Source organism: Schistocerca serialis, chromosome 1 (assembly GCF_023864345.2).
Source record: "Schistocerca serialis cubense isolate TAMUIC-IGC-003099 chromosome 1, iqSchSeri2.2, whole genome shotgun sequence".
In the NCBI taxonomy this organism is placed as follows: Eukaryota; Metazoa; Arthropoda; class Insecta; order Orthoptera; family Acrididae; genus Schistocerca; species Schistocerca serialis.
Window position 1 is genome coordinate 428,797,948 of NC_064638.1, and position 72,089 is coordinate 428,870,036.

The window sequence follows — 72,089 nt, forward strand, 5'->3', positions numbered from 1 at the left end:
ATTAGGCGCAGACTGGAACTTGACTATAGACTGGTACAGACAAATGCAGACTAATGCAGGCAAATGCAGACGGACTAATCGGAGGTCTGTACACTCGTTATAATACCTTGTGCGTTCAGGTATCACTGCGTGAGTGTGATCCGCTAGGTTCTACGTTAGCAGCAATCTCATTGGCTGCGTGACATATTAATACACAGATCGGCGGAAGCAGAATTTGGTCCGTCTCTAAGACAGCGCCATCTCGTAGTGCGGAGATGGACGAGTGCTGCGCCTGCGCTGTTGTGCTTAGCGGGGCGCGCTCTAGTGGGAAAGTTGTGTACGCGCTGACTACGCGGAACTATGTACACAACACAGAGTTTCAGCGGTGATGGAGAAGGGTAAATGAATAGACTGGAGGTGATATACCCTAGTCCGAAAATGTCCGAGTCATTTGCGAAAATCGTTCTAATATCACTGACAATGGAATACATGTACCGGTACTGGTGTTGCTATGATTTTGGATTAGGCAACTTTTAGAAATGGTTGTATCGTCCTAAACGAGGAAAAAAGTCTAATTTAGTAAACAAGAGCTTCAAAATGCGAAGTTAGTTAAGGTGCACAATTATTACTTCTGACTTAAACTTAAAGCTAGTTCCAATATGGCTCTGTATTTTTTTAATTATACAGGATATTTTAATAAATAAATCAAAACTTTGTGACTGAACAGTGGAATTCTAATCTGTAATGTGTGCCTGTAATATGGCAGGACAAATTTTTTAAGTGTGGATCGATAAATAAGCCAACTGGAGCAGCAGGTAGTACTTGTTCCACAAAACAGGCTTTCAGTGTTGTGCATGTAGCATCACTGACTTTGGCCGCATCAAGCTAAAACGACTTTTTTATGAATAACTTGATGATCGCCGATTTAATCCATTCGTCATTATATTATAATGTGACTAAGGTGATTCTAAATTTTAAGTTTTGGAAAGGCTTACTGAAACAATTGCTCTTAATACGTTCAGAGGCAGTTTTGGACGTCACCAAGCCATCTGCTCGCGAGTTCTACTATCAACCTCAGACTCTAGTACGCTTGAGAAGATCAAAACTTCTAAGTAGAAAATGTCATGCAATGTGTTCTGCTTTCGGTGATAGATTATTTTTGCTTTATATGTTGTAGTATCTCACATGTCTGTCGCAGTATTTATAGTTTTGAAATTAGTTTTAATGGTTTCCTACATATCATTAAGAGGAGGAGGTATACTTGGAAAAGGCTGGCAAATCGGGGAATATTTCAATGAGATTACATCATGGTCAGCTAGAGATTCCGAATTCAGATACTGGACTGTATGGCGTACCCAAGAGCAGATATAGACTCAGAACGCCATTCAGTAAAGATGAAGAATAGAATGAAGTTTAAGAGGCTAGTTAGGAAGAATAAATTTGCATAGAAGTGCGATACAGAATTACTAAGTAAATTGAGAGATACGGTTAAAGATCTCTGAGGCTATAGATACTGTGATAATGACTAGCTCGGTAGCCATTTCAGGTGAAGAGGAATGGGCATATATAAGAAGGAAAACCACAGAAGCAGGAAAGAAAACCATAGGTGCAAGGTACTGTGAAAAAACAATGCGCAACAGAAGAATTACGCCAATTGATGGACGAAATAAGGAAGCACAAAAATGTTCAGGGAATTTCTGTAGTACAGAAATTCAAGTCAGTTAGGAATGAAATAAATAGAAGGTGCAGGGATATAAAAAAGTCAAAATAATTTTTGGTGAAATTAAAAGCAAGGGCGGTAACATTAAATATGCAGTGGGAATTCCGCTGTTAAATTCATAGGAGAGAGCAGATACTTGGAAAGAGTGAAATGAAGTCCTCTATGAAGGGGGGGGGGGCGGGGGGGGGCCTTGCCTGACGATGTTATGTAGGGAGAAACAGAAGTCAACAGGGAAGAGATTGGTGATCCAGTATTAGCCAGAATTTAAAAGAGCTTGGACGACTTAAGATCAAATAAGGGTTAAACAATTGATAACATTCCATCCGATTTTGTAAAATCTTTGAGGGAAGTAGAAAAAAAACTATTCATGGTGGCGTGTAGAATGTATGAGACTCGCAACGTATCAGACTTTTTGAAAACCATCATCCACACAATTCCTAAGATAGGAAGAGCCGATAAGTGAGTGAATTGTCGCACAGTCAGCCAGCTTAACAACGCATGCGTCCAAGTTCCTTCAAGAACAATATACAGAAAAATGGAGGAGAAACTTGAGGATGTGTTAGATGACGATCAGTTTGGCTTTAGGAAAAGTAAAGGCACCGGAGAAACAATTCTGACGTTGAGTTTGATAACGGTAGCAAAACTAAAGAAAAATCAAGACATGTTCTGAGGATTTCTCGACTTGGAAAACAGTTCGACAATGTAAAAATGTTCATGATTCAGGAAATTCTGAGAAAAGTACGTATAGGCAACAGGGAAAGACAGGTTATATACAATACGTACAAGAACCAAGACGGAACAACAAGACTGGAAGACCAAGAACGAAGTGCTCGAATTAAAGAGCGTGTAGGACAGCGATTTAGTCATCCGCCACTACTGTCAGTTCTCTATATCGAAGAAGCTTGACAGAAACATAAGGAAGGTTCAAGAGTGGGATAAAAATTCAAGGTGGAAGGATACCAATAAGATTCACTGATGACATTGGTATTCCCAGTGAAAGTGAAGAAGTAGAACAGGATGTACAGGATGTGTTGAACGGAATGAAGAGTTAGTGAGTACAGTACGTGGACTGAGAGTGAATCTAAGAGAGTCGAAAGTAAGGAGAATTAGCAGGAATGAAAACGACCAGAAACTTATCAGAAATGGGAATTAAGAGGTAGACGAAGATAAGGATATCTGCTACCTAGACATCAAGATAACCCACAAAGGACGGAGTACGGACATAAAAAAGCAGAGTAACACTGGCAAAGAGATCATTTCTCGTCAAGATGAGTTTACTAGTGTCGAACGTAAGCGTTAATTTGAGGAAGAAATATTTGGCAATGTACGTTTGGAGCACAGAATTGTATGGTAGTGGGACATGGACGGTGGGAAAACCGGAACAGAAGAGAATCGAAGCGTTTGAGATGTGGTGCTACAGAAGAACGTTGAAAATCAGGTGGACTGGTAAGTAATGAAGTTTTCTGCAGAAACGGCGAGGTAAGGAATGTATGGAAAACATTGACAAAAAGAAGGAACAAGGTGCTGGGACATCTGTTAAGGTGTGTCCGAATAACGTCTCATCGAATCTTTTTAAAGACTTATGACTCATATATATATATATATATATATATATATATATATATATATATATATATATATATATATATATATATATATATATGCTCATAATCTTGGTACCTGAGTGTTACCTTAAGCTGTCGTGGTAGTCGGAATGTCGCTTGTAGCTTAGATAAATAACGGAGAAATTTCGCAGTCAAGTTTTCGTTTTCTAATATGAAACTGCGCCACCATCAGAAGAATGTACTAATGCATAGTTAAATTATTGGAGAGATTTGATATTACTTGATGAGAAAACAATTCTGCTACTCGAGAGTAATTTCAGGTTCATTCAGAGTGTGGGTGACAAACAGGAATCTTTTTGCGACGAAAAATAAGAAGAGAACGGTGTGAAACGATAGTCAATCTTCACATATGGAGATAGATTGTGACCGAGCAATGTGTATCATCTTATGTTTATATGGAAACTCAGAATTTTCATGACAGTTTTATTTTGTGAACAATGTCGTAAGTTTTCAGAATGAGATTTTCACTTTGCAGCGGAGTGTGCGCTGATATGAAACTTCTTGGCAGATTAAAACTGTGTGCCGGACCGAGACTCCAACTCGGGACCTTTCCTTTCACGCGCAAGTGCTCTACCAACTGAGCTACCCAAGCTCCACTCACGCCCCGTCCTCACGGCTTTACTTCTGCCAGTATCTCACCTCCTACCTTCCAAACTTTACAGAAGCTCTCCTGCGAACCTTGCAGAACTAGCACTCCTGAAAAGAAGGATATTGCAGAGTCATGGGGATAGCCACAGCCTAGGGGATGTTTCCAGAATGAGATTTTCACTCTCATTTGGTTGAAGTCTCGGTCCGGCACACAGTTTTAATCTGCCAGGAAGTTTCAATGTCTCAAGTTTTGTTCGATTCCCTTGAGACCTTTCCTCAAACGTCAGGTTACTCAGCATAAGAACCAGATTCGATATTTATGTCATAGTTGGAAAACATGTCTCTCCTCTTCTCTCCCTCACCCTCTCTCCCTCCCTCCCTCCCTCCCCTCCCTCCCTCCCTCTCTCTCTCTCTCTCTCTCTCTCTCTCTCTCTCGCTCTCTGTGTGTCCCTTCTCTCTCACAACGCACATTTCTACAGTTTGAAGATTGTGTCATTTTTTTTTTTGAATGGGGCTACAAGAAAATGATTCTATAATTGAAGATGGACTCCTTATGGGAGCGGTGAAGCCACGGCGTGTCGTGTGTTCTCAGAGCAGTGCGAGTCGCCGTGTGTGCGGGTGGCGGAGTGCGGCTGGCTAGTGGAGCTGCTGCATTACGAAAGGCGCCCCACAGACGTCACCGAGTTGATGCGGGGCCTCGTCTGCGGAAGGACGGATGGCCACTTGATCCACGTGTGCTGTGGGTCGCCACCGGGGCAGCTGCAGTACACGCAGAAACCAAGCCGCACCCACAGCCAGAGCAACAGGCGCAGCCAGAGGAGCAGCCGCAGACAGACCAAGGACAGCAGCCAAAGCCGGCTGAGCCACACGCAGAACCCAAGCCGCAGCCACAGGCAGAGCCAAAGCCGCAACCACAGCCAGAGCAACAGGCGCAGCCAGAGGAGCAGCCGCAGACAGACCAAGGACAGCAGCCAAAGCCAGCTGGGCCTGTCAGGCCACAGGACCCGGTGCAGCACCCCAACCTGCGGCTCCTGCCCATGTGAGTGGCGCCGTCTCTTTCCCATGTCTGCTCTTGCTTTCCTCCATACTAGCCAGTTATTATTGGATACAACAGGAATCGTACCACCATCGACCAAATTTCATGTTTTTCAGCCATACTTTCTCTTTGTTTTCATTTAATTGACCTACAGTGTCCGGTGGATCATTAGAGAAGTAGTATACATACGATTTATTTTGTCTCTTACCACATTTACCATTGTTTCTGTGATAATACCTTCAGAATAGTGAAAAAGCCTTTAATACGATGGGTGATTGTAATTAAACTCCCACTGTTTGAGCGACCCGCCATGAAAAACTAGTGTTCTTAGGACAATGAATCACCATGGGAACATTAGTAAGTACATGCACAAGAGCAATCATGAATAAACCGTGTAAATTTCCATATGAGAGGGTAACATTTGTCAATTGCATATTATCTTTACGTTCCATGTCACAAACGTTGGCCAATGTGACGACCTTCTGCATCAAAAAGTGCCGGGAGTTACACTAGAGGTTCCATTTCACAATTTTTTTCAGCACTTTTCGAGCAGTCGATCGCGAAATGTTCAGCTGTCACGACACAGCTCGTGGACTGCTAGAATATCACAGTCCAGCATTCTCAGGCATGGCAACAGTAAATTCTTTAACCGTTTGTGGCGTTACTGGTCGTTGGCCTTTACCTGGAGCAATTCTCAAATTGCCAGTTAATTCGAACTTCCAAATCACATTCTTCAACACCAGCGACACTCACAAGAAGCAGGATCAGTGGTGCTGTTTTTATAAAATAGTCTTATAAGTAAAGCACTGCTAATCTTGATCATACCCTCGTTGACTGTTTGCAATTATAGCACACCTTAATACTTGTGTTTCATCCCTACATCGCCTAATGGCAAGTCATGACTAATACCACTAAAAATATAAATCCTGCAGTGCACAATCTGGACATCATTCCAAAACAGCGGGGTATCCACTTGAGACGTGCTCAATTTTGTCTCAGAAAAGGGCAAATATGATAAGGTAAAAGAAATACTGGGCACAAAATATGTAGTGAGTAAGAAATAAAGTCATGTATTGATAGAGAATGGCAAGAAATGTGGAACAGAGCACAAACACAGAGCAGAACATACCAGTGCCTTCCTAATACAAAAGAAAGAAGAAGACTGACGTATTTCCTTCTGGCCAGATGGGATATGGCCCATATCCCAGTTAATTACTAAAAACGTTACAACTCATCAATCACACTTGTGAATGTGGAGCAATCAGCATGCCGGATCACATCATCTGGAATGTGCCATTAGGCAAGGTGGTAGAGACCAGGACCGGAACGCATCTCGTGGGACAGCAGTCTATAAAAGGAATGAGGAACTGTGGCATAAACTGACATCGCTTACTGGAAAAATATCTACTTACGAAATTCGATCCTGCATAGCAAAGACACAACCAAGAAGACGTCGTACTTCATGATCACGAGCTATGTCATGTCACAGTATTCACCTACCGCAACCTTCCTCAATTAAGGGAGCTTCACAGAGGAGCGGGAAGGATTTCCTGAGACCATGACAGTCATCTCCTAGTCTGTAGACCTGCGCAGCCTCTGTGAATCCTGAGCTGCACCTCAGCATGCAGGATCTAACCAACCACACAAATGAGATATCTAGCTTGGTTATGATAGCAAGTACAGTAGTGTAGTATAAGGTTGTGCAGTGAAGTGTCATGTAGTCTAGTCTTATATGGTAGTGCAGTCCTGAATTATAAATTGCAAAATGTGTGCTCCACCAATGCTGTGTAGTATAAAAGACCAGCAGCAAGTGTCTTCTGCATTCTGGATGAAGAGATATCTGTGCACCAGGTAGTCAAACGATGGAACGTAGACTTTTTTTAGATACTATTATATTCACTTTCAATGCAGACTTTCTATGTAGATTTATCCTCCTTGAACAGCGTAGTACTTAGTTATCACTAACACATTTGAAATTATGTTCAAATATTGTGTGCTTTATTCATGTGAAACATTCTGTCTGTTCTTTTATACAGATAAGACTAAAACAAAATAAATACCCATTTGGTGAATGAAGTAGCGAAAGTTTAATTGTAACCACCCTGCAGAATCACCAAAACGTAGTACAGAAAGTGATGAAACAACCCTGAGATGGGAAAGTATTATGTTTATTTATTTATGAAGCTCTGTGGGTAGATGTGAGCCCGACCTACCTGATCATGGAATGAATCAGTACATAGTTTGCCGAATGCTGATTTGACAATTTACAAACAAAAGAAGTAAAGAAATAATCAAGATGTAAGAAAACGCGAAGAAATTGAGAATGCACGATTAAATGAAGCATTACAATGAAAAGCTGTCAACTACTGTGAGGAATCGCGTACAGAAAAGGAGTATCTCACTAGGAAACCTTTAACCATTTGCTTCAATACTTAGGTTTATATATCAGTTTCTGCACTTCAGCTGGAAACCTTATGGGAACGAAAGCAGCCAACTGGAACAATGGTTTAGGAGCAGTTATCCAAGTGCATGGTTTTCTCCGTCTAGTGTTCACTGAATGGACTGCACGTTCTTCTAAATAAGCCATTATTATCAACAAGGAGTCTGTTAACGGAATATATGTACATAGATGACGATGCTAGATGTCCCAGACACCTCAACAACGGCCTACACAGAGTTCGCAACCTGACACAACAGGTCAGTCTGGCCCCCCTTTTCTGGGCGAAGAATGTTGCTGGTGAGTCCACAGAACTGCCAGTTAACACACTTGCGGAAGCAACTCAGAACAGTTTCGTTTTGGGGCCCTTCAATTGCATTCAGTGAACGCATACATGACGTGCATATCGGCCAACTCTTTATGATTGTAACTGCTCATACTGCTGTGCACTGTAGTTGTGTAAAACCAACGCTGCCTGAAATAGTGGCCCAAGACATTGCTGAACGTAAGTTTCAGGGCAGAGTAATGTGATTATTACTGTGTCAGCAAGAAACACCTTGAGTGAATGGAAAAAAATTGTTTCCAAATAAGTCATGTTTAAAAAAGATTAAAAAAGTCTGCGATTTGTGTAACAAAGGCGGAACATGGACACCAGCCTAGTATTCACCTATTGGGATGTGAGAAGCCACCTAAAAACCACAACCAGACTGGTGACCGCTTTGACCCTACTCGTTAATCCACTGAGCTGTTTCAGTGTGTGGCTGGCATATCTCCCCAGCCTGCAAGTAGCACTTTAACATGCATGTCTATCCAGCTCTTTGATTAGTAGTAAACAATATATAAATCTTCGAATGACTTCCTCAATTCTCACCATCAGGAGCGCATACTGACAGTAGACGTACCCCACAGGCGTATATCAACAAAGTTTCTGTCAGACGCAAATGTGCTCGTGTGGGATCTGGCAGACCTAACACTGCATGTCTGCTGAGCCATGGCTTCAGTAGTTCTGGACTACAATTGCACTCCACCTGCATGGTAGAGAACGGTAGGATGTGGCAGTTCAGCCCACTTGCACTCGGAGCCTCTTTATGATGGGATGCTACGCCTGCGCCTTCCAGTCGCGGTTCCAGCACTATCATTCGTGCTTTGGTACAAAGAGACACCTCCTATTTGGCACTGTGCCTCTGTTTCTTGCTGTATTATTCGTAATGAGTCTTTATACACTTCGAAAAATAAAAGTTAAGCAAATCCTCTGTTTCTTGTGATAATTTGTCGCTACTATTTTCTGCTTCTGTCAAGCTTTCCTACGATGGCATTGCTGCACCACTCTGTAGCCCATCCCTCCTTACTGTTGTGCTAAAACTCGCAGACAAACATGTTGCACATATCTTACAATTTTTTTTGCAGTGGAATACAGATACAAAGCTAAATGAGATGAACGAGGGAGGGTATGAAATCAAACAAAATGCAATTACTCTATAACGAGCAATCAAAGAGTACGTACCCGTTACGTCACATTACTGAGAAAATATACCAGAACAATGTATGAAATTTTGTCCGAGGAGAACTAAAAAACGTTTATCGCCACCGTCAAAACTTGTACACGTTCTTCGTTCATCAGAAACCATTTTCTCAACACGATTTTGACCCTAGTAAATCGCCATGTATAGGCACATGTGTAACAGAGGTTAAAGTAAACCTGCGTAATCAGTGCAGCTTAGAAGAGAGCGATTTTCTCCGAAGGTAACAGGACAGTGCATTTTATGTACACTCTGCAGGCTATCAAAATGTGATTTTTAAACTTATACCATACATTCGACAGGGAATAATATATATTGTCACTAAAATCATCATTACTTACATTTGACAGGAAGACACTTTTCCATTCTTGTGCTGACGTACTCATGTATTGCAGGGACACATGTGGACAGGACTATTCTGACCGCATCACAGACGGTGTGACTCCCATCAACAGGTACCCGTGGTTGGCACTGCTCTTATACTCGCTAGGTAAGTTCTAAGGCTTGCTCTACTATGACTCATATTCATTGCTGCTGACAGTCGCTATCGTGTTCCTACTTAATATAAGCAATGTGAACGATTTCTTATCTTCTGGAAGCATAATTTAGTTCGATGACATACATAGATAAAATTCTCTCACTCCTTCTTCTTTTTCTTGTGGTTTTGACCTACATTGGCGCAGTGTCGGCATACTTATTGACAGATATGGCATGGTTAGTTTAAGCGGCTCCTGGATGCGCTTCCTACTGCTGCCACATTACCCTTGAGACGCAATATGTGAGTATTAGGGCAAGGGGAATTCTGGGACACTCTGCATTGTTGCCAGATGTATCCAACATGGCGGCGATGACATCATCCAAGAAGGCGTCGTGTAGTCTTGTCAACAGTGCATGATGACATCTAAGATGGGGGTCACGGCATCATTCAAGAAACGGAATTTGGCGGGAAGTTTGAATGTTGGTGGGAAAGTGCTGCGTCTGCCTCCCCCAGAAAAATGGCAGTAAGTTCAAATTCCAATGGGATAATGCATCACACCATGGTTATCTCTACAAAGCAAGGATAGCTCACTTGGCCTACCTCCACTGACCTGTCAGCTGAGTGCCACTTCCTCCTATAACTGGCGCCAAGTTTGAATTTTGGTGGGAAAATAGGCCAATTGGGGTTTTGCTGCTAATCGAAGAAAATGGCATGAAACTGAGGACATTTGTACCAACCTCAGTCACCCGACCGCCACCTCCTCCTAAGGATTTGTGGAAAAAAAGATCTTGGAGATAAGTCTTAATTTAAACAATTTCACGCAGGAGTGTTTGCTATGAAGTCCATAGCGCAACTAACTTAGTACACATCACCACCATCAGAGAGCGTTCTCATCTGTGACATAATCCAAGATTTCAGCAAAGAGCGTGTTTACCACAAGGTGCGGACTCCAACTGACTTAGTACACAGTGCCACCATCAGAGGGTGCTACCAAGACATCAGGTGATGATGCAATTACTGTTATCCAAGAAGGCATCAAACAGTGTGTTCACAACAAGGTCTGGACTGAGTACACAGTACCACCAGCAGAGTGCACAGTCCTCCATTTTGTGACAAAATCCAAGATGGTTGGGGGTAAATGTCGGGAAAACGACTCTTCCTGTGCTGGATGCAAGTTTTTATTTTGCAGGCAGTGTCTCCACCATGAGATCTAGACTCCAACTGGCCTAGTACACAGTAATTCCACCAGATGGTGCTGTCATCCCTCCTGTGATGTAATCCAAGATGGTGGTCTGTAGGGGGAAAAGGGCGCCAAAATGACTCAGCCTGCGCTGGGCTGCTGTATTGCTGAAGGAAAAACTGCACGCTATTTATTCTGGAACATTTTATTTAGGGATGGAGTATGTTTATCACACTGATACAAAACACTAGGCCTCAAGGGCTTGGGGCCATGTCACACAGCCCACGCACCTGTAAACTAAATAACGCTCTCAATACACCCAAACAACTCCTAAATTAACCAAATAATTTCAGTACACACTGGTAAACTCATCCTAAATAATGCATCACAGTGACATGTAAACATGCTCAGTACTCGTAAACTGTCCAAATTAAGCATAAGACAGCCTACAGACCTGTTCGCAAAATAATGCAATCAACACACGCAAGCACCCTCCGCCACCCCCCGTCCCCCCGCGAAGTGATGCGGCCGTCAGCTGTCAAACTACACACAGGTGCCCTCGGGCATCAGGTGGCGACAGCCCTTTCATACTTGACACCAGAGTAACTCCTATTGCAATATGTGTTCACCTAGATGCTGATGATGACGTGATCAGACGGGAGTGAAGACTTATTTACAGAGCACAGACACTCCAAGCTGGGCTGTATGCACATCTGGTCGACACAGCCAACGTGAATGGGCGGGCCTGCAGATGCTCCAGGGGACATGCTCAGCTGCGAGTCACTGCCGGACGCAGGGGATAGTTGTCTCTACTTGCGAGTATACAGGTTATACCAACGTCATAGAACTCCAAGGCGCATTCACATCCATCTCATATTCGAGACACCTGCAGGCAGCACTTGTCTTTACCGCTGATGATAGAATAGCACAGGCTGCTTTCCCCCTAGTGTTTGTAATGGACCATGCGTGACATGTTCAGCCGTGCATACCTGCCCCAGGTGTGCATATACACAGACATACAGAAAACAGAGCAAACGCTCTCTGAATGTGGACGTGGCTGGATACAGTTGAGTACGGTGCTATATTACGTCTCCCGATCAGTTCATTTGGGCTAGGTGTTGGCAGCTGTTCTACTTTTACAGGCAGTTTTAGAACACAGAATGAGACGTTATTTTGCGATCGCATGGATAGATCTGACCTAAAATGGATGGAACTGCGAAAAATGACAAGGGAATAGAGGATAGATTGACAGAATGTACACCGAAATGCTGTGAAATTGAGGAAATACTAGAGTCTCTTCTGGTTCGAGCCAAACAATTTGTGCATGGGAACAAGTATGCGGCAACAGGAAGGATCCGGGAAAAGGTCAACATCGAAACGAAGGGAATCAGGGGGGTAGTCAATTGTTTTTCCGTTGAGGCAGTATTATAGTGTATGTCTGTTGAGGTACCAGTGATACACATGAGTATTTGAAGCTTTTCAGGAGGACAGAGAACCATTCACCTCTAAACTTACTTGCATCTCCGTTAAAGGTTAACAAGGAGTGGACGGGGTGATCGATTGAGATAGAGCTGTAATGAGGTATGATTTAATGGTTGACTGAATGATTCTAAAGAAGGAGAAGTTGGTGAAGGTCAATTTTTTTCCAGTGTTCTGTCCGTGTGCATCTGTCATGTGACATGGCCTGCACTCTACTCATATACAGCCCCCTGTCCTGTATGCGGTTTAAAGCACTGTCTACTTTTGATTGTTAATGGTTAACCTGTCGGTCATCAGAGGACTTCCATCTCATGGGTGATGAAACTTGACACATTCCTCTAAACAACTTTGATTTATGTGATGTATTCCATCCCCCCCCCCCCCCCCCAATCTCATCTTGAGTATAAAATCGAGACTTCAGCATCATAAATAAGTTAGAAATAGGAGCTTGTGAGGCGTTGCAATCGCCTTGTACACATTTTCCCGACAGATGTGCTGTTTACAGAGTTAGTGATGGAATGACGTAATTTTCACATGTTGGACGCTGCTGCTATGCGTTTATTTGTTCCCTTGTAGGATGAATCCCCCGCTACTAACGAGCATTTTATATAGGTCTGATGCAGGCATTGTATAATTTCTGAACGGTGTTCGGATGTGAACAGTGGACACTATATGCCTCCGGAAAGCTATATTGTGGTCGTATCACGCAGAGCAAGTGTTTTACGGTTCCATAACATAGTTTTTCGTAGAGAAACTAGGAAGGAGGATGTATGTCATGCGCTTGAAATATATTTCTCACAAAAGAATATTAACAACGCTACATTTCATACGTCTGATAGGTCGGAAACGCAGGTGACCTAACATTATTTGCCCATTTTAAGTGCAGAACGTTGTAGTCTTAGGACTGCATGTGTTTATGTCCTCTCTTACGAATGTCTTCCTAGACTCTAGAACAGTACTTTAGAGTTGATAGCTTGGTTGATTTACATAAAAATGCGTCGAACTCCATCCGTCTGGAGTTCAATCGCCTATAAAAATCATTATTTCTTGTTCTTCTTAACTGTCTGCTATTACATCATGGCACTTTGAAATGTGTTACTATACATCGATAAGGAGTGCTAAGCTCCTCGACATGGATGCATCTCGAGATGGGTGAGAACTTGGAAAGCTCCATTCATTCATGAGAGGTGGAGTGTAGCGGTCTTGTTCTGGTCGGTTGCAGATTAATTCGCTAACGGTGTTGCACGTCAGGTTGGTCAGTGACTATGTGAGGAGGGTCTTTCACTCTCTGAATGCTCTGTGACTCCCATACACAGAGAGATAGATCGTAAATTAAATATTATGCTTGAGGTGATAGAAATATGTGGAGCATTGTGTGGTATACTTTGATGATTTATGTGTTCGAGAATTAACACTGAATGGATGTACTGCACAGTCATCTATCCATGTTCGCACTGATACTCACGAAGTGGAGAGGGGGTGGTTTAGCTATGAATCTGAAATTCGGGAAACATGCTATCACATCACTGGCCAGTGTTGAAGTTACTGTAAAACTGTTCACACTGTCAACTGTGATGCTTATTATTAGAGTACATTGATGGTGTCTTTCCCATCCCATCTGTGCACTGGTTACTACATAATGATTGACTGATATTGATTGTTTGAGTTGGGGAAAAGTTTTGGTGGATGGACAGCAACTTCTGGGGTGGAGAGCACCGAAACACTGATCGCGTACATGAGTGCAGTATGAGGAATCAGTCGAAAGGGAATGCAGAGACATCAGCTATTCCGTCAGGGTGAGAAACAAGTCTAAATGTAGAGCTCGTGAATCAACTTCGGACCGTAGTTTGGAGGCCTACGCCAATGCGGCAAAACTCTTCCAGTTTGCTTATATTGTAACTGTCTTTTATTTAAAATCAACCGATGTGTGGCGTGTTATGCTACCCGCCATAAGAATACGATTTACACCATGCTACGTCTAGTTTCCTGCGAAAGTTTGCGGGTCAGAACTTCTTAACGTCAGTTTAGAACATGACACTGGCCTCAAAGTTGTGGCAGAAAAACAAAATGTTTGGCATTGTACAAAAGTGTATTAGAAAACAGTGTTTGAATCAGGCTTAGAATGAGCACCTCTTGTGTCTTAGTATAGTCTGCGGGATACGATAATTTGCCTAGACTATAGGTGATCAAACTTTAAAGTGGCCTCTGCAGTGCCTATACATTTAACAGGCGCCGGTAGCAGCAGCAGTTTCAGGTGTAAATTCGGTGAGGGTCGAGGTATACCGTTAGGAATGCTCGGATGGCTGCATGCTACGCTATTTTGGGAAGCATTGCGGAATCTCCATCTCCACTCTGGAGGCCCATCGCAGATTTGCGTCATTGCGTCGGCATCGGTGCCTAGGTGACTTCTAAATCGGATGAGCTTTTATAGTTTGTAATTTTTCTATGTTGGGGGTAGAGAATAAAGATGATAGCATGTTTGGCTGATTGATTTGAATCTACGCGGATCCGTAGTACTTGTATCTAGTTTGGGGACGTACCACATTGTTCGCATTTCTGCCGAATGGTCGAAACATACTCCTGTTGCCCAAACTCAGGTCGTCCTGTTTCTACATGGGTTGCAGATGGTGGTGGATATGTCTTTCTCCTACTTCTGCTCAGTTCAGACTTAAATTGGAACGATGACATGCGCGAAGCTGTAGAAATGGAAGCAGTTGCAAGACGCATAGGGGATGACTAAAACCATGTTGGAATTTTACTGTAGCAGCTAGGTTCAGGAAAGATGACTCGTTTCGAGAGATGGGAGTGCCAGAAATATGATTCACTTGTGGGTGTGATCCGATGCAGTTATGTGCTTGAATGGGGAGACCTGATTCCAAATCAATGACGTCATTTCTATTGGACAGCGTAACACTAGAGATCTGAGAAGCTAGCGTACATTTTTCTTCTTATGACCTCAATCGGTACATTATCTACCACTGCTGTTTGTGTTCCTTCTCAATCAGTCATCGCCTATAACTCAGTGGATATATCGCAGAACCTCTGATATGGTATCAAGACAGAATGCGTTACAAATACTATAGAATTATCGGTTTGAGGGAGTGGCAAATACACTTACATACCACGTTCCTTAGCTGAACCACTTTCAAAATGTGGTACTTTTATCACAAGGTTGCATCGTGGTCTGGTAATACACGTTCCCATGATCACCGTCACGGTATCCATCCAGAAAAAGCCACCTTATTCAGAGGTAATGTCGTACCTCAATTCGTGAATTAGGTATAGCTTTTAACACGGATACTTGTGTGCCCCTGTAGAACCAAGACCGCTTCTGACAGTAACATGCAGTAGTTGCTGCGATCGGTTTTTTCTTTAACGTCTCACTGATTGCGTCTCTCTTTCTAGGGCATGGTGGCAGGACTTGCAAGAAAAACCTAAGAGACATGCACACCCATCGTTGATTTTCGGTCAGTATTATTTCGTATCGCAGGCAATCAGTTATTGATGAAGAATCATACTTAGTAGTAGTAGGGAATATGTGATATGATCGCATTTGAGCACCAGGCTTTATAAAGTATGTGTTTGTGGAAAGGAAATGACTATGTCCAGTCATACAGAGGGTATGGATTTGACTTGGAGTACTGTGATAGCAAAGGGAAGAGTATGTCAAGTCATAAGAAAGGTAGTCATATTTCTATTTCCAGAGCCAGTGCTGACAGCAGAGAGTATTTCCGATAGTTCGCTCTTTGTTGAATGCCGTTCAATTGAGAACACGATCGTAACATTTAATTGTAAGTATAATGATAAAGGATATATGTGACTGGTTTCCTAGAATGATTCCATGTACGCATGGCCTGTGGTGGGAATGATTTACGTTCCCTGTTAACGGCAGCATCCGTCTGAAGGCAGAGGCCTGTTGGAGCGTAGGCATGTATCTGAGTTAACTTTGACGTCCTGTAGACGACCGAATAGCGAACTAATACTTAGTATGTGTTGGGCGGCTTTTGTGATCAAGTGGAAAGTTGAGAAGATTGTGTATGGAGGTGGATTTGCGTTGGACTGTTATTCACTCCCATGTAAATTGTTTGGTTGACTGCTTCTGCAAATTTCGCGCTTTTATTTTGTTGAGGGAAGATCGATTGTGGTGTGTGCATCTAGCATGTGGAAGACATGTTTGCCTGCTTTCTAGACATGGGATACTTGTGTGCCCCTGTAGAACCAAGACCGCTTCTGACAGTAACATGCAGGCTTGTAAATTATAGGGATGATTTGGTATCTGTTACATCACCGACATCAGCATTCGAGAATGGAAATAAGTTTCCACTATTTGTTTGTAGTTACTCAGTGGTATACAGCACACTGCACCTCGCAAAAGTTTGGGGATTTGTAGAGAAATAATTAACAGTCTGTATCTTGGGAATTATGTTGTGCTAGCGATCGGTAGGATGCTGCCTAGTGCTTGATATCAAGAAGTACCGTGACAGTGTTATAATATTATCACGAACCATGCAAAAACATGTGTGTTCTTGTAATCCCTGAGTCTGGAAGTGTGTGTAGAAAGGCGAGCAAGCAAGGAAGCAGAAACATTAACGAGTTTGTGCCGAGGGGAAATGATCCCGAATTTGTAGAACAGTTCTGAAGTGCCATGGGCACCTGTCGGACGTAGATGCCCAAGTGCTGAGAGGAGTATATATACGAAACTGTCCGTCTCCACGGTATATGTACAAATGATGTAAAAGGGATGATTTTGTATGGTGGAGGATGTGAATTGTATGTTTAGTACATCGACAAGGTAGACGGTGATATATTGATGGATTTGAGATCGGTTTCACACTCTAATATTCAAGCTCCTGTCCTTGGTGGAAGAGCAGTGTAAATGAGTAAGAGTCTTCCCGTATTTGACGATATCCATGGCACTTTGCGAGGTTTAGTTGTTGGTGCAATATTGTTCAGTGCAAAATAGTTTATTGCTGCTGAAAGTCTCGTCTGTAGAAAGAAAGAAAAGGCTGACGGTGCTTCCCTAGGACTGGGGAGCATCATGACATATAGCTGGTGTGTGTGTATGCATACCATAAGTTTTTGGGTGCTGTACAGATACAAAAGGTAACTGCACTGTTTGTGTAAAATGTGTATATATTGTATTGTAAAGTTACTGTGGCTTACATTGTGTAAAATGTGTATATATTGCATTGTAAAGTTACTACAGTTTGTTATGGCATGACTAGAAAGGATGACTGTGTGTCCTATCATGAGGGATGAATAGATTCAGCACATTCATAACCGTGAGGATATGAAAGAGAATTTCAAGTGGAAAATTATATGTGCTATAGGTACTGAGATTTGTTCCAGAAGCCCAGTTGTCAATAGGAGACATTACCTGTACATTCATCAGTGTCATACTGTAGCAGCACTAGTAATATTTAATTGTAGTTACACAGGTAAATATCTTCCTGGCTTCCAATATTCTTGTAGGTCTTGTATGTATTAGATGATCTGTAGACAAGTTCGCAGGTTTAACTGTCGATGCAATTTAGCGACCTCTCCAAAATAATTTTATTTCTGAAGAAAAGGTGGATTGTGCTTTGATACCGGCGGCATTAGTAATTCAGTGCGTAAATTCGATAAGAGCCAATCATAAAATTCGATTCATTCACATCCTTTGTTCTGGGATATAGGAGCCTCTACATAGCGGTGAGATCATTTGTGTATGTTGAGAGCAGGAAGGCAATCGTGTTAGGTCATCGAGAAAGCCTGTATTCGGCGTTATTTTAGTAAACAGGTTCTGTTAGGGTAAGAATTTTCGTGCATACAAGCTGAGACTTCAAGAAAGCGAGTGTTAACTATTTCTGGGACACTATACAATTCCTGCGAGGTCGACTTGGAAGCTATTTTTTACAAAGCCATGTGACATAAGAACAACATTGAGAACATATTAGATGGCGAGTGGCCACGCAGACGTTTCGTGGCAAGGTGAGGTGTGAACCATGCTGGGGCAGGTATGCATGGCTGAACACATAACACTTGGTCCACCACAAATGCTAGGGGGAAGGCAGCCTGTGCTATTCTGTCATCAGCAGTAAAGACAAGTGCTGTCTTCAGGTGTCTTGAGTATGAAGTGTACGTGTATGCACCTTGCAGTTCTGTGACATCGGTATAACCATGGTTGTATACTCGGAAACAGAGACAAATTTCCCCTGCGTCTGGCAGCGGATCGCATCTGAGCATGTCCCCTGGAGCATCTGCGTGCCCACCCTATATGTCAGCTGCGTGGACCAGATGTGCACGTGACCCAGCTTGGAGGGTCTATGCTCTGTAAATAAGTCTTCACTCCCATCCGATCGCATCATCATCAGCATCTAGGTGCGGTCTAGTGTTTTGAAACAGTGTGATAAATATTTCCTGGCAGATTAACACTGTGTGCCAGACGGAGACTCGAACTTGGGACCTTTGCCTTTCGCGGGCAAGTGCTCTACCAACTGAGCTACCCAAGCACGACTCACACCCCGTCCTCACAGCTTTACTTCTGCCAGGAAGTTTCATATCAGCGCACAATCCGCTGCAGAGTAAAAATCTCATTCTGGAAACATTCCACAGGCTGTGGCTAAGCCATGTCTCCGCATTATCCTTTCTTTCAGGAGTGCTAGTTCTGCAAGTTTCGCAGGAGAACTTCTGTAAAGTTTGGAAGGTAGGAGACGAGGTACTGGCAGAAGTAAAGCTGTGAGGATGGGGCTGAGTCGTGATTGGGTAGCTTAGTTGGTAGAGCACTTGCCCACGAAAGGCAAAGGTCCTGAGTTCGAGTCTCGGTCCGGCACACAGTTTTAATCTGCCAGGAAGTTTCATATCAGCGCACACTCCGCTGCAGAGTGAAAATCTCATTCTGGAGTGTGATAAATGTACTCCATCCCTAAAAAAAATGTTCCATAATAAATAGTGTCCAGTCCTTCCTTACACTACACAGCAGCTCAGCGCAGGCTGAGTCATTTTGGCTCCATTTTCCCCCTACAGACCACCATCTTGGATTACATCACAGGAGGGCTGACAGCACCAACTGGTGGAAGTACTGTGTACTAATTCAGTTGGAGTCTACACCTTGTGGTGGATAGACTGCCTGCAAAATTAAGACTTGTGTCCAGAGTCGTTTTCCCGCCATTTTCTCACACCATCTTGGATTACATCAGGAAACGGGCAACAGCACCCTCTGTACTCTGTATTGTGTACTAGGCCAGTTAGAGTCTAGATCTCATGGTGGAGACACTGCCTGCAAAATAAAAACATATGCCCAGCACAGGAAGAGTCGTTTTCCCAGTATTTACCCACACCATCCTGGATTACGATATGAAATGGAGGACAGTGCACTCTGCTGGTGGTACTGTGTACTCAGTCCAGACCTTGTTGTGAACACACTGTTTGACGCCATCTTGGATAACGGTAGCTGCGTCATCACCTGATGTCACGGTAGCACCCTCTGGTGGTGGCACTGTGTACTAAGTAAGTTGGATTCCACACCTCATGGTGAACACTCTGTTTGCTGCCATCTTGGATTACATTACAGATGAGAACGCTCTCTGGTGGTGGTGATGTGTACTAAGTGAGTTGGGCTCTGGACCTCATGGAGAACACAGCTGCATGAAATTGTTTAAATAAAGACTTATCTCCAAGTCCTTTTTTTCCACAAATATTTAGGAGGAGGTGGCGATCGAGCGACTGAGGTTAGTACAAATGTCCTCTCCTTCACGCCATTTTCTTAGAGTAGCAGCGAAATCACAAGTTGCGTATCTTCCTACCAAAATTCAAATTTAGCGCCTGTTCATAGGAGGAAGTGGCGGTCGGGTGACATACGTTAGTGGAGGCAGGTCGAGTGAGCTACCTTCCCACGATTTTCTTTGCTTAGTAGAGATAACTGTGGTGTGATGCATTATCCCATTGGAATTTGAACTCAGCGCCATTTTTCTAGGGGAGGGGGTCATGGCACTTTCCTTCAAAAATTCAAACTTCCAGCCAAACTCCGCCATCTTGAATGATGTCATGGCCACCATCTTGGATATTGTCATGTGCTGTTGCCAAGACTACATGACGCCATCTTGGATGACGTCATCGCCGTTATCTTGGATACATCTGCCAACAATGCAGAGTGGAACAGAATCCCTCTTTCTCCACTACTTATTTGCACCCCAAGTATCTGCATGTCGTATTTATTATTCATGTGAAAGTGAGCAAAAGCTTAAGAAATGTCCGTGATTCGTGTAACTTAGGCGGAACTTGGGTACCACCCTGGAATTCATCTAGTGGGATGTGAGAATCCACCTAAAAATCCTAGCCAGACAGGTGACCACACTGACCCTCGTCGGTAATCCTCTGGGTGTATTCGATCTGGGGCTGGCATGCCTCCCCTGCCAGCAAATCTAAAGCTTCATACGATTTCCTCTATTTTCGTCATCAGGAACTTACTGATGCTGGTAGCGGATGTAAATTTGTTCGCCTTTTCATAAGGTTATCACGACGTATTCAGCCAACTGATACACATTAAATAAAAGAACATCGTTTAAAATAGACAACTCCTACTATAATCACTGAGGAAGTAGTCAGTAGCTTCATTTATCATTCAGTCTTAACGTGACAAGGAAACGTGAGAGTCCCAACGCTATCCTACTTTAAACCTGCGGATGGTAGAAGGCAACTATAGGAAGTTGTCTCCAATAGGACACAACATTTTTTTTAAACCTACAACGGTTGCTCAGTTATAAACAAAACATACAAATAAAACTTTATCAAAAGTATTCCAGTCAAGAAATTTAGTTTTCTTTGGTGAGCACGAATTTCGGTTTAAAATACCAACAGCTCACTGATTAATGGCAATAGTTACACATTTATACTACGTTTGTCGTAAAAGATTAATGCATGACTACTTCACCAGTTATTGTGCTTCCTATCTTCAGTCAAGACCAATGTAAGTTAATAACTTTCAGCTTAGGAATTTCATAATAAAGAACTGCTTTTACATCTTTGGGATGTGGCAGAACGAAACCAGAATGCACAGGAAGTTCTCGGAAGCAACGATTCGGTCTATCATCTCAATTCACAAATAATAATTTTCCTGGAATAAGAAGACTGCATAAGCAGTGGAATCTCTCCCGTCACTGAACATGTGAACAAAGCTTCTGTTGATTTTGATATTCACGTCACTGACGTTACTTTTGGCTGCTGTCACTCTCATAGTCATTGCGTTGTCTCCATTTTCCCTCCCACTAACATAATGAACTACGGTAGTACTCATCACATTTTCTATTGCACGACAAAAAGATAATTAGTGTTTGGCGTTGAGTCAACAACGAGGTAAGCAGACACAAACACAAGCTCTGATTAAGATGGGACGTGCTAGGAAATAGCCTGCGCACGTTTCAAAGCAACAATCCCAGCATTTGCTAAATCTGGATGGCTGGACGGGTATTTCAACCAGCGTCCTTCTGAATGTGAGTCCAGGGGGCTGACCTATGAGCAACTCCAGTCGTTTTATTTCAGTACAGCTTGGTCAGATGAAGTACTTTGGTTTTATATACTTCGTGTTTGCCATGATTTCTGGTTGTACGACGTTATGGGCAGCTATTTGTCGAAGAAGCTCACATTAATCCTGTAGCCTGATAGCCGTAAGTCGAGATTTTGGCCGGTACTCATGGCCTTCATCTACCACTTAATAATGGTTGTATAGTTGAATACGACCAGTAGTTTACCAATAAAAGTAGTTCAATCTCAGCCAGAGCAGTGTTATTGCTTCATAAACATACTTTTTTAGTGATACGCTTTTCACATTATTCAGGGCAATGATTTTAATGAGAGAGAGTGTGAGATACAATCTTGATCCGATTTTTTGCTACTACGTTCTCCCAGATGGGATTAGTTGAGTAATTATGTGCACCTGTAACTGCCTTTCCCAAGCAGAGTATTTGTGTTCTCTGTAGTACTAGCTGTAACCGAGCAAGTAATGAAACAACGCAACAGTAAAAAAAGAAATGTCATCAGTCTGTAGGATGGTTTCAGAACCACAGTGTTTTACTAGGAACAGTCCTATTGGAGGCAGTATCCTGTGGCACGCGGGGTAGCCTCGAGGTCTCAGGCGTCTTGCCACGGTTCGCGCGGCTCGTCCCCTTCGGAGGTTCGAATCGTCCTTCGGGCATGGGTGTGCGTGTTGTCCTTAGCGTAAGATAGTTTAAGTTAAATTAAGTAGCGGTTAAGTCTAGGGACTGATGACCTCAGCAGTCCCGTGGGAACTTACCACCACCACCGCAGTATCCTGTTGATTTCCTCCAGAGCTTCGAACAGACTTGACCGACCAGTTACAGAGGAACGTAAATTCAACATTGACTCCTAGAAACGCTGAAACTCGGCATTATTTCACATTAACAATCATAGCTTGAGGCTAAAGGAAGGATAAGTGACAAATAAAACTCTTAGAACTGATTAAAGATCTAATTAGAGACTTTTGGATTCGTAATTATGAACTGGGCACTGAGCCACTTAGTACTTAGCACTAAAGCTAGAAGGTAAGTTTTGGTGTATAGCCATAATGAAGAATGTCAGACTTTCTGTTATACATTAATGTATATTAATTAGAGAGTCAAGTCTCTCTAAGATATCGTTAATGGTTGCGTCATAAACAGTAAACTGCCATGTCATGATTTCAATCTCCTAATAAAATAATTTCTAAAAGTTATGCTGGTTTAGATTTGTCACTGGCTGTGAGGCTGAGCATTTTCAGACGGCGGCCCCCCCGTGTTGCTGTGCGACGGCGCACTCGTCACCGGGCGCTACGTGCTGACCGTGGCGCAGTGCGTCATCCACAAGAACCTCAACCGCTACAAGCTGTGAGTACTCCTCACTATTCTCACTCCCAGCTGTGTGGCGTCATTGGGAGTCCGTAAGCTTACCAAAGAGAGATAAACATTTGAAGTCTTGGTGGGGTTGCTACATTAGATGTGACAATGCCGTTGACTACGTGTCGTACGAAAGTTCTTTTTAAGGCGGGGCATCTGCTGAATGCCATGAGGATTCTCTGACTGCTTGAAACGCTATATGCTCTTTTAATGCTAGGGCTGGACATGACGATTATGCAATGAAGCGATTTTCATGTGAAGCTGCTGGAAATTTATCATTCCTATGTGAAAATCAAATCCATCAACAATCACTAACCAGTCGGGTGTAGGGTCACCGACTAGCTAGTTGAGGCGCAGGTAGCCGCCATACTTCCTCAAAAGGGCCTAGACGGCGAGGCCATTCCGCGCGCCTGAAGAGATGTCGTCTACCATTTCTTACAGAACTTCGCTTAAAAATATCTTGGGGACGGAAACCAATATAATCATCGAGCTTTGCCTGTTTACGTATCTATTACCAAACTAAGAAAAAGAGTATTACGCGACATCTCTAAAGAAATAGTAGGTTATGTAAAATTGCCTTGTGAGTAGTTCAGTTTTCTCATGACTGATAACTTTTTTAACTAGAACACTACGCATAACATAAAAGAGAACTTTCAAAAGGACTGTAAGATAAAACTTTGAACGTAGCTGCTAAGGTTCAGTGACCGTGTCAGAATTATATTGGAACAAATAAGCCTCGGTCACAAATATTGAGTCAAAATTGATCTGGTTTGACGCTACTATGAGCGTCGTCTTCAGAATTAGACTAACTGTACTAAAACATATTAGGTATATAGCACATTAATAAAATTAAAGTTTGTACTGACTCGAAAAGATGCAGTACTTATAAGTCACATATTAAAAAAGATCTAAGCTGGAAAGGCGACGTCATGAACAGTTGTGAGATGGCGAGCCGCTAAAGGCTGCTCGTATTATGAACAAGGGTTGCAACAAAACTCAGTCTTTTTTAAAATGTGACTTGTAAGTACTGCATCTTTTCGAGTCAGTACAAACTTTAAGTTTATTAATGTACTACATACCTAATATGTTTTAGTAGAGTTAGTCTAATTCTGAAGACGACGCTCACGGTAGCATCGAAACCAGGTCAATTTTGACTTAATATTTGTGACCGAGGGCTTATTTGTTCCAATATAGGCCTGTAAGATAGTAAATTTGACTCGAGAAGTAGTACATAGGCACCAGCGGTAACAGCAAACGAATTCCATACTTAGCAGAAGATAGCAAAACTCGGGACACTATGTCTGGTAAAAAGTATTTCTCTCTGAATGATGGCAGTGGCCAATGTTTTTTTTTCTCCATGTCAGGGTGAGTGTACGGCTGGGCGAGTGGGACCAGCGCACAGACGTGGACTGCGACGGCGACTTCTGCGTGCCTCCGGCACAGGACTTCGGAATCGAGCAGTCCATTCCGCACCCGGAGTACACCCCTAAGCTCTCCAACGACATCGCGCTGCTCAGACTTGACCGCGACGCTCCCTATTCGCGTGAGTGTTTTGCTGCTGGCTGCTCGTCCTCACAACGCCTCTTTAGTAGCACTGTCGAACAGAGAAGTGTAATGTACCGTGTCAGACTGGTACAGTGTGTCAGACGTAAACACGGCCCCCAAGCCCATTGCCAGTACTAGCTGCAGAAAGAGATACACCCTGAAATGACTATCACACCAGTTGAAATTGAGACGGCTCCATTCACTGACCCCATAAACAACTCATTGTGTACAATAGTAGCCAAAACAATGTGTTTTGATAATTTGAGCAAACTATTGACGATGAACTACTATTAACATTGTGGATGGACCTAGAAGTGTTAGGAAGTCTGCATGAAACTCTGTCCAGATAAATGTCAAGAAGTTACACGAATAAAATTTTGCTTTTAGCCATGTCAGTATGTATTGCGAAATACAGGGGATGGAACAGAAATATAGAAATACCAAAAATATCCCACATTACCACGCCTATTCGATGTAGGAAAACAGGTGGCGTTCGAAATACCTTCCAGTTTACTTGGAATGGATACATACAGGTCCTGTGTGGTTTTCAAGGACTCTTACACTGTTCTTCCTGCAAAACAATGTCAAGTTCAGGTAACGATGCCAGAGCTGGATACAGATCACGCACCCCTCTATGTAAACTGTATCACAAAGGCTCCATAATACCGAGAGCTGATGACTCAGGCGGCCAGGACACATGTGACGTTTCACAAAACCAGTCCTTGACGATGTGAGCTGTGTGAACAGGAGCCCTTTCGTCGTGGAACACAGCATAATTTTCGGGGAAGAAACGTGTACCATGGGGAGGACCTGATCAGCCAGAATAATCACATAATCCTTCGCAGTAACGCAACCTTGCAGAGTAATCACGGGACCCGTCGAACAGAACGAGACTGGTGCCTAAATCATCACCGAACTCCAGCCATGTTCCACTCTGGGACGTAAATTCGGCCAAAAGTTGGAAACGGTGTTTTCTAAGAAGCATCCCACCAAATAGCTTTACTCCATTCCTCTATAGTCCAGGGTTTATGGTTTCAGCACAACGTTTTCCTGTTAGACATTTTCATCATTGATACATGGTTTTGGAATTCCAGCTGACCTGCCGACAGAGTTCATAAGGGCGATATTCAGTTCTACAATGATATTTATGACTGTCGTTCTCTTATCTTCTGTCATAGTCCTCTTCAATGACCGTCCGCCACTGTCACTCAACACACACTTTCGCCTGTTTTGTCACTTAGAGAATGATGTTTCTCCACTTTTTGTATAAGGTGCCTCTTGAAAAACCAAACATTTCGCCTCTACTTAGTTATGGAAGCACCCACAATAACGATCTGCCCGCATGCGAATCCACCTAGCTCTCACATGATGTACTCACAACCGTACAGAACACTGTTCAGCGTACGACTGACAGTTGTAGCATTGTAAGGAAGTTGCACAGGTGCCTCCTGCGGTCAACCACAGCGTCGCAGCCCGCTGGCTTGGCTGGCGTCTGCATTTATGATGAAACACGCATTTATCCCGGTCTTTCCATATTTTTTGTCCCACCCTTGCAAATTTATGCAGTTTTTTAAGTTTGGTTTTTTGTGTGTCTCCATCAAATGGGTATGCAGGTATGCTGTACCATCCTAAAATTCTTTCTAGACACTTTATTGCCAATCCAAATCAGTCAATGGAGGTGAAGTATTGTAAATAATTTTCTTTCTTTTATACACTCCTGGAAATGGAAAAAAGAACACATTGACACCGGTGTGTCAGACCCACCATACTTGCTCCGGACACTGCGAGAGGGCTGTACAAGCAATGATCACACGCACGGCACAGCGGACACACCAGGAACCACGGTGTTGGCCGTCGAATGGCGCTAGCTGCGCAGCATTTGTGCACCGCCGCCGTCAGTGTCATCCAGTTTGCCGTGGCATACGGAGCTCCATCGCAGTCTTTAACACTGGTAGCATGCCGCGACAGCGTGGACGTGAACCGTATGTGCAGTTGACGGACTTTGAGCGAGGGCGTATAGTGGGCATGCGGGAGGCCGGGTGGACGTACCGCCGAATTGCTCAACACGTGGGGCGTGAGGTCTCCACAGTACATCGATGTTGTCGCCAGTGGTCGGCGGAAGGTGCACGTGCCCGTCGACCTGGGACCGGACCGCAGCGACGCACGGATGCACGCCAAGACCGTAGGATCCTACGCAGTGCCGTAGGGGACCGCACCGCCACTTCCCAGCAAATTAGGGACACTGTTGCTCCTGGGGTATCGGCGAGGACCATTCGCAACCGTCTCCATGAAGCTGGGCTACGGTCCCGCACACCGTTAGGCCGTCTTCCGCTCACGCCCCAACATCGTGCAGCCCGCCTCCAGTGGTGTCGCGACAGGCGTGAATGGAGGGACGAATGGAGACGTGTCGTCTTCAGCGATGAGAGCCGCTTCTGCCTTGGTGCCAATGATGGTCGTATGCGTGTTTGGCGCCGTGCAGGTGAGCGCCACAATCAGGACTGCATACGACCAAGGCACACAGGGCCAACACCCGGCATCATGGTGTGGGGAGCGATCTCCTACATTGGCCGTACACCACTGGTGATGTCGAGGGGACACTGAATAGTGCACGGTACATCCAAACCGTCATCGAACTCATCGTTCTACCATTCCTAGACCGGCAAGGGAACTTGCTGTTCCAACAGGACAATGCACGTCCGCATGTGTCCCGTGCCACCCAACGTGCTCTAGAAGGTGTAAGTCAACTACCCTGGCCAGCAAGATCTCCGGATCTGTCCCCCATTGAGCATGTTTGGGACTGGATGAAGTGTCGTCTCACGCGGTCTGCACGTCCAGCACGAACGCTGGTCCAACTGAGGCGCCAGGTGGAAATGGCATGGCAAGCCGTTACACAGGACTACATCCAGCATCTCTACGATTGTCTCCATGGGAGAATAGCAGCCTGCATTGCTGCGAAAGGTGGATATACACTGTACTAGTGCCGACATTGTGCATGCTCTGTTGCCTGTGTCTATGTGCCTGTGGTTCTGTCAGTGTGATCATGTGATGTATCTGACCCCAGGAATGTGTCAATAAAGTTTCCCCTTCCTGGGACCATGAATTCACGGTGTTCTTATTTCAATTTCCAGGAGTGTACATTCAAAACTTTTCCGTTGATGTCCTCTCCTCAAAGCTGCCTATGAATTCAATTTCCTCTGTTTATAGTTCCGAACTGGGGTTGGGAAGCCCATAATTCACTAGGTGTCAGCAGCTTTCGTTTTCACCTTATGTATTCCCTCTTTTTCATTTTCTAATGTATAAAAATTGTCAATTATTTTTTGTATCCAGTATCGATAAAATTTAGAATTGTTGTATACAGTAAGGATGTCTGTAGCTGGAATATTTGCTAACAACTTTGTTAATTTAATATTCTTAGAGACACATTTCTTAAAATTCCAGCTTTTATCACACCAATCTGTTTGCCGGTGGCTCCTGAGATGAAGCAGGCGACATTCGTTGGGAAGAATCTTGTTGTGTCTGGATGGGGTGACACCAGAGACGGTAAGCGCCTCAATTTGTCAACTGCCGTGGAAAATGTATTCTCAATAAACGAACAATATTATTGAAACTTCCTGGCAGATTAAAACTGTGGGCCGGACCGAGACTCGAACTCGGGACCTTTGCCTTCCGCGGGCAAGTACTTTACCATCTGAGCTACCCAAGCACGATTCACGCCCCGTCCTCACAGCTTTACTTCTTCCACTGCTCCAGGAGAGCTTCTGTGAAGTTTGGATGGTAGAAGACGAGGTACTGGCAGAAGTAAAGCTGTGAGGACGGGGCGCGAGTCGTGCTTGGGTAGCTCAGATGGTAGAGCACTTGCCCGCGAAAGGTAAAGGTCCCGAGTTCGAGTCTCGGTCCGGCACACAGTTTTAATCTGCCAGGAAGTTTCATATCAGCGCACACTCCGCTGCAGAGTGAAAATCTAACTCTGGAAACAATATTATTGTGTAGCGTCATCTTGAGTGAACCTCGGCACTCTTATTTTGGGTTAGCTACTCATTATTTATTGACTGAAATAATAACAAAACAAAACGTACGGTATGGCGCCAATCTGAAGATTGGCAACAAATGCTCCAAATTTTAAAATGGTTCTCAACCCCTCAGAACATCTTTCTCTCTTTTTCCTACTGACATCATCCATATGGGTAAAATGGACAACATAATATGAGTATATTGTAAGTTATTGTTGTCAGCATAGGGTAAATAGAAAATTATTTTTATGAAATTTCTGGTCAGGGAAGTAAAGCTCGATCATCAGAATACATGAGATTATAACTGCAATGGTGATGGTATTTTTAAAGCTTCTGGTTGTTCACTGATATTCCTTTTTAATGTGCTCTATTCAACTTAGTTCATGATTGATTTTATTGATCCTAGTATGATAAATCCAATTGTGCAACCATCTTGAAATGCAGTCTTATATAATGACCATCACTGTGTTTGACGTAAAAGACTTCTTGGTGGTGAAACAGGCACAACTAATCTTTCACTGTTCTTGTGAAGTGTTTCATAGATATTAACAAGACATGTTATAATATGAAAGTTTATTTGCTCAGAATTTTAATAAATTCTTTGTACGTTGTGCACCGAGCAAGGTGGCGCAGTGGTTAGCACACTGGACTCGCATTCGAGAGGACGACGGTTCAATCCCGTCTCCAGCCATCCTGATTTAGGTTTTCCGTGATTTCCCTAAATCGTTTCAGGCAAATGCCGGGATGGTTCCTTTCAAAGGGCACGGCCGATTTCCTTCCCCATCCTTCCCTAACCCGAGCTAGCGCTCCGTCTCTAATGACCTCGTTGTCGACGGGACGTTAAACAACACTAACCTAACCAAACCTAACCTGTCCGTTGTGCATGATTACATCATAGCTCTTCGCAGATAGAATAACTTTTCTCATAGGTACTATTACATCTGTTTAAGAGATTATATGCTGTAAAAAGAGTTACCAAGAAGATTTAACTGCCCTTAAAGAAATTTATGTGGTGTATTTTCAGAGGATGATGGCCAGAGATGTATTTTGAACAAAAATTAGATTATGTAGAAGTCAGTGAAAACCATTTTCCCGGCTGCTGTTATATTTAACTTCCCTTCCATAACATGAAAGGTACAAAGCGAAGTGAGAGTTAAGGTTAGTTCACAATTTATATGTGTGTCATTAGTCGTTCACTGAATTTGGTGCTATTTACGTACTCTCCATGTGATCTGAATGGCTCCTACTTACACTGTTTTGCAATAAAATCCTGAAATGTCTAAATCCAATTAGAAAATTCGAACCTAAATTGTCAGGCCGAGTGCGCGTTAACCAATTTGTGGACATTGCAGTATACGCATTTTATGACCTCACATGCAGGTTGACTGACTGTGCAAATGATGAAATTTAATTCGTACATTTCGTGACACTGTTTTGTTATCCATCAGCATTATCTGGCTGTCAAGAAAATTGTTTTGGTTAACACACCTCTCCAGCGCAAGTAATTCTGAACCAGAACCACTACATTTTACAAGGCTGAGTGCACTCTGTTGCCCTCCTATCAGGAAAAATCCTTTGCAGAACTATTCAACTAACTTACGTACACTCTTTAGTAATTTCCACATTAGTGTAACAAATCTATTTCAACTTTCATTAATACATCATTTTTGTTTCATAATATTGGGCACCCGCATGAACTACGAACCTTGCTGTGGTGGGTGTCTTGCGTACCTCAGCCTTGCAAACAGCGATAACAAAGGTGCAACTACAATTAAGAGTTGCCTGCTGAGCGACCAGACAAATGTATAGTTGCTGAAGAGGGAGCAGCAGCATTTCCAATAGTTGCATGGACATCTGTCTCAATGATATATTGATCTTTTTCGTAAAATCAACCAACATGGTATTTCTGTGCTGGTACAGTGAATGGCTAAAAGCAAGGAGAAACTGCAGCCTAAATTTTTTTTTCTGGAAGCATTCAGTTCCACTGCATGATTGAATTATGATGGCATCCACTTGGGTAATATATTCAGGAGATAAAACAGTCTCCTAATGGATTCCCAGGTGCGAACTACTCAGGAGGATTTAGTCATCAGGAAAAACAAAACTGGAATCCTGAGGATCGGAGCTTGGAATGATAGATCCTGTAAGCTAATAGGAAAATAAGTTAGAAAATCTGGAAATGAAAACAGGTAAGTTGAAGTTAGATAAGTTCAGTGACAGACTGGACAGGACTTCTGGTCAGGTGAGAACAGGATCATAAAAAAATATTACGACAATATGAATGTGGGTAAGCTACCATGAATGACACAGTGAATACATAGAGCTGTGACCAGCTCAGCAGTAAAAGATTACATGCCAACTAGCGCTGCAAATAATGACTAGATTGAAAGAATATATGAAGAGATAAAAGAAATTATTCAGATAGGTTAGGGAGAGAAAAACTCAATAGTTATGGGGAACTAGAATTTGCTAGTAGGAAGAAGAAAGGGAAAAAGAGTGGGTGAAACTGGCTGGGCTATGTGTTGAAAGAGGAAGCAACCTGGTAGGATTTAGCTCAGAGCATAAATTAGTCGTTACTAACACTTAGTTTAAGAATCCTGAATGAAGATAGTATATGTGGAAGGGACCTGGAGAGCTGGAAGGTTTCGGAATAATTAGAGAGAGATTTTGGAATCACATTTTAAACTGATCATCATTTGCACTGACTGATGTGGTGTCTGAAAAATATCTATTGTTTACGATTTGGAGATTAAAACTAAAGAACTTGATAAAAGGTAGACAATTAAGGTGATGGGACCTGGATAAGTTGAAATAACCAGAGGTTGTTGAGGGTTTGAGGCGGAGCATTAGGCAACGATTGACTGAAACAGGGAAAAAATATAGTAAAAGACGATGGATAACTTTGAGAGAGGTAGTGAAGGCAGCAGAGTTTCAGATAGGTAAAAGACGTGACCTAGTTGAAATGCTTGGCTATCGCAGGAGATATTGAATGTAATTGATGTAAGGAGTGTAGTATCCTTGTCGAGAGTCTTGTACCATTGGAAGCAAGGGAGTGGATGTTACTATGGGTGGCTGGTATCCTCTTTCTATAACACAAAAGCATACGAGGGCCGTATGGGCCCATAAGGCCATGAATCTGGGGGAAGAAAAGCAGCAGAATCACGGGGCAAATGACACCCATGACTTTGGTTCTGGTGGCGGTTCAGCAAACCATCGGAACCTGCAATCAAGTATATAACAGAGTCAATATGTACCTGGATCATGCCTCCTTCCCAGCGCCCACAGTTGCCATAAGCCCTGAGAAAAACAAGATCGCGCGGCGCAAAGCGATAGTTGTGGGCCATTGGCGCCGCCAGATGCTGCGGTGAGTGTAGCAAGTGGAACAGCGTCCTCTGGTGGCGCCCATACAGAAGTTCCGCCGGTGATAGTCCGTCTCGTGGGTGAGAGCGTTAAAAGGAGAGAAAGAACTGGAGCACTTTTTGTTCACAAAACTGTGCAAAATCGCGCGAAGTGAACTGTGGTCCACTGACCAACACTTGTGCTTCTGGTAAACCTTCTATGCAGAATATGGAACACAATGGTGCTACGTGATATGGTGGGAGCCATAGGCACAGTAAATGGGAAATTGCTAAAAGGGTCTACCACTATGAGCCAATGAATGTCCCAAAACGGCCCTGCAAAGTCAATGTACACTCGTTGCCATGGCGATTGCGTTTGCGGTCAAGCTGAGAAGGTTTGTGGCGTACGGGATTGGTTTTCTGCGCATGCGCGACACTGTGACGTCAAGTGGCCGCGATCGAGCAAGGATCGACTCGACCTGAAAAATCGGGGCCTGGTTAAACATTGCACTAAGGTCTGCAATACTTTGGGAAGTGATGAATCAGAGTACTTTAAGATCTCTTCCCATGTTCTTCTATCTGGGATGCTGAATATTATTGCATCCCGTATCATGAGATTACTGTAAAAGTTGCTATAACCACACTTAAATTTACGCTTTCTAGTCATCCCCGTTAATTCTGTGTACCACTGACGGTACATCTGTTCCGGCTTTTTCTGCAAACGAAATAACTGATATCTAGCTGCATCTACTTGGACTTGCTGGTCATAACACTGAGTTAATGCAATGATCACTTGATCGTAGGTGAATTCGTCGGGAGACGTAGTTGGGAATAGCTTTTGTATTAAGCTGAACACTGCAGACCCCGCTATCGAAAGGAAGTATTGAACACAGTGAACTTGACAATGTGCTTGGAAATGGGTCAGGTATTCGTGCCATTCCTCTTCTGCATCCAACAGTGGTATGCTGGTCGGCGGCACTTGTTGGGCTGGCTTGTTGGTCGGTTGTGCAGCAGCCAGTAGTCGCTGTACCATCGTCAGTAGTTGGTTCAGAAACTGAAAAGCTTGTGTTACATCCACCACATGGGCCGCCTGCGGCTGTGGCGTGAGGGCAGAGGTGGGAGGGGCGGGGAATTCATGATTCACAAAAATACGTTACAGCAAAAAGCAAGCAAAGGCTCTGAAAAGTGAAATTAGATCAGTTCATCGGTTCTCCCGTTGGAATACATGCAAGAAAACAACAAGTCAGCAAATAGAAACGAGCACCTCAGCAAGCTACAACACAAGAGAAGCAAGCAAACTCATCGTCCAAGTTAATTATTTCGATCGTCACTGAATTATCCTCGACGCCACTGTAGTAATCTCATTGCCACTGTAGTATCCTCGTCGCTACTTTAAAGTCTTCTACTGTAGGAAGAAAGGGAGAGGATGCTATTATGAGTGGTCGGTATCCTCTTTCTGCAACACAAATGCACATGTGTATCAACACGTTCTTTATTTACATGAACAGATAGCTGCTACTTAACTTTAATAGAGTGTAGTGTTGTGGTACAAGCTCATCCGTAATAGTCCTCTTTCAGACAATATAGACAATCTGTCTATAATCTGACACTATGTGCTGTTGTAGACTGCAATAACTATACCCGCTCCGCAAGTGGACTGACAGATGCCAAACCAGAGAGCGAGTTAGTGCGTCAGTGGCTAAGCCAGTGAGCCACTACAGTGAGTTAGTGCCAGAGGCCCTCCAGTCAACGACGGTGGTCTAAATACTTGCTGTCGAGAGGGCGTTGTGATACTTGCAGGTGTGTGTGTCCTTGGCCTCTCCCCTGATAGACGTGCTTCATCCAGCGCCTACTATCGATCTTCGCGCAAAAATTTTGCTGACCGGTGTGCTGGCGACAGCTTACGCCAGCACAAGGAGAAAATACAGAAAGGCAGGGAACGAAGCAGACGAAAGGGAATAAAAAGCCTAAAAATGAAATTGACAGAATTGCAAAATGTGTAAGCAAGAATGGTTTGAGGACAAAAGTAAGGATGTAGAAGTACATATAAGTGGGGGAAAGACAGACACTGCTTATAGGAAAATTAATGAGACGTTGGAGAAGAGAAAAGTAGATGTATGAATATCTAGATCTCAGATGGAAAACCAGTAAATATCGTGTGACTAAGGCCTCCCGTCGGGTAGACCGTTCGCCGGTTGCAAGTCTTTCGATTTGACCCCACTTCGGCGACTTGCGCGTCGATAGGGATGAAATGTTGATGATTAGGAGAACACAACACCCAGTCCCGGAGCGGAGAAAACCTCCAACCCCGCCGGGAATCGGACCCGGGCCCTTAGGATTGACATTCTGTCGCACTGACCACTCAGTTACCGGGGGCGGACGGAAAAAACAGTGATAAGCAAAGAAGGGAAAGCTCAATGTTGGAAGCAGTATATAGAGGTTTGTACAAGGAAAATGACTTCAGGGCGGTATAACAAAAAGGGAAGAGGAACTAGACGACAAGACAGGAGGCAAGATGCTGCGAGAAAGTAAGAGAGCATTGAAAGACCTAGGCCAAAACAAGACCCCTGGAGTAGATGACACTCTGTCAGAACTGCTGATAGTTTTGTCAAGGCTGGCTTTCCAAAGACTATCCCATCTTGTGTGCATGATGTATGACACAGGCCAAACGCTTTGACTTCAAGAAGAATGTAATAACTTCAGTTCCAAAGGAAGGAAGTACTGACAGGTGTGAATGTTATCAAACTATCTGTTTAATAAGTTACGACTGCAAAACATTAACAGGAATTTTTACAAAAAGGCCGGCCGGTGTGCCGAGTGGCTCTAGGCGCTTCAGTTTGGAACCGCGCGACCGCTACGGTCGCAGGTTCGAATCCTGCCTCGGGCATGGATGTGTGTGATGTCCTTAGGTTAGTTAGGTTTAAGTAGTTCTAAGTTCTAGGTGACTGATGACCTCCAATGCTAAGTCCCATAGTGCTCAGGCCGTTTTTTTTTTTTTTTTTTTTTTTTTTTTTTTTTTTTTTTTTTACAATAAAACCGGAGAAACTAGTAGAAGTTAACCTCAGAGTAGATAAATCAGTTCAGAATCTGGAGAAAAATTAGGAACACACGAGGCCATACTGACCCTGTGTCTTACCTTCGAATACAGGTTAAGGAGAGGCGAACCTACGTTCATAACATTTGCAGAATTGGAGAAAGCTTTTGACAATGTCGAATGGAATACACAGTTTAAAATTCGGAAGATGGCAGGACTAAAATACAGGGAGCGAGGAGCCATACACAGGTACAGAAAGGAGATGGCAGTTATGAGTTGAGGGGCATGAAAAGGAAGCATTGCTTCAGAAGGAACTGAGACATGGTTGTTGTGTGTTTCCAAGCGTTTTTCAGGCTGTACACTGAGCAAGCAGTAAATGAATCCAAGGAGAAATTTGGAGAGCAAACTAAAGTTCAGAGAGAGAAATAAGGAATTTCAGGTTATCTGATGATATTGTCATTCTGAGACAGAGCAATTGGATGGAGCGGGCAGTGTTTTAAAAGGAGGATATAAGATGAACATTAGAAAAAAAAGGAAAGGTACTGGAACGCAGTCAAATTAAATAAGTTGAAGCTGAAGGGACTAGATCTGGAAATGAGACAGTAAGAGTAGTAGATGTGTTTTACTATTTGGGGAGTGAAAAGATATAAAATGTAGAATGGAAGTGGCAAGAAAAGCTTTTCTGAAGAAGAAACTTGTGAACATCTAAAACACTTTTAACTGTTAGGAAGTCTTTTCTGGAGGTATTTAACTGGAGAGTAGTATGGAAGTGAAATATGGAAGATCAACGGTTTGGACAAGAAGAGAATAGAAATATATGAATGTCGTGCTACAGAAGAATGATGAAGTTTAGATGGCTTCATGATATAAAAATCGAGGAATAACTTAAAAGAATTGGTAAGAAAAGAAAAGTGTGGCATAGCTTGACGAAAAGATAGGATTTGTTGATAGGACACATTCTGAGAAATGAAGGTAACATAATTTAGTACTGGAGGGTAGCGTGGTGAGCAAAAATTGAAGAGGAAGACCAAGAGATGAATACGATAAGCAGGCTCAAAGGAATTTGGTTTGCAGTAGTTATTCAGAGATGAAGGGGCTTGCACAGGATAGAGTAACAAGGAGAGCTGCATCAAACTAATCTTTAGACTGAAGACAGCAGCAAGTCTTTGGTAGACAGTGCGGTGAAATTAGAGGGAGTGCAGATAAGTATTGTCTCTGAATTTTTATGTGAAAACTCTTCAATCTATTTAAATAAAAAATGTTATTAACATATTACATCTTTATTCTTCAAGTCTATATATTTATTTGTCAATTTAGCGCTCTGGCGACGAACACATTTCGCCCAACAAGAGACCAGTTTGTTGACCCAGTCACGGCAGAATGTTTAAGTTTTTGATGGAGTCACAACCTTTGCTTGCGCGGCTTTATTAAGTGAAACCCTGGAAGGCGTTCTTTATGATTTGTAAACAAATGAAAATCAGATGTTACGCCTTACACTTCAGAGCCCTGAAGCGGCTGAGGGCTGCAAATATGTAGACATCAAGAACGAAAATGTGTGATGTTAATAATCTTTGGTTTATTTCGAAAGCTTTCGAATTATAAGTTCGGAGGCACTGTTTTTCAGCAAGGCTTTGTACATCTTTTCACTGGACCCGAAATCACTTGGACAATAAAACAAAAAGTCTGGAAGAATTTTTTTATAATAAAGCTGTTTCGTAAAGTAATTGAAGCATTTGTGGTAACTTCTACACATCGTCAGGAATAGCCTTTTCGTGCACTGAGACTTTTTGTATTTCTTTTTAAGCTTAGTTGGTTGCACTCTGTCTCTTGTCGTTCTTACGTTTAGGTAACAGTTCTTCTATGCTGTGCAGTATGATACATAATATATTAATGTCAGAGTACGTAGCAGATGAAGCTCAGTCACACAGAACCACTGCTTTCCACGTGAGTTGCGACGTGGAGTAGCTGCGCGGTCTTTGGCGCCTTGCCACGGTTCGCGCAGCTACCCCGTCGGAGGTTCGAGTCCACTCTCTGGCATGGGTGTGTGTCTTGTCCTTAGCGTAAGTTAGTTTAAGTCAGATTAAGTAGTGTGTAAGCCTAGGGACCGGTGACCTCAGCAGTTTGGTCCCATAAGAACATACCATAAATTTCGAAATTTTCCCATGTGACTGGTACATTGTGGCTGTAAAGCAATGGTTATACGTCACATTATTACCTAAAGTCAGTTCTTCCAAGGAAGATGAGGCAATCGAAACAGCTAATGGGGTGGTACAATCTACGATGTCACACTCTGTGCACACTTAATCAGAAACACAGATGTGCTGGTTTGATTGCGTAGGTGCACTTTATTTAATACCGTGGAAATCACCTTGTCTTTCCAAAGTTGTTTGTGACATAGCTATAAGTAACAGACACATTAATCTAAGTAGTTCGTAGCTTAAGATTTTTGCTAAACATCGCCACTGTATATTTTATGCAATGTCGTTACTGCTGTTCAAGAGAAAGTATTCTTCATGCATTCAAAGGGTCGCAAGAACATTTGATTAGTTCAGGACTAAATAAAAGAAAATCAACTACTAACCAGTTTCTTCCGTTTTATTATTGTATTATTAAAAATCAGCAAGATATATAAATTTCCCTAAAGACTGATTCCTGCTGTCTTGGAGAAATAACGGAGGACAGGGACCCATGTCCGGAAAGTCATCTAACGATGCTATAGAGTAAAGAGCATCCAAACCATAGGGGACAACGGCTACTTCTAAACGTCCCTTTCGACGACAAAGGAGAATTCTTATGCTCTACAGTATTGTGACGGGCGTAGGCGCGATTGTTGCAATCTGACGACTTCAATACTGACAGTCCCATCGTGAGGAATTCCACTAAGTAAACGTAAACTTGGTCCATAGTAGGCTGCAATGAGATGTTCATTTAATCGTGGGATAAGCTAATTTCGACTAAGCGTCATTGTCAAGCACAATTGTAATATTTGTATTTCATGTCATTTTCAAATCTGTCTTAATTACAAGTACGAAGTAGCCATTTTCCCTTTATTTTAACATCGTATTCAGAAGTTTGCTCTATGTGCAACAACATGTTGTTGTACATAGAGAGAACTTCTGAATACGATGTTAGAAGGTGTCCCTGTAGTACGGATCCTTTCGTAAAATGACGGAATATGACTATTTCTTACTTGTAATTAAGTGTGATTTGAAAATAACATGAAACAAAGATGTTACAAATGTGCTTGACAATGACGTTTAATCGAAATTAGCTAACCACACGATTAAATAAACATCGCATTACAGCCTGCTACGGGCCATGTTTACGATTACTGAGCTTGTGGAAGCTGTGGATCACCACAAAGACAAAATTTTAAGTTCCGTTTAGGTCTGTTAGGGCACAAACATACAATAGCTGCAGAATAGGTGGGACAGCGCGAGGTGTTCATCCCTGTTCTGTAGCGACATTAGACGCTCCAGGCATGGTTTCTTATCCCCAAAGCACTTCTCAAGACACCCTTCACAACCTGTCGAAGGTGGCTGGTGTCGTTTCGTTACACCCTGTCTGTATATTCGCTCCTCACAACACCACAGCAACTTTTAGAAGTATATTACAGTTTTTGAATCACGGTCCTATGTTAAATCAAGCTTTCCAATGACACAACTCAAACTGTACCACGTCCTTCGAATGCAGATTAATATTGATAGTAGAAGAGTGTAATGACAACTAATTTCTCAGGCATAGTATAACAGAGAGTTGCCGGAACACTAAGTTACGTCTGAACGGAGCGTTAATGTGTGCCTCTGCATCTATACTCCGAAAACCACTGTAAAGCATATAACAAAGGTATTTTGCATTGTACCTCCAATTAACGTTTCCTCCCTCTCCATCTGTGTTGGAGCTCAAGAAGGATGACTGGCTACGTAGCTCTGTGCGGTCTGTAGTTGAGCTAAACTTGCCTTTCCTGTGCAACGGTAACGGTACGTAAGAGGCTGTAGCGTATTCTCAGATTTCTCAGTTAATACGGATTCTTGAAACTACGTTAGCAAACTTTAGGGGGAGAGTTGTTTATCTTCAAGCGCCCGCCAGTTGAGGTTTTTCGGTATTCCCAATACTCACTGCCTAATCCAAACAGACCTGTGCCGTTACGTGCTACCCTTCTTTGTATACGTCCAGTATCCACTGTTCTATTTCCTGTGGATCCAGTATTTTTGAACAGTAATGGAAGAAGGGTTGAGCGAGTTATTTATAACTAATTTCTTTTGTAGACCCCACAAACTGTTACACCCAGTTTTAAGATGACTGGTTGTTGTTGTGACTCAATGATAATACTGTGAAGAGATATACATTTTATGCTTTCTCAGTCGCACATTTAAAGCAAATTGCTAATCCTTACACCAAACTGAAATCTTATTAAGAATTTGCGAGGATGTTTGAAACGTTCTGTGACAGCACATCTGATTATTTAGTGGAAACTACACAGTACTGCTACTAGGCAGTTGCCTGTGATTGTAAAGTGCATGGCGTAGGTTATCTTGTACCGCTAGTAGTCGTTCGCTTTCCTGTTCCTTTCACAAATGGAACAATGGAGAAACGACTGTCTGTGCCTTCATACGAGCCATGACTTCTCATTTTCTCTTCGCGGTCCGTATTCGAAATCTAAACTGACTTCAGTACACTAGAACTGAAGTCAGCCGCAAATGCCGGGTCTCCAAACTGTCTGAATGGTGCTTCGTGAAAGGAACATCGTCTGCCCACCAGGGATTGGTATATGAGTTCACAGAGCATGTCTGTAACGCATCTTTATCGAACCTCCTGGTAACAAATCTAGCAGAACGCTGAATTGCTTGAATGTGTTTCCTTTAATTTGACCTGATGTAGATCCCAAACACTCAAGCAATACTCAAGAATCGGTCACACAAATATTGTATTCTCGGTCTCCTTTGTAGATCAGTTACGCTTTCATCTAATTTTCCCAGTAAAGCAAAAAGGACCATTCACCTTCCCTGCTACTGACGTGAGGTCCCTATTCTATATCATGCCGTTTTGCAACGCCAAGACATTTAATCGACGTAACTGCTTTAAGCATCACACCACTGATACTACAGGTTTGTTTTTCTTACTTATCCACATTAACTCACATTTTTCCTACAATTAGAACCAGGTACAATTCGAGACACCAAATAGACATTCTGTCTCACTTATCCTGAATCGCCCAACAGTCACTCGATGTCGACACTTTCCCTTATGCTACAGCATTATCTGCGAACAGCCCCAGACACCTGCTCATTGTGTTATTCAGTCTGGTCCTATCGCAATTTCCATTGGGCTCTCTTGACAGTAACCTTGTCTCTGACGAACACTCACATCCAGGACCCTGTGCTAGGTTATATTATGTAAGTATCTGAGCCACTCACGTATCTAGGAACCAATTCTGTTTGCTTGGACGTTCTTTAATGGTGTGCAGTTGGGCACTGTATCAAATGCTTTCAGGAATTCCTGGAACGTGGAATCTCCCTGTTGCCCTTCAGCTACAGTTCACAGGATATTGTGTGGGAACAGGGCCAGCTGAGTTTCGCATAAGTGATGTTTTTAAATTCGTGTTGATTTATCAAAAGACGTTTCATTGTCTCAAGGAAGTCTCTTATATGTCCATGTTTTGGTTAAAAAAGTACATGTTGGTTTACAGGTTACAACACCCCAGTGAAGCTGTATATACAACAGCCGGTGGTGGACGAACAGACTTGCCAGCAGAGGTACTCGCGCTGGAACCGGCACATCATGCCATCTCACATATGCGCCGGCAGCAAGGAAGGCAACAACTCCTGCTACGGCAGAAGTGGCAGCCCACTCATGGCCTTCGAGGGCCAACCGCCCAGGGGTTTCCTCATCGGCGTTGTCTCGTTTGGCCCCAGAGCGTGCATCAGAGTGGACACTCCCACTGTCTACACCCGTGTCTCGTCCTTCCTCACCTGGATACTTGATAACATTAGACCTTAACGTCACACATACGTCACACACCACACCACATTATACCATACAACACATCATGTTGGCCTGTCGTCATGTGCATCGTTTGAGTGGATGCATACAGAAGAGTCTATCAACTCTCAAGATACTAATTTTCGCCTCAGCGATATTGCAAATGAAGAGATATTAACTCAAAGTATGATCTCCTGTCGCGCTGTTTCTCACCATTTCCTTTAAGAAATTCATAGCTTCATTATTAAATTTCCTCTCATTGGTATCGTTATATCTAATTTCATTCTTAAAATTTTCTCTTTTGTAGATTTTTGCCTACAACACACAACATTTACAACAAATTACCACTAGAGGAAGAAAAATGAAATACATTTGCTATGTGATCTACATGTGTTGAGTGGGCTGAGATGATGATTATGACAGAGAGGTTTATCTGTAACTTTTTCTGAGATCCATTCTGTGAAAAGTAAAATTTGTTAAATTTCTGATAACTCCAAAACAGGAGTTTTAGTGCCAAGTCAGACGCCAGAGCTTGAAAGCAGTAGTCTAGAGGAACAAGTGGTTCAATGTAAATGAATACTGTAGTGCCGAAATTATTGCTGTATCACCCGGCACAACACACAATTCTATTCAGTAATACAGCTAAGTTGTCCTTGTTTCTTCTGCATCATCAAGTTCCAGTTTCAAGAATTTAATTTGATGTAGTTGTTCAGACTCAGGTTTGACATCACCAAAGACTGGATTGCTTTGATCATATTTTTGTAGCTCATGATCTCAGAAAAGATGTTTATTTGCGATACTTTATTAATAATGTAGGCTACACAACTTTTTGGGTCATTGCCAGAATGTACCTTCTCTTATTTCCTGTGATACTTTTTGGTGGTGGCACGTGTGGATGCGTTCTCAATCAGGCAAAGTAGTTTTGAGCGTTAAAACCATGCTGTGTGTTCAGAGAATTTTACCAACTGTAATCTACTTCGTTGCCCTTGTACATCGCGGCACTAATCTCTATCATAATTTATACAAAGTGTTACAAAAAGGTACTGCCAAACTTTCAGGAAACATTCCTCACACACAAATAAAGAAAATATGTTACGTGGACATGTGTCCGAAAACGCTTACTTTCCATGTTAGAGCTCATTTTATTACTTCTCTTCAAATCACATTAATCATGGAATAGAAACACACAACAACAGAACGCACCAGCGTGACTTCAAACACTTTGTTACAGGAAATGTTCAAAATGTCCTCCGTTAGCGAGGATATATGCATCCACCCTCCGTCGCATGGAATCCCTGATGCGCTGATGCAGCCCTGGAGAATGGCGTATTGTGTCACAGTCGTCCACAATACAATCACGAAGACTCTCTACATTTGGTACCGGGGTTGTGTAGTCAAGAGCTTTCAAATGCCCCCATAAATGAAAGTCAAGAGGGTTGAGGTCAGGAGAGCGTGGAGACCATGGAATTGGTCCGCCTCTACCAATCCATCGTTCACCGAATCTGTTGTTGGGAAGCGTACGAACACTTCGACTGAAATGTGCAGGAGCTCCATCGTGCATGAACCACATGTTGTGTCGTACTTGTAAAGGCACATGTTCTAGCAGCACAGGTAGAGTATCCCGTATGAAATCATGATAACTTGCTCCATTGAGCGTAGGTGGAAGAACATGGGGCCCAATCATCACCAACAGTGCCTGTCCAAACGTTCACAGAAAATCTGTGTTGATGACGTGATTGCACAACTGCGTGCGGATTCTCGTCATCCCACACATGTTGATTGTGAAAAGTTACAATTTGATCGCGTTGGAATGAAGCCTCATCCGTTGCGCTGAAATGAGGATTGACACATTGTTGGATGAACCATTCGCAGAAGTGTACCCGTGGAGGCCAATCAGCTGCTGATAGTGCCTGCACACGCTGTACATGGTACGGAAACAACTGGTTCTCCCGTAGCACTCTCCATACAGTGATGTGGTCAACGTTACCTTGTACAGCAGCAACTTCGCTGACGATGACATTAGGGTTATCGTCAACTGCACGAAGAATTGCCACGTCCATTGCAGGTGTCCTCGTCGTTTTAGGTCTTCCCAAGTCGCGAGTCATACGCTGGAATGTTCCGTGCTCCCTAAGACGCCGATCAATTGCTTCGAACGTCTTCCTGTCGGGACACCTTCGTTCTGGAAATCTGTCTCGATACAAACGTACCGTGCCACGGCTATTGCCCCGTGATAATCCATACATCAAATGGGCATCTGCCAACTCCGCATTTGTAAACATTGCATTGTCTGCAAAACCACGTTCGTGATGAACACTAACCTGTTGATGCTACGTACTGATGTGCTTGATGCTAGTACTGTAGAGCAATGAGTCGCATGCCAACACAAGCACCGAAGTCAACATTACCTTCCTTCAATTGGGCCAACCTGCGGTGAATCGAGGAAGTACAGTACATACTGACGAAACTAAAATGATCTCTAACATGGAAATTAAGCGTTTCCGGACACATGCCCACAGAACATCTTTTCTTTATTTGTGTGTGAGGAATATTTCCTGAAAGTTGGGCCGTACCTTTTTGTAACACCCTGTATACTGTATTATTGTTACTCATAATTCGTAAGTAGTCATTTGTAAATATATCTTCTTTCACTGCTCAAGTTCATGTAAAACATCATAGTCGAAGGAATGCCTGGTAACGGCTGATTTTAACTCTATATCCCAATCCACATAAAATTTAAGATTTCTGTAGTGTATAAAAAGGATGTTTTCTAGTTAATTTCTTATGTAACGTAGTTAATCTCTCATGCAAAGTACCACTGGAGCTCCAACAGTTGCATTTAACTAGTGTGTAACCTGTAAATTATGACTGCCTGTGAATAAAATGTGGAGCAGTTAACTTGACTCTAGTGTAGTAGCAGTGTAACATTTTTTCCATCTTTAGGGTTCTGGGGTTAAGGATTTTTTGCCAAGTACCTCCATTGTTCTTAAAGGGCAAGGAACTCAGTCACCTGAAAGCCAGTCCCACGTAGTCAGTGCAGGCTTCGACAACTAATGTATCTACATTGTCACAGTTAACATTTATTACTGCCAGATGGGTCTTCTGATTCTGGAGAAATTATCAACACATGTGAGGTGAAAGTAAAACTTCTCAACTTGTCAAACAAACTTGCAGTAAATACAGATTTTGAAATATTTGACTGTTCTGGTATAATATTGAAGTACTCAGCTGCCTGTAAGTCTTTCTATTAATGTTTTATTCATGCTGGTTTACAGTTCATGTTTTCAGATTCATATGTTGGTAATTTTTACAAACTGCATTCATAAACATATTAGCAATAAAGCCCTTTATTGTGCCACAAATATTTACGTTTACAGAGTGATAAATTAGTATATGATACCCAATAAACCATATGTCCGATAATGCCATTGCACAATAGCCATCATCGTGCAAGTAACATGCATGCACGTCTGAAAGAACATCGCAATGTTCTTCTTAACAATATCGACACTGCAGTGTCGTATAAATTCATTTCATCTTAAAGTTGCAAGTAGGAATTCGTGGTTCAGCGGGGGCACCGATTTTAAAAATCATCAGCAGTGGAAAATACATGAATGCGACAGAAATTAGGCTTAGAGTAGTGTTCGAGAGAGAAGATGGCAACCCAAAGGTGTGCTGGGTACGTAACGGCAGCTTCAGCAGAGGACTCTCAAACGGCGGTGCAGGCTTCGGCAGCAACTATGGTTACTACTACGACATAGAGAACTTCAGCGTCAGCATCGACGACAGCTCCAACGTCGGCAGTATCCTTGACTTTCGGCTGAGAGATGGGAAAGGAAAAAGTGCAAGCGATGGACCGTGAGGTATAATCGGTGGACAAGCTAGGGAAGCCTGTGATACCGGACGATCGCTGCATCACGGTCTTCCGTCTGGATTACAATGTGGGCTTTGCGACTAGAACACGATTTTCCTTGCCGATAGATGAACGTTCACTATAATCCGAAGAGAAGTTACGGCGAAGGAAACACTAACGGAGAATGAAAATATAAACTGAACATACAGTGGACATGGTGACTTTCGTAGTTAACCCTAAGTACACCTCTGTTCATTGTCAGTACTATACTACTTGATATGTGTAAACAATCCTGGACTCCCTCGAAGAGGTGTTGGCAATATTCTAGCAGAGGTAGTCAGTCATTATCATCTTCCCATATATGTATGATTTTTGTAGTTCTATCATGTGGACGCCTGCAATGGGTACTTTTGATGTACAACATTCAGTTTGTGTTATAATGCCTGTTCTCACAATGTGATCGACTCACGCAGATATTAATACATGGATATATCGAAGTCAGTTTCCACAGATTTCATCTGATTTGTAGACTGTGTCTTATTGTAAAATGTTGAATCAGCATTCTGACCAATACTGCACGTGACCTTCATCAGGATAATTATACAATGTGTTTAAAAATTGATGTCCGTAAATGTATGGAATGTGTTTCTGAACCACAACAGAATAAAAAGTCCATATGAACTTAGGTTCGAAAATCGTTCCTTAGTGAGTCGTAAAGGTTTCTGATAATTCACCAACATACGTTTACAAAAATTGCTGGAAGTGACCTACTCCTCCTTCGAGGCTCGCCCTGAGCCTATATTACACGCTTTGCCCACCGGTAATGAAAATTCCTGGAGTGCATCTTATTTGGTGAAATGAGTTTTAGATACACTCTATCAGAACATCAATATTAGGTAAAGAAGCTAATATAATGAAGGATTTTAATGACCCCACGAGTAAAGATCCAATGTATTAAAATCTGAAATAGGTAGGGCAGGCTATGCAGGAATTCCCCCCGATAAATATCGATTTGAAAACTGGTTATCAAAAATCACCAAACGTTTAAAATGAGATGGACCATTATTGTGCGTGAATCATATCCGTTAGATGATGTCAGGACGTAAATTACAAGTAAATGAAGCACTTCATTTCTGACCAATCGTTGGTATTTTATTCTAATTGTCGGAAGAAATCAGGAGCAATAAAATGATCATGAAAGATTTGCAACCCAAATATTGATCCTGAACAAAAGACTATTCAACTTAAAACAAATGCCAAGACCATCTGTAAAGAAAACTATAGATAAAAATGCACGTTTGAGGTGAGTTGTAGAATCATCGTTCATTGCAGGGAATTCATTGACGAAGGAAGCAGGAAGGAAGACTGGGTTTAACGTCTCATCGACATCGAAGTGATTAAAGACGGAGCAAAAAAAAATGGTTGAAATGGCTCTGAGCACTATGGGGCTTAACATCTGTGGTCATCAGTCCCCTAGAACTTAGAACTACTTAAACCTAGCTAACCTAAGGACATCACACACGTCCATGCCCGAGGCAGGATTCGACCCTGCGACCGTAGCACAGAGCAAAAGCTCAGACTGTGTCAAGAATGGGGATGGAAATCGGCAGTGCCCTTTCAAAGGAACCATCCCAGCATTTGCCTGGAGTGATTTAGGAAAATCACGGGAAACCTACTTCTGGATGGCCGGACGCTGATTTGAACCGTCGTCCTCCCAAATGCGATACCAGTGTCCTAACTACTGCGCTATCTCGCTCGGAATTGATGAAGGATTATTGGACTATTGTTCATATTCACTCTTCGTAAACTTTTTCTGCCAGTAACACACCACTACATTCACACCAATATGAACACACAGTACAATAAAATGGTCACAGCTGCCGGAGTGTTGTGTAACCGTTTTGCAGTAAGCCTTGGTGTACGTATCAATACAAGTTAGGTAACAGATTCGAGATTCAGGAACGTTCCGCTTTCCAGTAATAACTGCAGTTTTCGTTCCGATATATCTGATGTACCAACTTGCATTCTCGTAAAACAAGCTGAGGAAACAGTCGTCGTGTTTTCGGTGGGTATGGGGAAGGTCCAACTAATGATCTTTTAAGTACTCCGTGTTATCGTTCTGTGTAACGTTCGTAGCTACAGCACACTCACGGAGGAAGAAAAAAATGGTTCAAATGGCTCTGAGCACTATGGGACTTAACAGCTGTGGCCATCAGTCCCCTAGAACTTAGAACTACTTAAACCTAACTAACCTAAGGACATCACACACATCCATGCCCGAGGCAGGATTCGAACCTGCGACCGTAGCACTCTCGCGGTTCCGGACTCAGCGCCTAGAACCGCGAGACCACCGCGGCCGGCACGGAGGAAGACACATGTATATTACTCAGAAATATGAAAACTGGAGGATCGATTTCCTTGCATTCTACACAATACTACGATACAGAATGAATGGATTACGTACCGCAGAAACTCTCTGGCACTACAGGTTGTGTAATATTACTCTGGTAAAGCGACTTATGGATAAGCGACACATTCACGACAATCTGCGGTAACAGTATTGAGAAATGGACTACCAGACTGCTGGCTTCGCAGACTCCGCGCATGAGGCAGGTGCGTGCAATGTATCTCAGATGTGACTCCTGTCTACCACTAAAGAAACACGACGCGACTGTTCGCTGCACATGTGTCATCTCAGCAGTTAGAGAGAGGCTCCTACCACGTTAATTTACACCAGGAGATACATAGAACGTTAGTGTGTGGAGCGAACCTCATTTATTAAACTTCTGGAAATTTCGAGGTTAACTCTGCAGTAAGGCAGCGTGGAAGTTCCATTTTGCTTTGGGTCTGAACTGTACTTTCCATAATCTTTCTTTCTGTCGTGCAACAGGCATTTCAGTCGGTGCTTTTAACAGACTTTCTGGAATTCAAGATGTCCTTACACCCTGTTACAGCTTGTACGGAATCTCTCTCAACGTTTCTTCCTTACGACTATTTTCGCGCCAGGGACCCGTCGACGTCAGAGATGAGCAAAACGTGTTACTTGTAGTCGTACGGGCAGTAGTTTCAGAGAACTGTTCTATTTCCTTTCGTAAGTGGGCTAAAACGACGCCGGTAAATGCCACTGATATGACTACTGAGAGTTCATTTCCTTCGACTGGGATTCAGCGTCCCGTCAATGTACAAATTCATAGTTCACCTGTACGATAACTACATCGAAACGCCTTGTGGCGCTATTGACTGATGAGGGAAGATAATATACGGCAGCTTCTTCCAGACATGAAAAAGTTCCAAATATAAAAAGTATTATGGTAGACTGTTCACAAGTATGTAGATATAATCCCAGTCCTTTAATAAACACTTTTTTCTTTTGTGACATATTGTCCACACATAACGCATAATATCATTATTACACAAAAATGTTAAATGCTTATTACACCATCTTTTGCTAAGCTTGATTGTACACAATGTACGTTTTAGACTACCGATGATAAAGCTACAAATATTTTGTATTGGAACATTTCAGTTTAAGAAATATTCACAATGTTACAGTAACGTAACTATCGCGCACAACAAAATTCATAACAGCTAATAACTGTTTATTTTAGGATATACATAACTCGTTTAAAATCCGTTATTCCCATCTTTCCAAAGGACGCATTACCTTCTCTGAAAATTGTATGTTTCAAAAGTTATTCACATTCACAATAATACTATTCTACAATATTCGAACCTTAAAACGTAATTCTTCCCGTACTCAGTGTATGATTTAGTAGCCCTGATTTTTTCTATCTCAAAAAAGTACAATTTTCCTTGAATGATGTATTAATTTGCGAAATACTTAAATTATTAAATTCAAGTTTCCAGAAAATTCTTGGCAGGCAGAAACTTTCACATCAAAATATAGAATTATTATTTGTACTAATTTAGAGTACGTCCAACCACTTGTTAACCACAACGTCTCTGATTAATGTAAATATACATGCCTATAGTGTTTCAGTCTTCTATGTTGATATCTAAAACGTAATAACTTCGTATTTTAACCTTTTGTAATACGAGTATTTAGCCCTTGTGGTTCTTAAACACGCTTCATGGATTAAAGAAGGAATGAGCTGTTATCCGACATTCAATTCGCAAACTTCTATGTCAGTCGGCAACTAGCGTTCAAGAGGCGAAACTACTATTTTAGTGTGTGTGCGTCTCTATCAGTCAGAATTTCAGTTCATTAGTCGACATGTTTAATCATGAAGATAAATATAGTCAAAGGTATGTTATTTAAACATCTCTTTAGTTGTGAACAGCCACGAATCAAATTTTTCTGGCCTGCTTATAGCCTATGTAAGCTGTTGACCTGCGTTATATGTCTAAGTTACTAAGTAGAAAACAGATCTTCGTGTGCCTAAAACAATAAATGGGAATTATGGGAAAAGTTTAATCGCTAGTATTGTGTTGAGTCAATATTAACTGTTTAAACCAACTAATATTAATCAAGAGGGATGAGGCAGAAGGTAACTTACAAGTCATAAAACGGGGCAGTTAAGTTTCAAGGTTCGTCTAACAAGTCTAATTTATGGCTAAAACCATGTATTTCGTTTTAGGATTTGTATCACTTGCACAAATCCTTTGTGATGAGGCTGACTCGTAGCCTCTCCGTGGTGCTTCTCCTGGATACTTTTTTCTTTATACTCTTTAAATGAAACAGCTGCATCACGAGGTCACTTTAAGCGTGCTCCTTTCTTGGGATTATGGTGTCGGAATCTGAACCAGCTCTTTAGCCATATTTCAAAACTGTGCGCTTCCTCATGATATCTAGACAGGATGAAATGGTGCCCTTGGACATAATGGGGGCGGGAGGGGGGGGGGGCATAAAAATGTGGAATCCCCACAAACACAAATTTTTACCATGCTTGATTGGTGAAGGAAAACAGTTGGCATTCAAGACAACTTTTAGCCGTTTCGAAATGGATAAATACAACTGCGTTATGGTTTTCAAGGAAATCGTATACCTTTCATCCTGAAAAATGATGCTGGTTCAGGTAACTATGATAGAGCTTATTAGCAGTCACGAATCCTTCTCTGAAACCATAGTAAAAATGCAGAATAACATTGGGATCTGGTGACTGATGGACAGGAGACAAACGTTAATACATCCTCGTGATGACTAAACCAGTCCTGGACAATGGGAGCTGCGTGTATAGGGACGCTACTGCCTTGGAACACAGCCTCGCTATTGGGGAACAAATATTGGACGCGATGAGCCAAGAGGGTCACACAATTCTTGGCAGTAATGCGACCGTTCAGAGCAACCACGGCGCCCATGGAATACAGCGATATGGCTCCCCAATGCATCACCGAATCCCCACCATGTTTCACTCTTGGGATGTAAATTCGGCAAGAAGTTGGAAACAGTGTGCAACAGCAAGCCTACCAAATCACGTTCTTCCATTGGTCCATAGTACACTTTTTATGGCTTCAGCATCGGTTTTTTCCTGTTTCGGGAATTTGTATATGTCTAAGTTATCAACTAAAAACTGATTTCAGAGTTATGCATTTTTGTCGACTCCAGACTGTGCACCCGCATCCAGAAATTTATCTTGGTGACCAGTTACTTGAAGTCGTTGAAACTTTCGAATGCTTAGGTATTTTATTTGATCACAAGCTAACCTGGCTGCCGCATGTTCACCGGCTCAACGCGTGGCACGAAGAAGCTGAATGCTTTCAGTTTTCTTAGCCACTCTTCGTGGGACGCAAACCGCACAGTTCTTCTGAGATCACAAAGCGATGATTTTATAGCACATGGACTATGGATGTGTTGCCTATGGGTCGGCAGTATCGTCCGTACTGAGCATGCCGGGTTCTGTTCACCACAATGGCGTGCAATTGGCAATGGGGGCCTTCCGTACAAGCCCTGTTGATAGCTAGTATCCCACCACTTTGGGTTAGACGATAGCACCTTCTCGAAAGTGCCTATTTTGTCAGGTGCCTAACCATCCATGTTACTCAACTCTGTTCCACGAAGAGCAGTTCACATTGTTTGTGCGTCGCCCAAAACTGGGAAGACTAGCTGGGATCCCGACTGATATTCTACTGAAGGACCTCCAACACCGTCCGTTAGTTTGCGTTCCTAGAGTTCCCCCTCGACACCCCCCGTGAGCTGTACCCTGCCCTGTGAGACTGGTGGACCACTTTTCTGGCCCCAAGAAGGATGCTGATCCTACCCTTCACTGACACCTATTTCTTTGAGTCCTTTACGATTATTTTAACTCAGTACGCATATACACAGGTGAATCGAAAGTCAATAACAGAATCGGTTACGCTTTTGCACCTGCAAGGAGACACGAGAAGCACTCTGTGCCACGTGCGCGCAGACTACACACTGCAGAATTGGTTGTCATCTCTCGGGCTTTGCAGTATGTCAAATCCGAGGCCACGACCAACTTCCTGATCTGTAGCGTTTCCACGAGTTACATAGAAGGCATAACCCTGTTGTAATGGGACATCCTCCTCTAACATTACCTTTCTTTAATATAAATAGCCGATATCAGGAATATTTTCGAATCTTAAATAGGTGTACATTAACTCCACTGTTTCACTAAAAGAATTTCATATGATTTTGTATATGATGTATTATATTTCAGGCTAAAAAGTGTAAATAGAAATTAATTTCTTATAATGGATATGTACTAACTCTGTATGTATATCTAAAGTTATTCTTCTTTTAGAAATACTTAAAATACCTGGCACTCGTAAAAATTCCTATTATTAATTACGCAATCTGGCGTTAACTATTAAATTTAATTCTGGATTCATTTACAAAATAATGATATAACTTGGTGAACATTTTTATTTTCTCAAGAAGGTTTGTAAACACTTTTGTTGTGTAAACACTCTGGTTAAAATGGTTCAAATGGTTCTAAGCATTATGGGACTTAACATCTGAAATCATCAGTCCTCTAGACTTACAACTACTTAAACCAAACTAACCTAAGGACATCACACACATCCATGCCCGACGCAGGATTCGAACCTGCGATCGTACCAGCAGCGCGGTTCCGGACTGAAACGCCTAGAACCGCTCAGCCACAGCGGCCGGCTAAACTCTCAGGTATATTGTTAGTACCGCAGAATGAGTAAGAGTAGTGGGCATGCATCTGATGGAATCGAACGTGTTTTAATGTTTGGAAATAACAACGTAAATTTCTGTTTTATGGAAGCGTAGAGTGTAAAGTCAGTGTGACATCGAAGAATGTTACATAATAAAAAATAATCAGCCTTAAGATTGTACCCTTAGACCTGACGAACTGCATCCCACAACGAGAAATGAAAATAAATGGAAAAAGTTATTTGTACATCTTACTCCTCTGGAAGTGTGTGAATCAAATCAATTATTTTGAAGATACTGAAAAACTACTGGTGATGTGTGGGTGGGTAAGATTACACTGTGCTATCCCAAAAATCTTTGGTCATAAAGGTCCAGGACCTGCTGGCTGGAAAGACAGTGCCTTCATCTTGATACTGAGCCACATAGCCATTCCAGGTAATGAACTTCCTGACCGTTTAGCTAAAGATACAACTGCAGCAGATCAACTTGTCGTCGGGACACGGGGCAAAGACTTAAGATTACAACTTAGATGAAATATTTTGAGACTCTGAGAATTGGAATGCCAGGCTACTACGGCCCAAAACTAGTAGAGAGCGGTTAAAGGGTCCACTGAGGTGTGGAATACATCTCGCTAGGCCTCTCGGGAAGATACCACTGTGTTGTGCCAACTACTCATCGGTCACACAAGAGTCGCCGACGAGTTCGCTCTGTGTCAAGAGGATCCTCCTCACTGCAGCTACGGTAGACTATTGATGATAGCGCATGTTCTTGTTGAGCATGCCCTGCTGGGCGATCTGCGACACGCTCTCACCCTTACATCTACATGGATACTCTGCAAATCACACTCAAGTGCTTGACAGAGGCATCTATCTCACTACCTCAGTGGTACAGAAACATAGCACAGGCAAATATAATCCATCTACAGAGACGGAGAGATTGTGGGGCACATTGCAGTTACGATACCATTGATGGCGATAGCAAACAGCATTACACTCAGAACCGATCCCAGATGTACTCCAATGTCCTGTACATATTTGGTACTGAGAGATAAACCAATTCGGACCCGACAAAATCTGATAGTAGGGATTTCTGGATAAAAAAAGGATAAACTGTTCTGGAAACCCAACTCATGCTGTGTAGATAGGATGTAATGTCGGCAGGTGGTATCGTATGCCTACTGCAGGTCAAAGAATACAGCAATCAGATGATGTTGATGCGCAAAGGCATTGCGCTCTGCCGATTCCAAATGAACAAGGTGATCTGTGGTGGACCGGAAAGCCAGAAAGCCGCTTTGGAATCATGACATATGCTCTCTGGCTTCAAGGCAGAAGCAAAGACGGCGGTTGACCATTCGTTTGAATAGCTTACGTAGCCTATTCGTAAGAGAGATTGGTAGGCAGGTAGCTAAAATTTGTGGGTCGTTTCAAAGTTTCAGGACAGGAATAATAATACCTTCCCGTAACTGAGAGGGAATTTCTCCCCACCGCCAAATGCGATTAAAAAGTCAGAGGATGTATTTTACGCAGTTGCATATGAAGATGTTGTAACATTTGGTTGTGGATTTTGTTGGGTCCAGGGGCCGTATCGCGGTCCTCTGCCAAAGCGCTGTGAAGCTCCCTTTCAATAAAAGGCACATTATTCGTTAGTGAGCAGTTATCGAGGTTCGTAATTACTGCAATTTAGCGAAGTGTGCCGCAAAACATTCGCAAGTACCATGGAATCAGTGCAGATGTTACCATTTCAAAGGATGCCAGAAACCGTCGTGTGTGGTGGATGGCCGCAAATGCACACACTTTAGTACATACTTGGGATAGTAGGGTGTAAGATCGTTGTTGAGACATATTGCTCCCAATACTCTTGCTACCTTTTCTTTCGCCCGCTGTATCTTGAATGCCATTAAAATATCAATGGAGGGATGGCGCTTGTGCCGTTGAAGTGCCCTGCGACGTTCCCCGATAGCTGTGGCTATATCTTGAGACCATCATGGTACTGGCGGTCGGAGGGATGAGCCGGAGGAATAGGGTATCGTTGTTGCTGCAGCATAAATAATAGCATCAATAGTATTCTGTACCAGTTTGTCGATGTCCGCCACACAACTGGCTGCAAAAGTAACTGCAGAGGATAAAGCCTGCCAATCAGCTTTCCGAAGCGACCAACGTGGAGCATGTTCTAGATGTCTGCGAGTAGAGAGGGAGAGAACAATAGGAAAATGGTCGGTATCGCAAAATCGCCATGGATGCGCCACTGCATCAGGGATAAGATACTAGGGCTGCAGACTGCGAGACCAATATCGGAAAACGTTGTGTGGGACACAATGAAATGGATTCCAGCTCCAGTGTTGAGTAGGCAGACGTCCTGTTCTGAAAGGAGGTGTTGTACTCGGCCTCTGTGAGACATGGTGTCGCCGCCCCACAGAGGATTGTGGGCATTGACGTCTCCCAAGTAAGAGGAATGGGGCAGGGAGCTGTGCGACTAAATGGAATAGCTAATGATAAAGGAAAGGTCCGTCTGGTAGAGGTATTGCGTATTGTCATCCAAACTGACGAGTAGATCCTAACGACCACGGCTTCTAGTACGTTGGTGTGGGGGACCTGCTCATTGAAAATATCAGAATGCATGAGGGTACAGATTCCACTGCACGTTCTCTCGACACATGCGATTGGTACAGTAGGGAGGTGTGCTGCTGTAAACCGTGTTTCCTGAAGCGCTATGCCAATTACCGACTAAGTAGCCACTAACTGACGCAGTTCGGTCAATTGGCGATAACAGCCACTACATTTCCATTCAAGGAGCGTTGGAGACAGGTCTAAGAAAGTGGTGAATGGAAAAGATAGGTGTGATTACTTCGCTACCAGGTCATAGTCGACTTGGTTGCGTTATCCATCATCCATGAGCGTAGGCTCGACTGATGCAGGGCTGGGAAGTGGAACATCCAAAGACACAGCAAGAAGTTTATCTTTCTGTTTATCCTACTGAGACATTGATCTATGTGAAGCTTTCATCATGTTATCTTCCGTGGAAGACGAACACCACACTTTTCTTCGGCCCGCAGCCTGTGGCTACTGGTCCTTGTCTTGAGAGAGAGCCACACTGACAGGTGTCCTCATCCCTGACGGGCAGAGAATGACTGGGCATCTGTGGTCGCACCGGTGGTTTGGGAACCACCAGTGCTATAGGTATAGAGGATGAGGGAGCTGACGTTCCCTCCTCTAACTGTGGGGCATGCCCTGGAATACAACTAGTGCCAGGAGGTGTCATGCAAGACTATGTCATCGTGTGAAGTGTGGACTGTGAGACGATAGTAGCAAAATTGGAGGCCAAATTTGTCGGATGAAGTCTTTCAAATTTTTTCATTGCGTCTTGATAAGAGGCGGTCGAGCGTTTTACACTCTTGAATTTTATTGTCCCTATTTAACACTGAGCATTGTGTGAATGAGGAGCATGCAGTTCTTGACAGTTGGCACATTGAGGGATTGGTCACAAAGACTGTCCCCATGATATGCCTGACCACATGCCCTACATATAACCTCATTAGATCAGCAGGAATACCTTTGGAGCTTGAAACATCTCATCAGGGGAGGAAAGTAAGGCGTGAAATCACAACTATAAACCATGACCTTAACCTTCTCAGGTAAAATGTTGCCATCGATTGCTAGGATGGATAGAAGCTCCAATGTGCACTTTATTATCCTTTGGTCCTTCTGGGTGCAGTGAACAAAATGGGCTCCATGCCACACCAGATTATTACGCAGCATGTCACCAGTTTGTGGCATTAGGTCCCGAATTCGAATTGAATTCTATTGAGCTTGTTCTGAGGAGAAATGGTGACTGGTATATATACAGGGTGTTACAAAAGTTACGGCCAGACTTTCAGGAAACATTCCTCACACACAAAGAAAGAAAATACACTCCTGGAAATGGAAAAAAGAACACATTGACACCGGTGTGTCAGACCCACCATACTTGCTCCGGACACTGCGAGAGGGCTGTACAAGCAATGATCACACGCACGGCACAGCGGACACACCAGGAACCGCGGTGTTGGCCGTCGAATGGCGCTAGCTGCGCAGCATTTGTGCACCGCCGCCGTCAGTGTCAGCCAGTTTCCCGTGGCATACGGAGCTCCATCGCAGTCTTTAACAGTGGTAGCATGCCGCGACAGCGTGGGCGTGAACCGTATGTGCAGTTGACGGACTTTGAGCGAGGGCGTATAGTGGGCATGCGGGAGGCCGGGTGGACGTACCGCCGAATTGCTCAACACGTGGGGCGTGAGGTCTCCACAGTACATCGATGTTGTCGCCAGTGGTCGGCGGAAGGTGCACGTGCCCGTCGACCTGGGACCGGACCGCAGCGACGCACGGATGTACGCCAAGACCGTAGGATCCTACGCAGTGCCGTAGGGGACCGCACCGCCACTTCCCAGCAAATTAGGGACACTGTTGCTCCTGGGGTATCGGCGAGGACCATTCGCAACCGTCTCCATGAAGCTGGGCTACGGTCCCGCGCACCGTTAGGCCGTCTTCCGCTCACGCCCCAACATCGTGCAGCCCGCCTCCAGTGGTGTCGCGACAGGCGTGAATGGAGGGACGAATGGAGACGTGTCGTCTTCAGCTATGAGAGTCGCTTCTGCCTTGGTGCCAATGATGGTCGTATGCGTGTTTGGCGCCGTGCAGGTGAGCGCCACAATCAGGACTGCACACGATCGAGGCACACAGGGCCAACACCCGGCATCATGGTGTGGGGAGCGATCTCCTACACTGGCCGTACACCACTGGTGATCGTCGAGGGGACACTGAATAGTGCACGGTACATCCAAACCGTCATCGAACCCATCGTTCTACCATTCCTAGACCGGCAAGGGAACTTGCTGTTCCAACAGGACAATGCACGTCCGCATGTATCCCGTGCCACCCAACGTGCTCTAGAAGGTGTAAGTCAACTACCCTGGCCAGCAAGATCTCCGGATCTGTCCCCCATTGAGCATGTTTGGGACTGGATGAAGCGTCGTCTCACGCGGTCTGCACGTTCAGCACGAACGCTGGTCCAACTGAGGCGCCAGGTGGAAATGGCATGGCAAGCCGTTCCACAGGACTACATCCAGCATCTCCACGATCGTCTCCATGGGAGAATAGCAGCCTGCATTGCTGCGAAAGGTGGATATACACTGTACTAGTGCCGACATTGTGCATGCTCTGTTGCCTGTGTCTATGTGCCTGTGGTTCTGTCAGTGTGATCATGTGATGTATCTGACCCCAGGAATGTGTCAATAAAGTTTCCCCTTCCTGGGACAATGAATTCACGGTGTTCTTATTTCAATTTCCAGGAGTGTATGTTATGTGCACATGTGTCCGGAAACGCTAACTTTCCATGTTAGAGCTCATTTTATTACTTCTCTTCAAATCACATTAATCATGGAATGGAAACACACAGCAACAGAACGTACCAGCGTGACTTCAAACACTTTGTTACAGGAAATGTTCAAAATGTCCTCCGTTAGCAATGATACATGCATCCACCCTCCGTCGCAAGGAATCCCTGATGCGCTGATGCAGCCCTGGAGAATGGCGTATTGTATCACAGCCGTCCACAATACGAGCACGAAGAGTCTCTACATTTGATACCGGGGTTACGTAGACAAGAGCTTTCAAATGCCCCCATAAATGAAAGTCAAGAGGGTTGAGCTCAGGAGAGCGTGGAGACCATGGAATTGGTCCGCCTCTACCAATCCATCGGTCACCGAATCTGTTGTTGAGAAGCGTACGAGCATTTCGACTGAAATGTGCAGGAGATCCATCGTGCATGAACCACATGTTGTGTCGTACTTGTAAAGGCACATGTTCTAGCAGCACAGGTAGAGTATCCCGTATGAAATCATGGCGGTGAATCGAGGAGGTACAGTACATGCTGACGAAACTAAAATGAGCTGTAACATGGAAATTAAGCGTTTCCGGACACACGTCTACATAACATATTTTCTTTATTTGTGTGTGAGGAATGTTTCGTGAAAGTTCGGCCGTACCTTTTTGTAACACCCCGTATATACTAACTTCATGCAGGCCTGAAGTTGCAGTGATTGGTTGGCGTGTGACGCTTTGATCAGCAGAGATCTATTTCTCCTCTTCTCTATTGTTGCAACCTCCACAAACAGATATTCAATATTTTCAACGAAAGAAATAGGCTTTGTTGAAGCGAAGAAGCCACCATCAGTGCGGAAACAAACCAAGAAGTCGGCAAACTACCCATTTCCATTTCTTCTTGCCTGCCTCCCGTTTTGATGCTTGGTCAATGACGGAAATGTCGCAGAAGTGTAAACTTCTGCATTACAATCACTGTTCCTGACTGATGAGATAGCTGTGTTGGCACGGTCACCATTAAGTTTCATCCGTTTCATTGCGGATCATCTGACCCGATGCCACTCACTGCGATTGAAGCCTTTCCTTTTGGGCGCCACCCAGTCAATGTTATGGGCACCTAACACAGTAGCCGTTGCCTGGAGTCTCAGTACCCCAAAGTGACAGGCACCTACTCCTTGGCTGACACAGGGAGGTCACACTTTAGGCGGCGGCAGTGCAATATTTGCGTTGTTATGGGGCTACCACTGGAAGGATACATGACAGCCCCACCAAGACGGACTGGCTATCTCACTAGATTTTGGGTGCAGAGGTAGATTTACTTGACTGGTAGATGCAAAAGGTAACAGCGAACACCACAGTAAGGCGACCTTCCCCAAACGGCCCGCTTTTCGGGAAAATTTGGAAAGTGGAGGTAAAACCTAAAAAGAGAACCAAAATTTAAAAAGCCAAAAAAAGTGAGTGAAAAAGCGTTAAAAAAATGAAAACACCGAAAACCTTCAAAAGTCTGAAGAACAGTCTAGACCAAGGTGAAAAACGTACCCCAAAAAAAATTCATATTAGTCGCCTCTTAAACAGGCAAGGAAGGGCCGCGGGTCTATTCCAGCCCCCGATATCGCAAGGGGTCGTTGTGATTTACTGGATGATGCTTTTCCACTTACGCTGTGTGTGGTACAAACCTCTGGTACTGTGCCTCTAGAAACACCAAACAATTCGGCTGTGTTGGTGACAGAAGCGTCCATCATTCGAGTACCAAGATGCCACGTTCTAATTTAATTAGCTCCAACGTATTGCATTCACAGCTAGACGGAACGCTATTCTGATCACGACTGACACTTGAAACGTATTGAGGACATGGTACAGTTACCATTCATGGTCGAATACAACAGCGCTACCTGCAGGCTTGGCTGGCATCTTCATTTATGTTCAAACATGCTTTTATCGCATGTTGCCACACTTGCCCATGTATACAGTATTCGAGAAGAATGAGAATCAATCTGTGTTCTGTCCTACAGGTTTATATTTCCATTGTTCCCCTAAATAATTTCGTATGAACACAGGATGTTTCTTCAGACATGCCTGTGTCGCCTGTCCTGCTGCACCAGCGCTTTGCTTCTGATGGTCTACTTGTCGATGAAACATAGAGATTTCTAAGAAACTGTTGGAATAATTCCTCGTTTCAGATTACAAAAAGAGGTGTTGTATACAAAATAATACTACTCAGCATGTGCCACAGCTTTAAGGGAATTATAGTAGGCTGTGCAGTTCGTCTCGCAAGGACTGAGGCAATAATGGCCAAACGTTCCTTTTAACGGGAATGCTGTAGAGCCGTTCTATCATTTATTGCAGTTGAGTGTTTAAGCTGGCGCGTCCACTCTGTCTCAAACGCCATCCCTGTTGCCTACTCTGCTTCCGACGCTTTTCGCGACGTGTTTGCGGCTGTGTTCGTCGTTAGTGTTGCGACGGGGCGGTAAAAATAAAGAAGTGCGGTTGAAGAGTTCACACGAATGTGCATATACAAATGTTGGTTGAAAAATGTTATTGCAAATTTTGGCTCCACACTTGGTGCATGAGTACACTGTTCCACACCCGCGCATTAGTTATAGTTTTTGAAATAATTATTCGCTCAGACATGAGTACAGTTAATGCTAGGGAACAAAAATTAGGCGATTATTATAGCAAAATCAGTTTTTCACGACACAGTTCAACCAATATTTATTGGCGTTGTCCTTTTCTTTCACACCGTGAAATTAGCACTGGTGAGACGGTTTACAGTTTTACTTTAATAATAATTTGACTCCGAGCCCCCAACAGCAGTAATGTAGGCTGCTATAAACGAAAATTACTCAATCAGTTCGAACAGAACCACAAGTCCCACTGTCCTCTTTGTTCTAACAGTTTTGACGCGAAAACGCAGTTCGCCACATATTCACTTACGACGATGTATACCTCGTAAACCGTACTCACACAAATAATCGTAGCACTTCCAGTTCACCAAATATATGCTTGCACACTTGCACTATTAAACAATACTCTTTGTCGAAATAAATCGGCGCGAAAAAGAATTCTCAAACGACCACATGGGCCACCCTCACGTGGCTTGCTCACCATCCACTCTCCAAAACGACTGACCAACTACTGACCCCTAGCCAAGATGGCCGCTCGATAGGCTCGGACGTCAGCCTCCCCCTGGTTACGCAAGTACCAATCTCACCAGTTAAGGTTACAAATGTTGATACATAAATCCCTCGATAGAAATAAGTACACCATCGGAACCGCGCTAAAAAGTACATCTTATTCACTATTTTACATTAATTTCTAGGATTATCCTATCGCCCGTAAATCAAGTGCTAGTTTTTTGAAAAGTTTCGCCACTTAGCGCAGATTTGTTTGTTTACATCTGTGCTGCAAAGTTTTAACATAGAACTGCATATAGCACAGTTTTTAGACGTAATATATAGTGATCTACACATTGCGCTGCTCAAAATCTTCATATCTATAATTATCAATTAATTATGGGCGATAAATGTTAATAATGATTTGTAAACAGTGAAAAATATTACAAGTTAAGTGTATAGTATAACTTAACCAGTTTAAAATACGTGTGATGCCACCCAAAGTATTATATAGGGCCGATATTTACGTCATGATTTTTCTATTGAATTTTATAAATAGTTTTCCCTCAAACTATGTTTATTGCTCTTTACGAGCTTAATTATTTATGAATCTTAACATATGACTATGGAACTTGATCCGCTATGACGAAACGTTTTTAATGAGTGCTCGCTCAACTCTGTAAGTTATTATTTACTATTTTTATTAATCTTTCCGTATTCGTGATATTAACCCATTTTGAGATTACTATAACTTTTGCATCTCGTGACTTTAAATAAAGATTGAATCTTTCAGAAGGTGCATATTGCTGAACACAACCCACTGCCGCATCGCTCTTCACCGTAAGTTACTTAGTTTTCGCGTAATGCGTGAAGAACCAAACAGTACCCCAAGTTGCGGGCCATGTAGCCGCCCGACGACGGAGACCATCAAGCGGACACGTTGCAAATCTGGCGCGGGCGCGCCACGCGCTTCCGCGAATCGCGCTCCATGTATCGCGCTCGCTCACTACAAAGCAATCCTTGCATACTAGAAATATTCATCTATTAACAGGGCTTTGTACCGTCACAGTGCCTTTGTCCTCTCTGGAGTCAAAAGAATTTCGCGGCGTAGTCGAGCCGGCTGCTAGTCTAAATCCAGTTAGGAAGACGATTTAACAACACTGAACGCTATTAAAAGAAGAAAGGAGGAACAGCGTAACAGTTGGTAGACGAAAACATAGTGTATAAAACGCGGGAAGAATGACTTCTGCGAGCTGAGTAGAGAAGATGAAGCATCTCCTCATAATTTTCCTAAACCCTCTTAAGGCAATTCCCCTGAAAAGGACTCGGCTGAATTCCTTCCGTATCTTCCACAGTCCGAGTTCAGGCTCTTTCTACGATCATTTCAAAGGTTGCGATACGTCAAAGTTTCTTCTCACCTTCTTCTTTAAAACCACATTGACTTGTCAGCTAATTCCACGGCAAACGCGGGCTTATTCCAATTTTCGTTTGTCCCGCCAAAACTGAGGCACTATTAACCAAACCTTCCTTTCAATATCAATGCAACTAGTAGTGAAAGTGAAAACAGAAGCTGTTTTAGGGATGGTGTAATGCTGTAATTTAAGATATATGTGGTGCACTCTTCGCACATCGCAGAGGCAATCCTCTGCATGATATGATAATTTCTATCTGAGATTTGTGTTGTTCAACAACATTTCTTTTGGCTACGGGTTTTCATGCAGGCGCCTTGTAACCAAAAGTAGTCAGAGCTGTGAGCACTGCTGCAAAGATACTTGAGACAATGTCTGAAGGACAATCCGGATCGGAGTTAAAGAATCTTACGATCTCAGGTGAAGCAGCCATTTTCAAGATAACAATAGTACGACCACAAGCACTGCAAACGGCATCGCCAATTCAAATTTGTTCATATGGACTAAAACTCAACAAGGAGAAGGCGTAGATAATGACCTCCGGCACGTCAAACCAGACGTTAACTTAAATAATGATATAATCGAACAAGTTACTAAGGTCAAATGAAAGAGTCATGCGCTACAAAAACTCCAGCAGAAATCTATTGTAGGCTGAATCGAGTAGAGACAGGCTACACCTCGTTAAATTTTTGTTGTGTTGGGAGGAAAAAGAATGTGTTAGTAAAAAATAAGTAACATATTTTCTACACACTGCTGCAATATGGAAGCTATTTGGCCCATGAAAACTTTTTTTCTAATTGGAGACTATCCCCTCCCTGCAAAATATATTGGAAATAACAGTATGACCACATGAGAAACGAACCCAAATTCAGCGACATATCGCTGTCGAAATGGAGGCACAGAAGTGCCAATGACAATATTTTTGGTAATATGTGCATGATACCTGAAGTCACCAGAATCAGAAAGAAAAGGCAGGTTTTCGTATGAGAATCCTGTAGTAATTAGAAAACAGACTGAACCCGAAGTGCGTCGAAAAAATTTCAGAGACTGTTCATGGGTAGATTCTGACTGCACTGTGATAAAGAACCCATTGTCTCTGAGGGCTCGTTACAAAGTACACTGAATCGCCAAAGCAACTGGTACACGCATGTATGTTCAAAGAAAGACATGTGTAAACAGAATACGGTGCTGCGGTCGGCAACGCCTCTATAAGATAACAAATGTCTTGCGCAGTTGCTAAATCGGTTACTGATGCTACAATGGCAGATTATTAAGATTTAAGGGAGTTTGGACGTGGTGTTATAGTCAGTGCACGAGCGATTGGACGCAGCATCTCCGAGGTAGCACTGAAGTGGGGATTTTCCCATACGACCATTTCACGAGTGTGGCGTGAATATCCGGAATCAGGTAAAACATCAAAACTCCGACATCGCTGCGGCTGAAAAAAGATCCTACAAGAATGGGACCAACGACGAATGAAGAGAATCGATCAGCGTGACAGAAGTGCTACCCTTCCGGAAATTGCTGTGGATTTCAAAGCTGGGCCATCAACAAGTGTTAGCGAGCGAACCATTCAAAGAAACATCGTCGATACGGGCTTTTAGAGCCGAAGGCCCACTCGTGAACCCTTGATGACCGTTCGAAACAAATCTTTACGCCTCGCCTGGACCTGTCAACACCGACATTGAACTGTTGATGACTGCAAAGATGTTGCCTTGTCAGATGAGTCTCGTTTCAAATTGTGTCGAGCGGATGGACGTGTACGGATATGGAGACAACCTCACGAATCCACGGACACTGTATGTCAGTCAACAAGGGACTGTTCAAGCTCGTGGAGGTTTTGTAATGGTGTGGGGCGTGTGCAATTGGAGTGATATGACACCCCTGATACGTGTAGATACGACTCTGACAGGTGACTCGTACGTAAGCGTCCTGTCTGACCACTTGCAAACATTCTTGACCATTGTGCATTTCGACGGACTTGGGCAATTCCAGCAGTACAATGCTACACCCCAAACGTCCAAAATTGCTACAGAGTGGCTCCAGAAATGCTCCTCTGAGTTTGAACACTTCCGCTGGCCACCAAACTAGCAAGATATGAACATTATTGAGAAAATCTGGGCTGCTTTGCATCGAGCTGTTCAGAAGAGATGTCCACCCTCTCGTACTCTTACGGATTTATGGACAGCCCTGCAGGGTTCATGGTGTCAATTCCCTCCAGCACTACTACAGACATTTGTCATGTCCATGTCACGTCGTGTTGAGGCACTTCTGCGTGCTCGCGGGGTCCCTACACGATGTTATACACGTGTATCAGTTTGTTTTGCTCTTCAGAGTAATTGCATTCCGTTTGTTTTCTTATTCACATTTTGTATGTGCATCTGATTTTCACTTAAAATATCTGCACAAAAGTGCAGATGTCGACGGTGTGTGCTTTGTGCCTTGTTCGGAAACAAACAAGTTCCTTTCACTCACGGAGCGTCCTGCTGTTAGAGCTGTGAACACACTATAGTCTGCGCACTCAAGGGTCATTCAGTAGTGTTCGGTTCTGTGTCCGATTTTGAAATGTCTGTTTTGATGTATGTTTAAGTATTCAGCAGCCTGTAACTCTTTCTATTAATGTTTTATTCATACCAGTTTACAGTTCATATGTTCATATTCATAGGTTTGACTACACTTGTCATCTGCATTGGAAGACACTGAAACATGATTCACTCACTGAGTAAATGATCGACATGCGGACACAATCCTCCATGATTTGAACCATATGGCAATACTATCATTATTAAGCCTAGATACTATGACATCAAAGCTGCACTGTTCTTTTATCACACACACTGATAATGTTGTATTTATGATAAATATCAAAGTGATTGTGTTGCGCTGCTAACGTAGGCTGTTACGCACTGAAAACAGCATTACATCAAACTGTTAAAGGAGTTAAATAAAGGTGGCCAATTAATAACATGACGAGAAAAGCATCTAAGTGAGTTACGAAAAGCATGTCATTTATTGATAAATGACCAGAAACTTTTTTCCTGTACATCACTAAAATGCCTAAATGAATTAAGATAGAATAAGTCAATGGCCAATTATGGAACTTTTGATATACTTACCAGTTAGCCCACATTATTTTCCACGTTAAACAAGACATGCTTAGGACACATTACTATCGTAGGAATTAAGGTGGAGAAACGAATAGTGATGGTGCATACACAGTTGAGGAAAGTGGTACTTAATGACCCACTGATGACGAGGCCACTTGAAGTGGATCTCACGTTGGAATGAGGAGTGGACAAGAATGGGTAAGGAAATTGTGATTACGTGGTATGAGACTACAGCTGAGCCTTAGACATACCACTGTGGATGACAAAATGATGTGAATCGTATAACGTAACGTGTTTAGGGGGAAACCTTTAGTTGGAACTAAAATGACAAGTCTGTAGAGCGCTCGAGGTACAGTTTCCTTTCCGGTGGAGGTTCGAGTCCTCCCTCAGGCATGGGTGTGTGTGTTTGTCCTTAGGATAATTTAGGTTAAGTAGTGTGTAAGCTTAGGGACTGATGACCTTAGCAGTTAGGTCCCATAAGATTTCACACACATTTGAACATTTATAGTTTCCACTCAGTAAATGCGATCCAATAGAAGACAGTAAGTTAATGTGTCTTGGGAGAACCTCGAGTGTGCAGTGGAACGTAAGAGTTGAATTGAGTTGAGTTTTGAGACCGAGTAACTATGAACAGAAACCTAGAAGTTTGGAAGCGTTTTCCGCTGTCAGTACAGAGACGAACTACGGACAATGAGAAGATTAACACAAGCGGGCGACCATGTTTTACCGGCAGTGCGTCTAGAAGCGACCACAGGTCAGCCACACTGACTGCTGAGAGCTGGACTCTATACAGCGTATATTGCTGGCTGATAAAGACATAGCGAACACTTTAATGACCTGAAATGAGGCCAGGAATACTGGCAAGAGCATTAAGTTAATCAACTCAATGCATTACATCCTATAAAAAATTACGAACTGCGCTAATAAACATCTTTACAACTAAACCCCTCATAATACCACAAATGTGTACACTTACTGAGCGATAAATAATTCTACGATACCCAATAAACCGTACGTCCATTGTACAGTGGCCATCATTGCGACAGGCAACACGCATGTACCAGGTGATCAAAAAGTCAGTATAAATTTGAAAACTGAATAAATCACGGAATAATGTAGATAGAGAGGTACAAATTGACACACATGCTTGGAATGACATGGGGTTTTATTAGAACCAAAAAAATACGAAAGTTCAAAAAATGTTCCACAGATGGCACTTCATCTGATCAGAGTAGCAATAGTTAGCATAACAAAGTAAGACAAAGCAAAGATGATGTTCTTTACAGGAAATGCTCAATATGTCCAACATAAAATCAGAGAGATTAGAGTCCACACAGAGGCATACCGACGATCCTTCTTTCCACGAACAATACAAGACTGGAATAGAAGGGAGAACCGATAGAGATACATCCCTAGAGATGTCGGTCGATCACGATACACTTGCGACTTAAGGTAACCCCAAAGCTAATAATCTCACGGACTGAGGTTTGGGGACCTGGGAGGCCAAGCATGACGAAAGTGGCGGCTGAGCACGCGATCACCACCAAACGACGCACGCAAGAGATGTTTCACGCGTCTAGCCATATGGGGTGGTTCTAATAAAACCCCATGTCATTCCAGGCATGTGTGTCAATTTTTACCTCTCTATCTACATTATTCCGTGGTTTATTAAGTTTTCAAATTGATACTGACTTTTTGATCACCCGGTATGTCCAAAGGAACATTCCATCGTTCTTCTTACAACGGAACCTACTTATCGCACCCCCCTCAGATTTAGTTATAAGTTGGCACAATGGATAGGCCTCGAGAAACTGAACACAGATCAATCGAGAAAATGGGAAGAAGTTGTGTGGAACTACGAAAAAAATAAGCAAAATATACAAACTGAGTAGTCCATGTGAAAGATAAGCAACATCAAGGACAACGTAACCTCAGGAGCGCCGTGGTCCCGTGGTTAGCGTAAGCAGCTGCGGAACGAAAGGTCCGTGGTTCAAGTCTTTCCTCGAGTGAAAAGTTTAATTTTTTATTTTCAGACAATTATCAAAGTTCAGGCACTCACACATAACCAACTTCGCTCTCCAAAATGCCGGGACATGTTCAGATTTGCTTGCACATATGCAGGATTTGACGGTCTACACACGGAAAAATTTGAAAACGTTGAAAACATATGTTTTGACAGAGCACAGGAAAAACCATGTGACTGTGAAACTGTTGCATTCATTTGTTGCAGTTTATGTGACAAACTCTTATGTTTTCATCACTTTTTTGGGAGTGATTATCACATCCACAAGAAAACCTAAATCGGGCAAGGTAGAAGAATCTTTTTACCCATTCGCCAAGTGTACAAGTTAGGTGGGTCGACAACATATTCCTGTCGTGTGGCGCACATGCCGTCACCAGTGTCGTATAGAATATATCAGATGTGTTTTCCTGTGGAGGAATCGGTTGACCTATGACCTTGCGATCAAATGTTTTCAGTTCCCATTGGAGAGTAACGTCCTTTCGTCTACTAATCGCACGGTTTTGCGGTGCGGTCGCAAAACACAGACACTAAACTTATTACAGTGAACAGAGACGTCAATGAACGTACGGACAGATCATAACTTTGCGAAAATAAAGAAAGAAAACTTCTCACTCCAGGGAAGACTTGAATCAAGGACCTCTCGATTCGCAGCTGCTCACGCTAACCACGAGACCACGGCGCTCCTGAGCCTACATTAGCCTTTATGTTGCCTATCTTGTACATGGACTACTCAGTTTGTATATTTTGCTTTTTTTTTAATAGTTTCACACAACTTCTTCCTTTTTTCTCGATTGATGCGTGTTCATTTTTTCAAGGCCTATGCACTGTGCCAACTTATAACTAAATCTGAGGGGTGTGCGATGGGGAGGTTCCCTTGTTAGCAACTCAAACACTTCTATATATAAGTATAGATTCATTCCGTCTTAAAGCTGCAAGTGAGCCGGCCGCCGTGGTCGAGCGGTTCTAGGCGCTTCAATCCGGAACCGCACTGCTGCTACGGTCGTAAGTTCGAATCCTGCCTCGGGCAAGGATGTATGTGATGTCCTTAGGTTAATTAGGTTCAAAATCCAGGGGACTGATGACCTCAGATGATAAGTCCCATAGTACTTAGAGCCATTTGAACCATTTGAGAGTTGTAGACAGTTTGTGTGCTGGCACTGTGTTTAGAAATCGCCAGCAGTGGAAAATATAAGAAGGTGATAGAAATCAGGCGTGCAGCACTGTTCAAGAGACAAGACGGCAATCAAAGCTGTGCTGGGTACGAAATGTCACTTTCAGCAGTGGAGACCCAAACGGCGGAGCAGTGTTGGACAGCGGCTGTTGTTACTACTACGGCGTAGAGATTTTCATCGTCGGCATCGGCAGCAGCTCCAACGTCGGCAGAATCCTTCACTTTCTGCGTCAGTAGTACAGAAAAAGCAGTCATCATGGAAAAAAAGCAAAGTACTGGCAGAGAAAGTGTAAACACGTGCGAGTTTGCTGGCTCAACGTCGGAAACGGAGGTTCTCTCGACCAGATAGTAATCGAGCACTCGTAGTTCAGAAAACAATAGTTTATCGGATAACTGTAAATCAGAGCAGGAAAGATTAGTTATAGAGGACCTAATTCCAAACATGTTGCAGATGATGGGAGAAATGAAAACAAATATTTCAAATTTGAGTTCAGAAATGAAGACTGATGAGGGGAATTGGAAAACGGCTCTAAAACCGAGGGTATGATTGAAGAGAAGGTTGTAACCTCCCCACAAAAAATATATATATAATTTAAATATTATTTGGTTAATGATTCTAATTTTAGTGTAACCTCAGAGCAAAACTGGTTCCCATTTAATGTACCCACAAAATTCTTTTCTCATTTAATATAAGCTCGAAACAGAAAAATTCCTAAACCTCATAACAAAAAATAAATTCAGTAACCTGGTAAAATTTGGACGACAGCAGTGCTGCGTCATGGCCCTGTAAGATCATTCTGAATATAAAAAGCAAAAATTCTCACCTCGATAAAGTCGGCATCTATCTGCTCTTACAATAGCTCTTTTCCGGCACAGCTCTATGCAATGCTGGCCTATACATTTGTTATTTATGAAAGGAAGCAAATGATTTTTCTTTTGCAACAATCAGAATGATCATGCATTGAAAAAAATATTAAATTCTTTAAATTGAAATGAATGCTTGTTATTATTAGGACATTTTTAAAAGATATACATGGGAGTTTACATAATATTACTAGATTTGCCCGAGGCTGCTTTTTTTACCTTATACAATAATACTCAGGCTCCGGCATCGCTGCACCGCGACCGGCCCAGCCAACATGATACACCAGACCAGACCAGAGCAGACACGCACACTGGCAACAACTTACAGCTACAGCTACACAGTTCGTACAGTCAACACTGCTCTCTGGTCAGCGATTCTCTTATATCTTGCATATCGCTGGCAGCGCAAGAGCAATACATCGAAATTACATCTGCTCGGACCTCTTACATAAAATTACATCTGTATTACATCTGCTCGGACCTCTTACATAATTGTGTGCTGTCCTTAGGTTAGTTAGGTTTAAGTAGTTCTAAGTTCTAGGGGACTGATGACCGTAGCAGTTAAGTCCCATAGTGCTCAGAGCCATTTGAACCATTGAACCTCTTACATAACCCTCCACTGTGGGGGGGGGGGGGGGGGGGGGGGCAAAAATTTGGCAGCGATGGTAAGTCAATTGGACTTGCCATGAGCAACAAATTTTTCTAAATTAACTAAGTTTACAGTCAGAGTATATACATATATATATAAGTGCAGAACATGAAATGAAATAGAGTGCACATGCACTGAGTACAGAACATATCAAGAAATCACAAAATGTATACGCAATGAGTACAAATCATATTAACAAATGACATAAAGTGCATACGCGCACTGTAGTACAGAACATACCTAGCAATGACAAAATGTATACGCAATGAGTACAAAACATATTAACAAATGACACAAAGTCCATACGCACTGTAGTATTTTTTTACCATTTTACAAGAACTAGGATAGGAAAGGGAAGGATTGCATCATGGTTTTAGCACAGTAGGTTGCACGTAGCTGCACTGAAAGTCCATATCTTTCTACAGAAGCACAACACCAAGTGAGACAATCTGAATTTCTCTTCCCTGAAGAATTAATCAGTGTAGCCAAGACACTGAAATGTCGTATGAATATTCAATGTTATCATTTTGGTAGTACATTAGGTACACCAAACAGTGGAACCATAATAACATCTCCATTGTTCAAGGTAGTGGACACCATGATGTGTCAACACCACACTCTTTCACCAACGTAGAATTAGTGCAGAAACCAAATATAGTGCTCCATGATCATAAGGATAGACAGGACAAACGTATATTGCAGTAATTTCTGGTAATTAGGTCAGAAGATGAAGGACATTAACTCTTATGCTAGTCATCATTGAGAATTACACTAGTCTACCAACCGATTTGAGTAATTGGTGGCACTCATTGCCTATTTACTAAATATTTCTGTACTATGTATGGAGTATTACAGAATATTATTCATAAGTCATCTGATGACAGTAAACATTGGCACAACCATTTAAAAGTGATCATTCAAAGCATGAGTTAATTAATGGCATACCATTTACATAATTCATATAGTTATAATAATCATTGGCACTCTTTGGCCAGTTACAAACCATCAGAAGTCATCCTTCAAAACAGGAGCTAATGAGTGTAGCATCAAGCTACTGGTATTCATATATAATAGCATGTAGGTGACATAATACAAAATTAAAATAAGAAACAGTGGCATTCATTGGCCAGTTACTAAACATATAGCAAATATTGAATAGTACAAAACATTTTTGGTCATTCAAGTGACATACGACATATTTAAAATAATTATTGGCACTCATTGGCCAGTTACAAAGTATTCTTATATTTTTATAAAACCTTATTCAGTATTATTCAGAAGTTATCATTCAAAATGAAGGTTAATTATTGGTATAGCATTTATAGAGTATTACAAAAATATTATTTAAAGAAATTATTGGCATAGTATTTATGTGTTATTACAAAACATCATTCAGTATTACTTAGAACTCATCATTCACGTGACATAGGAAATATTTAAAATGTAACACACTGTAACTATTATTCAAGGTCTATTTTTTTGTGCTAGCAATGCATTGCGTTGGGATCGATAATTAATTGCTGGCACATGAAAATACTTGCTTTTGACTTATGGCTGCAAATGAGGATAGGTAACATCATTCGTCATGAGTCAGCTGTAGCAAGGTTATGAAACAAGTAGAGTATATGTGATCACATTCATGAATGACACACACAAATGGGTAAAAAAAATTGCAAGTACTAGAACAGGTTTAATGACTAACTGCTTATAGCACATTAATTTCATAATAGCTTCGCCTAGAAAAAATACAAAATGGATTATTAAGCTGAAAGAAGAAATGCATATTATGCTGAAAAGTAGTGAACTTCGAATTAACAGGTTATGAAATGTGTACCCAATATACAGGTACTCTAGCTGTCCTTTCCAAAACCTTCAGTCATTATACCATGCGACATAAGACATACTGTCAAAACGAACTGCAACAAATACTTAAATAACTACATAGCATTTCTTAACTAACAGTAAATACATAAACTTCATCATTATCCTCATCTGCAAAGAAAAACTTAAAAGTGGTGCGTTTAGTGGCCATATAAAATTTATCACTATCATCACCTGTAAACAAAAACTTTATTATTCATATCACCATAACTTCATTATTATCATCACCGGCAAAGAAAAACTTCATTATTCATATTACCATATTCTTCATCACTATTCATCATCATTCATTATCATCTGCAAAAAGACACTTCATTGTTCATTATTCATATTACCATTTACTTCATAAAACTATTCATAGTATAGAGTTCCTTATTTCTAGCATATTTCATCACTAAAACTAAGATGTGTAGTTCTGTCTGACAGCCTGCATCAATCGCCTCGTATTCTGAAAGAAAAATAATTAGTTAAGACTGCTATCATACGATGTGTATAGTATATTCATGTTAATGTTTGTTAATTCTGATCCATTTACTCCTCGTGACGAGGTATTGCATCTTCTTTCGTTCATTCCGAAGGTGAAATTCCCTTTTCATGGTAATCCACTGTGGTTTTTTTCATTTATTTCATTTACACATTATTGATTTCTGAAAATGATGAACAATCATTAACGTCTTGCATTTAAATCATATACCCATTAAATAAAAACTGGTTTCTAATGATATAATTAAGCATACAGCACAGCAT

The 72,089-nt window shown here is 42.7% G+C and overlaps 1 protein-coding gene across 1 annotated transcript; it reads left to right on the plus strand.

The window, feature by feature from the left end:
• Positions 1-3,761: 3,761 nt before the first annotated feature.
• Positions 3,762-40,837, plus strand: LOC126480976 (CLIP domain-containing serine protease HP8-like). Its single transcript, XM_050104454.1, has 7 exons — positions 3,762-3,766; positions 4,505-4,951; positions 9,301-9,395; positions 22,796-22,901; positions 24,275-24,453; positions 27,894-27,995; positions 40,527-40,837. The coding sequence occupies exons 1-7, from the start codon at positions 3,762-3,764 to the stop codon at positions 40,835-40,837; spliced, it is 1,245 nt and encodes a 414-aa protein (XP_049960411.1).
• The last annotated feature ends 31,252 nt before the right edge of the window (positions 40,838-72,089 follow it).

Excerpts from the sequence above, each read along its gene's own strand:
- LOC126480976 (XM_050104454.1), top strand. Across the intron at positions 4,952-9,300 it reads AACCTGCGGCTCCTGCCCAT|GGACACATGTGGACAGGACT; the intron begins GTGAGTGGCGCC and ends CATGTATTGCAG. Across the intron at positions 9,396-22,795 it reads ACTGCTCTTATACTCGCTAG|ACGGCGGCCCCCCCGTGTTG; the intron begins GTAAGTTCTAAG and ends GAGCATTTTCAG.